The sequence below is a fragment of the Stegostoma tigrinum genome, chromosome 6 (assembly GCF_030684315.1).
Source record: "Stegostoma tigrinum isolate sSteTig4 chromosome 6, sSteTig4.hap1, whole genome shotgun sequence".
In the NCBI taxonomy this organism is placed as follows: Eukaryota; Metazoa; Chordata; class Chondrichthyes; order Orectolobiformes; family Stegostomatidae; genus Stegostoma; species Stegostoma tigrinum.
This window is the reverse complement of record NC_081359.1, coordinates 108,977,732-109,049,820: the sequence shown is the minus strand read 5'-3', so window position 1 is coordinate 109,049,820 and position 72,089 is coordinate 108,977,732. Positions and strand designations below refer to the sequence as shown.

Sequence of the window (72,089 nt, the reverse complement as noted above, 5' to 3'; positions counted from 1 at the left end):
AGTAATTTCTTTTTATTATTTCTGTAACTCAAAATGGTGCCGGATTGTTGGAACAAATCACTTTTCACTATATCTTCCCAGATGTATGTGACAATAAAATCAATCGTTCACTCATTCACTCATTTGTTGCCTGTCTGTACTTACCTACAAATGAGTGGTTATTTCAGAGGGCAGTAAATATTCTAACTCATTGCTGTGGTTCTGAAGTCACATGTAGGCCAGACCGGATAAAGACAGCATAGAATTGCTGAAATGTAGGCCGTTCAGCCCATCATGTCTTCACCAGACCCCTGAGAATTATGAGCTAGTGCTTTTCTCCTGCCTTTCCCCCTTACTCCAAATATTGCTTCTGTCTGCTTACTTCTCCAAAGGGACCAGAATGGATGTAATTCACCACCTCAATGTGTGAAGGAGGCTGGCACATTGAGTAATGTTGAGGAGGAAATAGACAGATTTTTTCATTAATAATGCGTTGAAGGCTTATGGGTATCGGGTAGGAAAGTAAAATTGAGGCCAAGCTGGCATCAGCTATGAACGTGTTAACTGGCAGAACAGGCTCCAGAGACTGAATGGCCTCACCCTCCTCCTCATGCTTACGTTCTTACTTAAATGATAATTAATTGTCTTCTTGAAAATCTTGGATGACCCTGCCACCACACTGCGCCCCCCCCCCCCCACACTCTCAAACAGTACATTCCATGATTCAAATTTAAGTGTCACCATTTGCCCTGCTGGAACCAGTGTATTATCCTAGATCCTGGGTTACTTGTCTAGTGGCATTACCACACAATCACCATGTCTCATCATGGATTAAGTAGTTAAAATTATGGATACAGAATTCTGCCGTAAGCAGTTAGCCATAAACAGAGTCTGCAACACTGATGGAGTCATGTCACCAGTGCGGAAAGTTTGAAGTATCAGGTCTCTTTGCATAACCTAACACACAGTTACTTTGTAACCTAACACTCAGCTACTATTGAACTTAACGCACAGTTACTTTTTAGCCTAACATAATTGTATTTTAACTTAACATAGTTACATTGTAACCTAACGTAAATTACGCTTTAACCTAACACATAGAAGCCTTTTAACCCAACACTATTACCTTTTAATCACATTTTATACACCAAGTTGTTTTGGTTTCAAGATTTCAAAAAAGAATTTTCATTTAAAGCACTTCACAAGTGATTCTGATGACATTCACAGCAATGAGGTTATTTGGAAGTGTGCAATAAGAACCATTAAAGCCCTTGAGGAAGCCAGATGGCCCATCAATTCCATGCCGGTTCTCTGCAGAGCAATCCAGTCAATTCCATTCTGCTGCTCAATCCAGTAGCTTCTGCTGGTTTAATTTGTTTATGTTCCTGTCCAAATTCCTTTTGGAATTGTTGATCATATCCACCCCAACCCCTAACCCCCTCAGCGGCAGCAAGACCCAGAACTTCCCCACATTCTCCATCTGAAGAGGGTCTTCCTCGTAAATTAGCCAAACATCCTCAGACAATACCTTCCAAACCCACAAGATTTGCCAGGGTGCTTTTTGAATTTATTCTTTCACATTTGGAGGAGGTGGGTAAGTCTAGCAAAGCCAAGTTCCATCCCTAGTTACCCTGGAAAAGGGCAGCTTGCTCAGCCAATTCAGTGGGCAGTGTAGTTTAGCTCTAATGTTTGTTTAAATGTGTGATTGCCTTGGGGCATTCTCGCAGAGTCATAGAGGTCTACAGCATGGCAAAGTCCCATTGGCCCATCAACTGATCAATTACAATCACTTAACAATTCCAATCCCATTTCCCAGCATTTGACACACGTGCATTCTGTACATCGGCACCATAAGTGTACATCTAAGTACTTCTTCAATGTTCTGAGCATATCTGCCTCTACCAGCCTCATAGGCGGTGAGTTCCAGATTCCCACTATTCTCCGAGTGAAAATGTTTTTCCTCACACCACCTCTGAACCTTTTGCCCCTTGTTTTAAATCCATGCCTCCTGGTCATCGATCAAGGAGAACGGTTTCTTCCCATCAGCCCTATCTATAACCCTCAGAATTTTATACATCTTAATCACATCCCTTCTCAGTCTCCTCTGCTCAAAGGGCAACAACATCTCTTTGTGATGTGGAGGTGCTGGTGTTGGACTGGGATAGACAAAGTCAGACACAACACCAGGTTATTATTCAAGAAGTTAATTTGAAATCACAAGCTTTCGAAACACTGGTCCTTCATCAGGCTTAGTGACAATTCAATGTCTCTTTATAACTGAAACTCTCCAGCACAGGCCACATCCTTTTTTTTCCCCCTTTATTCGTTCATGGGATGAGAGTGTCGCTGGCTACACAGCATTTATTACCCATCACTAATTGCCCAGAGGGCAGCTAAGAGTCAACCACATTGCTTGTAAATCTCGTCTGCACCCTCCCCAGTTGAATCAAATCCCTCCTGTAATGTTTTGTTATATTAAAAGTGCCATATAAATACAAATTGATGTTAAAGAGTTGAACCAGTTTCTTTCGTTTACAGAGGATGAGTCCTGTATCTGAATGTATGGCATGAACCACATTGTACATGTCCAGATGAGGCAATGACATGCTGATCTAGTAGTCTAGAGCCCTTGGCTAGTGTTCTAAGGACAAATGTTCAAATACCACCATAGTGGAATATAAATTCTTTTCTTTTTGACAATCTGAAATTTTAAAAAAAAGAGCTTAATGGTCTGTTTATTGCAGTCATTGTAAAAACCCGAGATAACACGGTGTAGAGCTGGATGAACACAGCATGCCAAGGAGCATCAGAGGAGCAGGAAGGCTGACATTTCAGGCCTAGACCCTAAGGGCCGAAGGCAAGAAACGTCAGTTTTCCTGCTCCTCTGATGCTGCTTGGCCTGCTGTATTCGTCCAGCTCTACACCTTATTATCCTCAGATTTTCCAGCATCTGCAGTTCCCACTGTCATTGTAAAAACCCATCCGGTTCACTATTTGTCATTAGAAAATGCAGCAAGCGGAGCATGGAAACTATGGAGCATCCCAATGGAAGTGGGCTCCTTAACCTGTCTGACTGAGCTTGGGGAACACCACGTGAGCATAGGTAATCACAGAGCCTCGCACAGGGCATATGCCAAGCAGAGGGACCCGAGACTAACTCACAGCAGGACCCTACAACAAAGCCAAGCCTTGGCCAAACGGATAAAAAGTGCTTCAGGTTCTGGGCTGGCAAGCCATTGCATTTATTGCCAGTATGTGGACTCGAGATGGCAAAGGAGGTCTACAAGGCCTGACTTGAATAAGAGAATTCAAAGGCTGGTACCCAGGAGAGTGCAAACCCTGGAAAGTCCGCCTACTTGTGGGTTGAAACAATTAAACAGCTTAGCAAGATCCAAATCGGAACCAATTAAAATTAATGTTTGGTTAAATCGTCACTGAGCTCCTATGGAGGCCGATACTGGCCCACCTGTATCTGTGGCTGCAGAATCTGTCTTTAACACGATTCTCTCGGGACTCCAACCCTTGAGTTTGCACAAGACCGCAGCCAGACTGAGAACACACACTGGGGAACTGTTGCAGGTTAAGGACATGATTTGAGTTCTGGTCTCCTATGAGAAACAGTTGGCACAGTTGATTGATTGATTGATTGATCTACTGTCACTTGTACTGGGGCGCAGTGAATCGCTCTACTTACAAGCAGGAACAGGCAGATCATAGTAAGCAAGGATGCACAGATCAGAGTTTGTAAAAAGACTTAGAGGCAAACAGGTTATATTGCACAGGTGTGCACTAGAGGAGATCAACGTTAGCAAGATCAGCCTTATTGGAGGCGAGAGAGCTCTATCATCAGTCTAATAATGGCCAGGAAGAAACTTCCTGAACCTGCTCATGTGTGCGTTCAGGCTTCTGTATCTTCTGCCTGACGGAAGACGGTGTAGGAGATCATTCTGGGGGTGCAATGAGTCTTTGATGATGGCAGGCTTTCCGCAGCAGCAAGCCATGGGAGTTCATGGATGGAAGGTTGGCTTCTGTGAGGGTCTGGGCTGTGCTCACCACTTTCTGTAGTTTCTTACGGTCCTGGGCAGAGCAGCCCCCGTACCAGGCCGTTGTGCACCCAGACAGTGTGCTCTCAGTGGTGCATCTGTAAAAGTCGGTGAGGGTCCTTATGGACAGGCCAAATTTCCTGAGCCACCTGAGGAAGAGGCGGCGCTGCTGTGCCTTCTTGGCTGTTGTATCTACGTGGGAAATCCAGAAGAGCTGGTCAGTTATCATCACACCAAGGAAGTTGACGCTCTCCACCCTCTCAACCTCAGCTCCACTGATGTAGATGGGGGCATAAATTCCTCTTTCTTTCTGAAGTCAATGATCAGTTCTCTAGTTTTGCTGACATTGAGGGAGAGGTTGTTCTCATTGCACCACATCAGCAAGCCCTTTATTTCAGCATTTCGACTCATCGTTGTCAGATACCTGTCCTACCGTGGTGCTGTCATCAGCAGACTTGTAAATGTTATTCAGCTTTTGACAACACAGTTGTGGGTGTACAGGGAGTACGGCAGGGGGCTGAGGACACATCCTTGGGGAGCTCCAGTGTTGCATGTTGCTGTGGAGGAGGTGCCAATGATCTTAGTAAAAGGCTCAGGCCCAAGTTTATTGGGACAAAATTGGTTGAGGAAGATTCATCTTGACTGGCTTAACATTTTTTGACAATAAAACGGTTGCCTCAGTGAAGTCCTGGTGGAATACCCCAGAGTATTTCAGGAAGGACTTGGGACTTGCAAAGGGGCCAAAGCCAATTTACATATTGACCAGGAAGCAATCCTGAGATTCTGCAAGGCCTGCCCAGTGCCATTTGCCTCATGGGCAAAAAGTAGAGGCAGAAGTCAAGGGGCTGGAGAGTGAAGGGATCATCAAACCAGTGCAGTTTGCAGAATGGGCAGCATGTACCATTCATGAAGCCTCGGTCTGCCTTTGTGGGGATTTTAAACAAATAGTAAACCGTTTCTCACAGCTGGATAAACACCCAATCCCCTCGCAAAGAGGATGTGTACACAAAGTTGGCGGGGAGCAGGGGTCTGCACTTTACAAAGCTGGACATGAGCCACACCTACTTGCAGTTGCAACTAGATGAGGAGTCCCAGAAGCACACTACAATTAATACCTATAAGGTTTATACTAATATACAAGATTGCCATTTGGAGTATCATCAGCCTGCACCCTTTCCCAGCGGACCATGGAGAATAGTTTACACGGGCTACCCCAGGCAGCCATTTATCCAAAGGGTGTATTAATAACAGGGAAGACCAATAAAGAGTGCTCGGAGAACTTGGACATAGTGCTTAAATGTTTCTCCCAAGCAGGCGTATGCCTTAGAAGGGAAAATTTTGTTTTCTAGGCACCCGGAGTAACTTAGATAACAAAGTGTGGAGTTGGATGAACACAGCAGGCCCAGCAGCATCTCAGGAGTACAAAAGCTGACATTTCGGGCCTAGTCCCTTCATCAGAAAAGTAACTTACATGGATTGCAGAGTTAACAAAACATTGGAAGTGAAAGAGACGGCAATCAAAGGAGCCATGGCTCCCATGTCTGTACTGGAGCTTAGGTCTCTCCCTGGGTTAGTGAATTATTATTGAAAAGTCATATGTAACCTGTCCTCCATCTTGGCACCCTTACACCTGCTATTGAAAAAGGGTCACCCTTGGAAATGGTTGCATAACGGAGTAATAGCCTTTGGGGAAGTGAAAAAGCAGCGATCGACATCGAAGGAGTTGGCCCACCATGATCCGAAGCAAGAGTTAGTGTTGACATGCAATGGCTCCCTGTCCGATATCAGGGTAATGTTGGCTCACCAGTGGCACAATGGAGAGGAATGCCTGACAGCATATGTTTCCCAGACTTTGGTTGAGGCCCGAGAACAAATATGTCCAGACAGGGAAAGAAGGCTTGGCAGTCATCTTTAGTGTGAGGAAATTTCACCAGTACCTTTACAGACTGGAATTTGACATAGTAACAGATCACAAACCTAAGCTAGGGCTACTGAAGGAAGACAGGACAGTGCCACCATTGCTTCCACTAGCCTTCAGCATTGGGCCCCTACTCTCAATGTGTACAAACACGAGTTACAGCACTGTCCAGGAAGACAAGTGGTTAATGCAGATGCTTTGAGCCACCTTCCACTGGCAGATACTCCACCAGTGGTGCCTCCCATGGGAGAGTCCAATTTGGTTTTAAACTTCCTGGACACCCTTCCAGTCACTGTAGACAATATACGACGGAGTACACAAAAAGACCCTGTCCTAGCAAAACTGAAACAGATGGTAATAAAAGGGTAGCAGGCAAGACCAATAAAAGAGTGCTCGGAGAACTTGGACATGGTACTTAAATGTTTCTCCCAAGCAGGTGCATGCCTTAGAGGGGAAAGTTTTTTGTGTTCCAGGCACCAGAAGGCAAACAGAAGGGCCACCACAATGAGGACTGAAACCTTCTGGACCCAGCAAGACCAGATCACCATAGAGGATGGAACATTACTATAGGGAGCCCCAAGTAAAGGTCACTGAAAGATACTGGTTGAAATCCACCAAGATCAATCCAGGGATATCCAAGATGAAAATGCTGGCAAGAAGCTTAGCCTGGTGCCCAGAACTGGATGCCGCCATAGCTGTGTTGCTGGGGCAGTGCCCTGAGTACCAACTAGGACAAAAATTACCACCAGTAGTGCCCCCAAATTTGATGGGTAAACCTTGGACTCGGTTGCATGCCACCTACGCTGGTCCTTTCATGGGCTCAATGTTCCTGGTCATTGCGGATGCCCATTCAACATGTTGGAAGTGCATTAAGTCTGTTTAGCAGACTCAGGGATGATGATTGAGAAGCTGCGAGCATCAGACACCCAAAAGTATTGGTCACGGACAATGGGATGTCATTTACCAGCAGGGAATTTGAGTATTTCCTAAAGTTCAATGGCTTTTGGCACATAAAATACAGATCCATTTCACCCATCGTCCAACTCTCTCACAGAAAGATTGGTCCCAAACATTGAAGGCAGGCTTAAAGAAGCCTACAGCTTCAATGGATACCAAACTCTCCCAGTTCTGGTTTGATTATAGGACCATCCCACAACAGGGATCACTCCAGCAGAGTTGCTGATGGGTAGAAGACTCTACACCAGGTTAAACCTGATATTTCCAGGCCTCTGTGGGGGGTGGGAGGCGTGAAGAGAGGGTGAAATGGCAGCAAGAACCTCAATGCAAGCTACATGCCACCTCCAGACGAGATCAACAGTTTAATTCAGGGCATGAAGTTTGATGCCAGAACTATGGAAATGGCCCCGTATACGTACGAGGAGAGGTTAATGTGATGTCAGGTCCTATCATGTACAAAGTTCGGGTTAGGCAATACAATCCTGAACAAACACATGGATCACCCGAAAGCTGCTTCCTTGGAAACAGAGCAGGAGTAAAACATACCTGGTCCCTAAGAACAGCCAGAAGACCTGCCAGAAGCTGGAATTTCTCCACCTCTGCCTTGTGCCAAGGAAATCTCAGAGTCCAAAATGGATGCAGCCTTGATATTGGCACCACTGGAAGAAGATGAGGAAATTCCCCCAAGATGCTCCAGACGCACAGGTAGGGTACAATCCGATGCACGAAACTCATGTCAGAATCCGAATCAGAGGACCTGGGCTTGGGACAAAAATGTTGCAGAGAAAGCTACAGGTCTACATCCCTAGGGTTAGATGGGGAGGGATTTGGTGATTGGAACCAGGTTGACCTCATTGACGATGAGGTCATTGATTATGGCTGTTAACCTGGGCCAATCAAGAAAGCCCTAGCTGACCAATATAACCAGGAGAGAGAGATGCTAAAAAAAAACAAGAAAAGTAGAATCTCCTGAAGAAAAAAAAATATAATCAGGAGATAAGAATTTCCTCAGTTCAGGGGACTGGCTCTGGGCTGCCTGACCACAGCCCGTGTACTGTGCATAAGTAAATAAAAAGAGTGATTTAGTGATGGGATACCGGCCTCTGTGCTGCTATTTCAAACTTAATAGATACTAACTTTGCATCTATGAGACCATACAGGATAGGAACAGACGTGGGCCGCTCAGACCCTTGAGCCTGCTCTACCATTCAATATAAAGAAAAACTGAAAGAACTGCAGATGTTGTAAATCAGTAACAAAAACAAAGTTGCTGGAAAAGCTCAGCAGGTCTGGCAGCACCTGTGACGAAAAAAAATTAGTGTTAACGTTTCAGGCCCAGTGATCCTTCCTCAGGTCCAGTTCTGAAGAAGGGCCACCAGACCCAAAATATTAACTCTGATTTTTTTGTACAGATGCTGCCAGACCTGCTGAACTTTGTCAGCAACTTTGTTTTTGTTGCTACCATTCAATAGAATGGCTGACCCAGCATTCCTCATATTCACCTTGCTGTGTTTGGCCTGTGACCCTTGATTCCCTGACTGATCAAGAACCTATGAATAGCATGAGAGTTGTTTTTTATAATTTCAAAGATCCAACTTCAGGGTTAAGCACACATTACTGTTAGCTACATAGACTTAGCACTGAACTGAAATTAAACCAGAACACTTATCTCAATCCTCTCCAGGTCAGTCTTTTATATCCTGATAGGCAGATCTTATTTTGTGTTGGCAGTTAGCTCTCCCAGGATTTTAATGTGGTCAACTGGTTAAGGCTGATAATAAAATGTGAGGCTGGATGAACACAGCAGGCCAAGCAGCATCCCAGGAGTTGCTCCTGGGATGCTGCTTGGCCTGCTGTGTTCATCCAGCCTCACATTTTATTATCTTGGATTCTCCAGCATCTGCAGTTCCCATTATCACTGGTTAAAGCTGATGCATTTTTTGAATGGTTGAGCTTGCTAGCAGCAAGGAGCACACACATTAGCAACAATATCTCTTATAAACACAGATGGGAATATTTACAAAAACCAAAAAATGATAATATTTCAATGAAACAGGGCATCAGGTCAAAGAACTAAAGTGTTAAGCACAGGAGAACATGATTTAATTTTCAGTAAGTTGGCTTGTGCATACAAGCAGTCAGAAATAATTGGCAGTGCTTTAGTTAAAAAAAAAATTAGTGAGAGCAATTTAATAAGAGAATATTATCTTACAGTGGTCACATAAATAATGTAAAACAAAGTAAACCTTTTATTTTAATATTTGATATTGGTCCTAATATTGTGTTGGCATTAGTGAGTAGATCAGTTTTGAATTACACAAGAGTTGATGATCTTATATTTCCCCTTTACTTTCTCAATGCAGCTCCTCAACCAATCAGAGTTGAATATCAAAATTGTTACAGTGTAGGAGGAAGCTATTCAGCCCATTGCCCCTGTAATGGTTCTATTACCTAAAGCCAGATTCCTGCTTTTTTTCTGATTCCCCGCCACCATTTCTATCCAAATAACCATCCACTGGCCCTCTTGAATGTGCCCCAACCACATTTCCAGGCAGTGTATTCCACACCCTAACTAAAGGTAAAGCCACAAATGCCTTACCAGATGAAAGGGCCATTCTCTCGTCAGAGAAAAAGGGGCACCTTGTGGTGGTCTAGCCTAAGGGTTACATATCACAGGTGAGAGACAGTGAGAAGGAGATTCCTTTGTGGAAGCTTCAACAGGTGTGAGAATTGAACCTATGTGTTGGATGTCACTCTGTCTTACAGGCCAGCTATGCAGCCAACTGAGCTGACCAAGATCCATGCCCTTACTGCTCACTGTGTGGAAAAAGCTATTTCTGACCTTACTCTCATTTCATTTGCATGTCACTTTACATCTATGTCCTCCCCAGCATTTTTCTTGCCACCCGACTTGGGTAATGTGCCAACCAGTCATCCCTCCGTCCCATGTTATAAATTGTTCGGGCTGTTTGAAATCTGACTTTCTGCTGAATGCAACAAGAACACTTCGGCAATCTGTCTCTCTCATTTCAGCGAGACTGAAGTTCTATTCAGGGTTTGACTGAAGATTTGTAGCTCAGGTGCTGGTTGTAGATGTTGGTGTGCTTTCCAAGCTGGGAAGGCTTGATAGCAAAGGTTTCACCCCCTTACTAGGCTTCACAGCACTGAGGATGTCACCTAATGAGGGGCAAACTATCTGCTATCAAACCTCCCAGCTCTGCGAATACACCAACATCTACATTGAAGTTCTGTGCTAAGCGAATATTTATTGTGATTCTTTAATTGAGACACTGACTTATCTTTAAAAATTCATTCGTGTGATGTGGGCATCATTGCCCAGGCCAGCACTGATTGTTCACTCCTAATTTCTGTGAAGAAAGGGAGGGTGAGATTTCACACCACAATCTCCACCACCTTACTATCCTTCTCTACCAACTTTCTTCCATGATACAGCACATTGGCACAGTGCTCTCTTTATTTTCTCCTTTTCATTATCTAATTGCAGATACAGTCAATGGTTTAATGAGAAGTGTAGGACAGTATGCCAGAGGCAGCAACTAGTGTACCTAAAAAAGAAATGCCAACCAGATGAATCTACAACACAGGATTACATGCAGGCTAAACTTTGGAAACTTCATGCAATGCTTTCCTCTGTGTAACCAGATGCCTCCTGAACTCCCCAGTGTTACTGATGTCTGTCTTCAAACACTTCAATTTGCTCCAACCATCTTCAACTTCTTCACCAATAGCCATCTTTCAACACAAGGACAGAATTGGGGATGTTCCCTAATTATTGCACAGCGTTCAGCCCCGTTGAAGATTTCTCTGACTCAGGGACGCAAGCTTGAAGTCATGACTGAGAAGTGTCAAATTAGATTAATCGGAATGGCGTGGGCAAGCTTGCAAGTGGTGATGTTCTACTTTTGTCTTTCTAGCTGGTAGAAGTTACAGTATTGGAAGGTGCTGTATGAGGAGCATTGGTGAATTTCTGCTGTACATCTTGTAGATAGCACGCACTGTTGTCACTGAGTGTCGATGATGAAAGGAATGGATATTTGTGGATGTGGTGCCAATCAAGCGGCTGCTTTATCCTGGATGGTGTAAAGCTTCTTGAGTGTTGTTGGAGCTGCACTCATCCAGGCAAGTGGGGAGTATTCCATCGCACTCCTGACTTGTGCCTTGTGGATAGTTTACAGGCTTTGGAGAATTGTGAGTGAATTGCCTGATGCAGGATCCCTGGATTAGTGGCACAGATGCATACATGGATTAAAAAAAAGAAGAGACAAAATTATTTATTTCGATAAAACAAAGAGCTGCGGATGCTGTAAGTCTGAAACAAAATCAGAAATTGCTGGAGAAGGTCAGTCGGCCTGGCAGCATCTCTCAGAAAAAGCAGTGTTAATGTTTCGGATTCGGTAACCCATCATCAAAATTTATTTATTTATTCTTTGTTTTAATTTGCTTAGATATGGCAAAGTCATAAGGTCATAGAGATGCACAGCACAGAAACAGACTCTTGTCCGTGACGACCAGACATCCTAAATTAATTTGGTCTCATTTATGCCAGAATTTGGCCCATATCCCTCTAAATCCTTCCTATTCATGTACCCATCCAGATGTTTTTTAAATGTTGTAATTGTATCAGCATTCATCACTTCCTGCAGCAGCTCATTTCATACATGCACCACCCTCTGCATGAAAACGTTGCCCTTTTGTATCTTTCCCATGTCACCCTAAACCTATGCCCTCTAGTCCTGGTTTCTTCTACTCTGGGGAATATATCTTAACTATTTCCTCTATCCATGACCCTCATGATGTTATGCGCCTCTATAAGCTCATGCCCCAGCCTATTTAGCCTCTCCCTGTAGCTCAAACCCTTCAACCCCTGCAGCATTCATGCAAGTCTTTTCTGAGCCCTTTCAAGTGTCACAACATTTTTCCTATAGCAAGGAGACCAGAAGTGAATGCAGCATCGCAAAAGTGGCCAGACTAAAACCCTACACAGCCATAACGTGACATCCCAACTCCTATACACTAATGCACTGAGTGTTTCTTAAGTTGCATGTTTATTTACAGAGTTGATGGATTTGATTTTTGAGGTTTGTTATTGTGCATTGACAAAAGCACAGCATTGTAAATAATCCCTGTTGGTCCTGGCAATATAATCACAAACTAAGATACAGAAAATTGCCCTGCTTTGGAGAAACTATGCACAGAGGTTAAAGCCCCTCAAGATGTAATTAACAGTCAGATACTGTTTTCATTCATTCCCAATGATGTCTGAAATCTAAGCCATCCTCATTAGGAACCAAAATGCAACCAGTTGTTTTTCATTAAGACTAATGAGGAACTCAAAGCTATCCCTGAGAAGCCCGTTAAAAGCTTGATCATCATCATCATCATCATCACCAGTGAGCGTCTCGCTGGGAATATCCACGCAAACAAACACAGAAAACAGAAGCAGGAGGTGGCCATTCAGCCCTTCATGCCTGCTCCAACATTCAATATGATCATGGCTGATCGTCCAACTCAGTGGCCTATTCCTGCTTTTACCCCATAAGCCCCAAAGGTGAAATATCAAACGCCTTCTTGGAACTCCGCAAGGAGATGCACACTTTGAAAAAGTAACAAACTAAGTTTTTTTCTTTCATTCTGGTATCAGATTGGATCTTGGTTAGCAATACACAACATTTGTCACTCCACCCTAAATGCCCCTTGAACTGAATGGCTAGGTGGGCAATTTCAGAGGGTAGTTAAGAATTAACTGCATTGCTGTGGGTCAGCTGTCACATCTTAAGTATGGTACTATCCATATCCTCAGAGTGTATGTGTCCTTTAGGGGCTTAGCTTGTCTAGTGTGTATGAGGTTAACCACCTCCAGACTAAGGGGGAAGAGTAGCTTGGTGTAATACACCTCTGCAACTCTTTTGTGTTTGTAAAATTAGGCAGTACATTACAGAGACCATTGGGAAAATACAGCCTCAAGTCAGATACCTCTGTCACCCTCTACAATCCTACATTACATGCACTTACCATCACACTCCGTCAAATACGAGTTCTTTCAGGCCCATCAAAAATAAAATGCAGGCTAGGGTGGCTTTGTTCTTCAAATCAATGATCACAATGACTAGACCAACTTTTAACTTTTGAAGTTGAGATCCAACTTCACCAACTGCCAGTTTAAACCAACAACCCTCTCTATGGAATACTTTAGGTAATTAGCTCATGGACATTACCACATGTCCAACATCTCCCGATGAGCTGGATACTTCAGTTCCAGTAAGGCCTTTTAGTGAATGGTGAGGCTGGTCTGGCTGCATAGAATCAAAGTAAAAAGATACCCTTCGGCCCATAGAGCCTGTACCACCAAAAGTAAACCATTACTAACACCAAGTTAATAAAATGTGAGGCTGGACGAACACAGCAGGCCAAGCAGCATCTCAGGAGCACAAAAGCTGACGTTTCTGGCCTAGACCCTTCATCAGAGAGGGGGATGGGGGGAGGGAACTGGAATAAATAGGGAGAGAGGGGGAGGCGGACTGAAGATGGAGAGAAAAGAAGATAGGTGGAGAGGAGAGTATAGGTGGGGAGGTAGGGAGGGGATAGGTCAGTCCAGGGAAGACGGACAGGTCAAGGAGGTGGGATGAGGTTAGTAGGTAGCTGGGGGTGCGGCTTGGGGTGGGAGGAAGGGATGGGTGAGAGGAAGAACCGGTTAGGGAGGCAGAGACAGGTTGGACTGGTTTTGGGATGCAGTGGGTGGGGGGGGAAGAGCTGGGCTGGTTGTGTGGTGCAGTGGGGGGAGGGGACGAACTGGGCTGGTTTAGGGATGCAGTTGGGGAAGGGGAGATTTTGAAACTGGTGAAGTCCACATTGATACCATATGGCTGCAGGGTTCCCAGGCGGAATATGAGTTGCTGTTCCTGCAACCTTCGGGTGGCATCATTGTGGCAGTGCAGGAGGCCCATGATGGACATGTCATCAAGAGAATGGGAGGGGGAGTGGAAATGGTTTGCGACTGGGAGGTGCAGCCATATGGTATCAATGTGGACTTCACCAGTTTCAAAATCTCCCCTTCCCCTACTGCATCCCTAAACCAGCCCAGTTTGTCCCCTCCCCCCACTGCACCACACAACCAGCCCAGCTCTTCCCGCCCCACCCACTGCATCCCAAAACCAGTCCAACCTGTCTCTGCCTCCCTAACCGGTTCTTCCTCTCACCCATCCCTTCCTCCCACCCCAAGCCGCACCCCCAGCTACCTACTAACCTCATCCCACCTCCTTGACCTGTCCGTCTTCCCTAGACTGACCTATCCCCTCCCTACCTATCTTCTTTACTCTCCATCTTCGGTCCGCCTCCCCCTCTCTCCCTATTTATTCCAGTTCCCTCTCCCCATCCCCCTCTCTGATGAAGGGTCTAGGCCCGAAACATCAGCTTTTGTGCTCCTGAGATGCTGCTTGGCCTGCTGTGTTCATCCAGCCTCACATTTTATTATCTTGGAATTCTCCAGCATCTACAGTTCCCATTATCTCCATTACTGACACCAGGTCGCTTTCCTGCACTACAAGTGCTCATCCAAGTACCTCTTAAAGCTTGGGTTACTGTCCTCAACTATCCTGTCAGGCAGGCCATTCCAGATCCCTATTTCCCACTGAGTGAAAGCACAATCCTTCAAACTCCCTTTAAAAGCACCCGACTTTCACCTTAAAATTGTGTCCTTTTGCTACTGACCCTTCAGCTGAGGGGAACAGCTGCTTCCTATTCACCTTGTGTGTGTCCATCATATTCTTACATACTTCAACAGGTCCCCCTCCTTCTCTGCTCTAAAGACAACAACCCAAGCTTATCCAGCTCCTCTTCATTGCTGAAATGGTCCATCCCAGGCAGCACCCTGGTGAATCTCCTCTACAATACCACTAGAGCAAACACACAGACACAGAATTGTAAAATGATACACCAGGAATGCCACTTGGCCCAATGTGGCTAACTGCACTCCCAGTGCTCTTTCGTCATAGCCTGTTACCTTCAAGCCTAGGTCCCACTTCCCTTTCAGCCAATAACTTCCACAGCACAGAATCCCTCTGTTCTAAGACTGTCCTGTCTGTTCTTTTTAAATTGGTAATCACCTTAAATCTGTACGATCTGGGTACAGACACTCTGCCATTGGAAGCTGCTTCCACTTATTTAATCTTCTAAACATTATGGTAACCATCTCCACCCTGAGAAGAACAAACACAATTTCTCATTAGTAAGCTAAGTCCCTCATCCCTGGGATCATCCCAGTAAAGCTCAGCTTCACCCTTTCCAAAACACTAATACCTTTCCTAAAGTACAGTTCTCTGAAGTGGACACAGCTGCAGCAGGGGCCTAAATGGAAATAGCTCCACAGAGGCTAGTATCCCATCATCAAGTCATCCTTTATTTACACATGGAAAGTCCTTAACTCTGGTACAGCGTCATCAGAGCCAACTCCCAGAGAGTTAGGATGGCTGACACTGCTGTTTAGAACTGTCAGCCAGGGTATCCTGATTGGACCAGGTTAACAGTTCCAATCAATGAATTCACGTTCTATAAGGTTCACCTGGCTGACTGCTTTACAATCACAACACTAACCATTATTCAAGAGAAGTTTAGCCCAATGTCCTACTTTATATTCAGGATGGGATTAATAAAGAACAGGGGCCTCTAGATGGGGAGGTGATGGTCTGGTAGTATTATCACTAGACTGTTCACCCAGAGATCCAGAAAATGTTCCAGTACCCGGCTTCTGATCCCACTGTAGCCCACGGTGAAGTTTGAATTCAATAAACTAAAAAATCTGGAGTTGGGAATCTAATGAGGACCATGTGTCAATTGTTGCTTGCTTGGGGAAGAAACCAGTCTCATTCACCAATGTCCTTTAGGGAAGGAAACTGCTATGTGTCTGGCCTATATGTAACTCCAGTCCCACAGCAATGTGGTTGACTCTGAACTGCCCTCTGAGCAATAAATGCTGCCCAGTCAGCAATACTCTCATCCTGCTAATGATTTTTATAAGGTTTTGGAGTAGATTTTTTTTTAATGCTTTTGTTCAAATTCTCAACCTCCAAAGATCTATGCAGAGACACCTCCAGCTCTGTACTCTGATTAAATTGCATTACCTTATCCATTTCGTCCCATCATTAATAAGAGGTGATCTTATTGAAACATAAGATTTTGAAGGCACCTGGCAATGTAAATGCTGAGAGGATATTTCAGCACATGAGGGAATCTACACCTAAGAATCATAACTTAAAAATAAGGGGATAACACAGTGTGGAGCTGGAGGAACATAGCAGGCCAGGGAGCTTCAGAGGAGGAGAAAAGTTGACGTTTTAGATTGGGATCCTTTTTCAGTAATGGGGGAGGGGGAAGGGAGCTCTGAAATAAATAGAGGAGAGTGTTGGGGCTAGGGAACGGTAGGTGGGATGGTGATAGGTGAGTGTAGGTAGGCAATGGTGGCGATTGATCAATGGGATAGGTGGGTTGGCGAGATGGGAAAGAATATGGACAGGCTGTGTCAGCTCAAGGAGACAGGGATGAGAGGGAGCTTTGGTCGTGTCATGAGGCAGAGGGTGGGGAGATTTTAAACTGGTGAATTCCTTGTTTAGACCATTGGGCTGTAGGCTCCTGATGCAGAATATGAGATGTTGCTCACAAACGCCCACAGCTGCCTGGACTACATCTCCTCTCACCCACCCTCCTGCAACAATGTGATCCCCTACTCCCAACTCCTCTGCCTCCACTGCATCTGCTCCCAAGATGGAGTGTTCCACTCCCGGACATTCCAGATATCCTCCTATTTCAAGGACCACAACCTACCCCTCCAGTGATCAAAAATGCCCTCAACTGCATCTCTTGCATTTCCTGCACTTCTGCTGTTAGGCCCCCTCCCCCAACAAAAATAAAGGCAAAAATAAAGGTCACCTCACACCACTCCACCAACCTCCACATCCAGTATATCATTCTCCATCACTTCTGAGCCTTTAGTCCAATCCCACAACCAAAGATATATTTCCCTCCCCAGCCTTATCTGCGTTTCATAGGGACCACTCAGTCTGCGACTCCCACATCTGCTCCACACTCCCCGCTAGCCCTACCATCTCGGCACCTTTCCCTGCAGCTGCAGGAGATGCTGCATCTGCTCCTTTATCCCCCCCACCACCTCCATTGAAGGCCCAAAGCAGACCCTTCATATCAGACAGGGATTTCCTCGTACATCCGTCAACTTGGTCTACTGTATCCGCTGCTCCTGATGTGATCTCCTCTACATCGGTGAGACCAAGCGTAGACTCAGAGACCATTTTGTAGATCATCTGCACTCTGTACTTGACAAACGGCAACGTCTTCCAGTCGCCAACTATTTTAACTTCCCCTTCCATTGACGGTGACATGTCCTTCCTGGGCCTCTTCCAATGCCACAGTGACACCACCCGCAAACTGGAGGAGCAACCCGAAATGTCAGCTTTCCTGCTTCTCTGATGCTGCCTGGCCTGCTGTGTTTCTCCAGCTCCACACTGTGTTGTCTTTGACTCCCGCATTGGCAGTTCATGCTACCTCATAAAAACAAAGGGGCTCTGATTTAAAACAAAGATGAGAAGTGGCTTCTTCTCTCAGAGGTTTGTAAGTTAGCATTGACCAGAAATTAAACTGAACCCACCACATAAATACTGTGGCGACAAGAGCAGGGCATATGTTGGGAATTCTATAGCTAATATCTCGCCTCCTGACTTCCCAGAGCCTGTCCAACAAGTACAAAACAGTGTGATGGAATACCCCCCACTTGCCTGATTGCGTGCAGCTCCAACAACACTGAAGAAGCTCAGCACCATTCGGGACAAAGCAGCCCCCGCTTGATTGGCAACACATCCACAAACATCCCCTCCTTCCACCACCGATGCTCAGTAGCAGCAGTGTGTACCAGTTACAAGATGCACTGCAGAAATTCATGAAGACTCTTTAAACAGTACCTTCCAAACCCATGACCTCTTCAATCTGGAAAAACAAGGGCAACAGACACACAGGAACACCACCCCCTGCAAGTTCCCCTCCAAGCCACTCACTGTCCTGACGAGGAAATATATCACTGTTTCTTCTCTGTTGCTGGGTCAGAATCCTGGAACTCTCTGCTTTATTGGCGACTTGGGTCTACCTACAGTCTGCAATGGTTCAAAAAAGTGGCTTACAAGCACCCACTTGATTAGAGATGGGCAATAAATGCTGACCAAGCCAGCAATGCCCACAATGCAAGAATGAATTTAAAAAGATATAATTAAAAAGAGCAATGGAATTTGAAAATATTGTTTCAATGTCATTCAGGACAATTCTACATCCCTGCATGTTTCCTTGACTCTGTAATTCTGTTAACAGTATAACACACTGTTCAGACATATTTACGAAGAGGGGTCACTGGACTCAAAACATTAACTGTCTCTCTCTCTCTCTCTCCACAGATACTGCCAAAACTGTTGCATTTCTCCAGCAACATCCATTTTTGTTTATTTCTTAATATTTGTGTTTGTCATTTTTTTTGGCTGTGTGTATGTGTGCGTGCATGAATTTTAAAATTTAATTTAGAAACCCTATTCTTTTACGGTCCTTGTTAAAGTTAAGGGTTGTTTTGAGTAAACAGTTGATTATACTGGAACCGAAAGAATTTGCTGAGGTTTCCCTTTTCTTGGATGAGAGTCAGTCAGATGCACTTTGGGATTCTTGGTGGTTTTGTTAAATCTTTCCATTTATCGTGACCCCTAGAATAGTGCAGCTTGTCTTCTAGTGCATTACCCCATTATTACACTGTTCAGTGATGAGGGGTCTCTTCATTAGGATGGAGATGAGGAGCTTTCTTTTATCTCGGGGTGTTTTGAGTCTTTGAAAGTGTCTTCCTCACATGGAGGTGGAGAAAGTCATTGAATGTTTCTAAGGCAGAAGTAGGCAAATTCTTGACCAACAAGGGATTGAAGGTTGTGTTTGGGGGAAAGAAATGTAGAATTGAGGCAACAGTCAGATTAGCCATGAAGGGCAAAAGCAGGCCCGAAAAGCCACATGTCAACTCCTGCTCCTGCAATTATGATCTTATCTGATTTTACGCTACGTTTGATCTGGGCTGTTAGGGCAAAAAATGAAATAATGACACAATCATTATCAAACCCCACAGCGTGGAAACAGGCCATTCGGCTCAACAAGTCCACACTAACCCTCCAAAGAGCATCCCACCAGACCCATCCCCCTAAACCTACAGCTCCCATAGCTAATGCACCAAACCGACACAACCCTGAGCACTATGGGTAATTTAGCATGGCCAATCCACCTAACTTGCACATCCTTGGACTGTGGGAGAAAACCGAAGCACCCGGCAGAAGCCCACACAGACACAGGGAGAATATGCAAATGGCACACAGACTGTCGCCCAAGGGTGGAACCCATGTCCCTGCCGCTCTGATGCAGTAGTGCTAACTACTGAACCACTGTGCCAACTGTGAGGAATAAATTCAAATAAAGAGACTACTGACACTCTGAAAATTTGTAACAGCCAATATATTCCCCAGACATCTGACACTCTTATTCTCCCCTTCCCTTTGTAAGTGTTGGGGCTACCCACAGTTCTTAGCTAATATAAAATGGCTGCCTGTGGTTTTTAGTTAACATAAAAATGGCCAAAAATTGTTAGCTGGAGCAGTAAGTTACACAGCCAGAATCATGGCCTTCATACTCATAGCAACCAGGTAACGTAATACAGTGTCTCACAGAATAGGGTCTTATTAAGAAGAAGAAAGAAAAGCCAATATATATACTAAGGCACCTCTGATAAGGGGAGCACTTTAGCGCATTAGCTAAGAACCTTGAAGTGATTGTAATCTCATATATGCACAAAATAGTAATTTTAATGTTTTCAACATCAAGCGATTTGATTGGATTCCTGTAGACAGTCAGCTTTAGACACCAAGACTGTCTTACTAAGGAATCCCTTTGAAAAACCTTGATAGCGAAGCCTTTTTCAAAGTTTATTATGTCATAAAGATTAAAAGATAAGTCTGATCCCACAATAATTAGGAGTCTTTAGGTAATTGTCACTACATATCACATACATTTATATAGATATACCGAAATTCTGAATGTGCCCAGCAAACTAACGCTAAACGGTTTAACTGAATTCCTCTGGATAGACAGCCCTAGATAGTAGAGAGAAGCTCCCAACGCCTGGACTCTTCTTCAGAAATGGATCTAGGCCCAACACATCAGCCTTCCTGCTCCTCTGATGCTGTTGGGCCTGCTGTGTTCATCCAGCTCCACACCTTGTTATCTGAGGTGATAATGGAGTCTGGTAAACATCATGAGGTCATGGGAAGGCTTAGGATTGTCCATAAAGCTCTCCATCATTGACCATACATTCTCACAATTAACTTGATTGGATATATGTGCAATCAATTAATAATACAATTGAAAAAAATCCATAGAAGCTTAATTATTTTCTTTATTCAGTGAAGAAGCCTCTGGGCTGTCAGGGGTTTCACAGAGTGTAGAAACAGGCCTTTTGGCCCCGCAAGTCCACACAGATCCTCAGAGCATGGCACCCAAACCCATCCCCCTATAACCCACCTAATCTACACATGCCTGATCACTACAGGCAATTTAGTATGGCCAATCCTAGTGTACACATCTTTGGACTGCAGGAGGAAACTGGAACAAACTCACACAGACACGGGGAGAATGTGCACACTCCACACAGTCACCTGAGGGTGGAATTGAACCCGGGTCCCCCAGTGTTGTAAGGTAGCAGTGCCAACCACTGAGACACCGTGCCATCCTAGTTTCTTTCTGCCAGTGATACATCAATAAACTGTTTGATGTGGGAAGTGGCCCCTGAGTGAGAGTGGTTTATTTAGTCATTCTGCCCAAGCAAGGCTAAATATTCCTAAATCAAGTGTACATTTCTGTCAGCATAAAAATGTGGAATTCCAATAATTAAATGTTTGAACTGGGAACAGAAAAGATACATGCTGATACATTATTCTAACTAGAATAGTTGGGTGGTTATTTTTGAGTGGTATAGGCTCAATGGGGCAATGGGCCTTTTTCTGTGTTGTAGCTCTGTCTGACTCTATAACAGTGCCTGAGCTCATTGGAAACTTGCCATGGTCACAAGGGAAGTTTATCAAATTGGTGTTCCTGTGCTAGTGATCATAAGAGGTGAATCAGGGGTGAACATACTCATTAGCCTCTTCTTCTAAGAGGCAGATTAGGGAGCTTTGTTTACTTTCAAGGAAATTAGAAAACATGAGTAAAGTCAATCATTCCTCCAGGGAGATAACCTTGCTTAATGCATGAAATGATTATCAACTCTTTCCACACACATCTTTCAAATGAAAAATCTAAGATGCAATCAGATGAGCACTTTGATGACCAGTTTCATGTCTATATGTTTAATAATAAAAAAATCTCTGCTGGCTGTCGATATTGGATATCTAATGTATGGGGTCTTTCAGCGAAAAACGCATTTTCTAAATTAGAAAGCAACAGAATAACGGAAATTCATGAAACCACAGCTTTAACTTTCCTATTCCCAATTCATGCGTACATTCATTTACAACAAAATCAGAAGTTGATGGAAAATTTCCGGAGGCCTGGCAGCATCCGTGAAGAAAAATATCAGTTAACATTTTGGGTCTGGTGACCCTTCCTCAGAAAGTTCTAAGAGAGGTTCACCAGACCCAAAATGTTAACTCTGATATTTTCTTCACAGATGCTGCGAAACCTGCTGAGTTTTTCCAGCAACTTTGTTTTTGTTCCTGATTTACAGCATCCGCAGTTCTTTTGGTTTTTACATTCATTTACATGCAGGTTATAGGGGGTCAATTTGGTCAGTTTACTGGATAATGCCAAGTAATACAAACAAGATGAGATCAGTTCCTGGACCACCTGAGGTTAATATAAAAATCTCTCCTTCTCAATTTTGCCCCTTGCCTGAAGCATGCTCTCCCTCAAATTTGGCTCATGACCCATCACCTCTCACTGTTGAGAGAGCTGAACTATGGCAACATGTTATGTCATGGCCCCATGTATTGTCCAACTGGTTCCTGTAAAATGATAAGTTTTCAGAGCACTGATCCTTCACCGGGTGATGAAGGAGCAGCACTTCAACAGCTTCTGTTTTCAAATAAACCTGTTGGGTCATAACCTGTTGTCGTGTGACTTCTGACTTTGTCCACCACAGTCCAACCCTGGCACCTCCACATCATAGTTTTTTTGTACAATCAAAAGATTGTGAAATTCTGGTATTTTCTTGTTTCAAATCCAAGCAGAAATGATACATTTCAATCGGAACACCAGCTGTTTCACCTTGGCATCGTTCTGACTTGGAAATGTATGACTGTTCCTTCACTGTCGTTGGATTAAAGTCCTGGTATTCCCTCCCTCAGGGCATTGTGGATGAGAGGCATAGATAGAACTGATAGCCAGAGACTATTTCCCAGGGCAGAAATGGCTAACATGAGGGGTCATAGTTTTAAGCTGGTTGGAGGAAAGTATAGAGGGGATGTCAGAGGCGGTTCTTTACACAGAGAGTTGTGAGAGCATGGAATGCATTGCCAGCAGCAGTTGTGGAAGCAAGGTCACTGGGGACATTTAAGAGACCGCTGGACATGCATATGGTCACAGAAATTTGAGGGTGCATACATGAGGATCAATGGTCGGCACAACATTGTGGGCTGAAGGGCCTGTTCTGTGCTGTACTGTTTTATGTTCTATGTTCTATGTTCTACCCACAGCACACAAAGTCCAGTAGTTCAAGAAAGCAGCTCGCCACCACCTTCCCAAGTGGCAACTAGGAACGGGCAATAGATGCCATCTTTGATGGTCAATCACTTCATGATTTATGGATGAATAACAAAAATAAAAGCATATGAAGATTACGTTTGCACAAACTGAAAAAGCAATAATTATCATCAATGATCTAGTAAGTGGAGGCTCTCCTCCATGCATCATGTCAGGGTGTGAGAAAAATAATCATGTATTCCATTGTTTATATCTATTGTTGAAGGGTATTTGACAAATTTCATCCATTACGACCATAACACAATTAAGCAAGTAACATAAGTGACAGTTAATAACTTTCCCAACTAATGATGGGCCTGCAGTGGCAGGGTGGATAAGGGAGAAATTGTTTCCATTGGCAGGATTGAGAAACAGATGATACAGATTTAAGGTGATCGACAAAGGACAAAACAGTGCCACAAGGAATGTTTTAGACTGCAGGATGTTATAGATGGGCCTGCTTAGATGGGATGAACTGTGACAAATGGGACTTGCTCCAGAAAAGTGTGAGATGATGCATTTTGGGAAGCCTAACAAGGCAAGGGAAGTACACGATGCTTGGTATGGTCCTTGGAAGTACAGAGGATCAGAAGGACCTTGATGTGCATGTCAATTAACCCTCAAAAGCAGCAGGAACAGGGAGATGGGGTGGTTAAGAGGACATATGGGAGACTTGCCTTTATTAGTCAAGGCTTTGATTACAAGATCAAGGAAGTTACGATAGAGCAGTATATTACATTAGTTAGGCTGAAGATGGAGTATTGTGTACATTTCTGGTTGACACACTATAGCAAGGATTACACTGAAGAGGGTGCAGAAGAGATTCGCCAGGAGGTTGCCTGGGATGGAATTAGTCAGCTATGAAAGGAGACTGGATGAGCTAGGATTGTTTTCTTTACACCAGAGAAAGTGTGATTTGATTGGACTTGATTGTACAAATTTCTGAGCGACACAAACAGGCTAGATAAAGAGAAACATTTCCCCTTAGCAGAGGGGTCAATTGGCAAGGGCCACAGTTTCAAGGTAAGGAGCAGGATGATTAAAAGAGGTTTGAGGTAAAGTATTTTCACCCAGAGGACTCTTCCCATAAGAACCTTCAAGAAATTGAAAAACCTTTTAGCTGAGCGCTGAAATGCCATTGCTATGGGCCAAATGCTGGAAATAGGATTAGAACAGATGGATGCTTAACTACCAGTACATACATGATGGGCTGAATGGCCTCTTTCAGTGCTCTATAAACTATATGACTCTATGAAGGTTTTCATGCAGCAAGTGATTAGGCTCCAGAATGCGCAGCGTAAGGGTACGGTGGAGAAAGATTCAGTCACGATTTTTGAAAGAGAATCTGGAGAGTGCTGAGATATTAACAGATTGCTGACGTACAGTGATACAATGATGACATCAGTATCATCTGATTAAGTCGAAAGATTAAGAAGAGAGCAGGATCTCTGTCAGAATTTGTGTTTACACTAAACTATAAATAAAGCACTCTTGGAGAAAGTTACACAGATTTATTATAAGTAGGCGTGGAGCAGGAACTGCCTCCATTCTTATTAAAGCCCTCTCAGTTGGTCTGAACAGATCTTTTCTTAACATGCAGCTATTGCATGTAAAATATAGTTTGCAATAAAATAAAAGAGCCAGTGGCAAGGTTTGCTTGACTACAAGAAAAAGTACATCTATTATTTATCAGCCCTGGGAAAACATAATAAAATGTGACATCGAACAGATGAACACAGGTAATAGATTTATAAAGGAGAATCTCTCTGGTACAAACAAGGAAGACAACAGTTATGAAGTTATAATATTCTTACAGTCCTTGAAATATTAGATTCTTACCTAAGGCCACATTTGTTCAATGATTGACTTGTAACTTCTGCTGTAGCAGGATCTACAAATATATTGAGTTCTGCGAGAACTGTTGTCTCCTAATTTGCTTTTCATTGGATACTGTATTCTGAGATAATGAGAGAAACAGGAAAAGAATGGGAGCATTCTCACTGGTGTCAAAATTTAGTTTTCCTTCCTTCTGCTCTATTGAAATTTGGTTAAGTGTATATCCCCGAGTCTAGCTCCATAGACATTCTGAGTTGGCTGACGAGTAGGAGGACCTTTTATCCCTCAGTAGGTGAAGTTATCATACAAGTGTAAATTAAAATAGGAGGGAAAAGTTTCTTGACTAAGACTCAGTGCCTCATTTCAATTTCTTTCGATAAGAACTGTTCTTCAGCATAGACAATTTTGTTCATTCTGCATGAATCTCCCATCAGATGATAAGAAGACATAAGAAATAAGAACAGGAGTAGGCCATTCGATCCTTTAAGCCTGTTCCACCATTCAATAAGATCATGGCTGATCTGACATTCCTTACGTCCACGTTTCTGCCCCTTTCCCATAGCCCTTGATTCCCCAACGGATCAGGATTCTATCTATCTCAGCCTTAAATCTACACAATGACTTTCCCCCTATAGGTCTCTATGGCTAGCAGTTCCAAAGACTCACAACCCCCTGAGGCAAGAAATTTTTCCTTATCCCAGTCTTAAATTGGTGGCCCCTTTATTCTGAGATTATGCCCTCTGGTCCTAGACTCTTCCATGAGGGGAAACATCCTCTCCGCATTTACCCTGTCAAGCTCCTGTAGAATCCAAGATGTTTTAGTGAGCTCATGTCTCATTCTTCTAAATTCCAGTGAATAGTGTCCTAACCTGTTTAGCCTTTGCTCATAAAACTATCCTTCCCACACTAGGGTCATCCTAGTGAACTTTCTCTGAACTGCCTCCAATGAAATAATATCTTTCCTTAAATATGGGGGATATAAACAGCTCATAGTACTGCAGCTGTGGTCTCCCCAGCACCTTGTCCTGTTGTGGTAAAACTTGCTACTCTTGTACTCCAATGAACAGAGAGGGCAGGAGTGAGAAGTGAATCAGAAGGATTCTAGGAAATGTCGGCTTGCTCCAAAACTGAGGCTGAGAAGGGGATTGTAGAGGATCCAGTGTCATAGAATGGTGTTGGTGGGGAGATGGACTCTTAGGAGAAAGCAGCCGGATCAGTAGCACCATAACTGGTTCTTCTGTATAGCAAAGAGGGTCGAAGTGTAGGCGAGTAGTAGTGATAAGGGACTCTATAATCAGGGGTGTAGATAGACATATCTGTAACTGTGAGCAAAAGTCCAAGGTGATATGTTTCCTCCTTGGTGGGAGGGTCAAGGATGTTCCTGAGTGGGAGGCTGGACAGACAGAGACTGTGGTCCGTATTAGATAATAGACAATAGACAATAGGTGCTGGAGTAGGCCATTTGGCCCTTCGAGCCAGCACCACCATTCATTATGATCATGGCTGTTCATCCACAATCAGCATCCTGTTCCTGCCTTATCCCCATAATCCTTGATTTCACTGTCTTTAAGAGCTCTATCCATCTCTTTCTTGAAAGTATCCAGAGACTTGGCCTCCACTGCCTTCTGGGGCAGAGCATTCCATATATCCACCACTCTCTGGGTGAAGAAGTTTCTCCTCAACTCTGTTCTAAATGGCCTACCCCTTATTTTTAAACTGTGTCCTCTGGTTCTGGGCTCCCCCATCAACAGAAACATACTTCCTGCCTCCAGATTGTCCAATCCCTTAATAATCTAATACGTCTCAATCAGACCCCCTCTCATTCTTCTAAACTCAAATGTGTACAAGCCCAGTCGCTCCAATCTTTCAAAATATGATAGTCCCGCCATTCCGGGAATTGACCTCGTGAGCCTACACTGCACTCCCTCAATAGCCAGAATGTCCTTCCTCAAATGTGGAGACCAAAACTGCACACAATACTCCAGGTGCGGTCTCACCAGGGCCCTGTACAGCTGCAGAAGGACCTCTTTGCTCCTATACTCAATTCCTCTTGTGATGAAAGCCAGCATGCCATTAGCTTTCTTCACTGCCTGCTGTACCTGCATGCTTGCTTTCATTGGCTGATGTACAAAAACACCTAGATCTCGTTGTGCTTCCCCTTTACCTAACTTGACTCCATTGAGATCGTAATCTGCCTTCCTGTTCTTGCCACCAAAGTGGATAACCACACATTTATCGACATTAAACTGCGTCTGCCATGCATCCGTCCACTCACCTAGCCTGTCCAAGTCACCCTGTATTCTCATAACATCCTCCTCACATTTCACACTGCCACCCAGCTTTGTGTCATCAGCAAATTTGCTAATATTGTACTAACAACATATAGGGAGAAAGAGAAATGAGGCCTTGCAAGGGATTTCAGGGAGTTATGTCAGAATCTGAAAAACAGGACCTCTGGGGTTGTAGCCGTGGGTTAACTCCCTGTGCCATGTACCAGTGAGGGCAGAAATAGTGCATTACTATAATTGAATGCATGGCTAAAGAACAGGTGTGGGAGGGAGGGCTTCAGATATTTAGATCATTGATATTTCTCTAGAGCAGAAGGGACCTTCACAAGGATAGATTGCACCTGAGCTGGAGGGGCACCAATATCCAGGCAGAGAGGTTTGCTAGTCCCTCTCGGGACTTGTGCTGGGGTGGGAACCAGAACAGTAGGTCAGCGCTTGGAGTGATTGAGGAGAATGTAGAGGTTAAGCCAAGGAAGTCTATTAGGAAGAGTTGGTATGGCCAGTTAATGAGCACAGTGAGACTGGTGGTCTGAAGTGTATATATTTTAATGTAAAGTTTATAAAAGGTAAGGCAGATGAGCTTACAGCCTATCAGTATATGGAATTAGAATGTTCCAACCATTACAGAAAGTGGTTGAGAGAAGGGCAGTTCTGGCAGCTCAGCATTCCAAGGTTTAGATCATGGACCAAAGGGAGTACTGAAATCTCTTCCCCAGGTATTCTTCACTCACATCACTGACAAAAGGCAGACTTTAATTAAACAAGCTCTTTGTTATTTAATCCTTTAGGTACCAACGCTCAATTTAAATGTGCATTCATTGTAACATTACTTTTTACTTCATTTAATTTATCCATCATGTAGAAGATACAAAAGCATAAGAACAGTTTCTTCCCTTTTGTTATTAGACTGGTGAATGGACCTCTCAAATTTCAAATCTAATGTTAACCTTGCTTCTGTGCACCTCCTGTGGAGCTGCAACCTTGTATACCTCACTCTGCCTATGATCTGTACGTTCTTGTTTGCTATGATCTGGCTGTACATCTCACAAAGCAAAATTTTTCTCTGTACTTAGGAATATGTGACAACAATAAATAAATCTAACTTTAACTTCAACTTTAACTTACGTCATTTAACTTCAATTTAATTTAACTCACATCTAACCCTAATTCTAATTTTAACTCTACAAGCTTTGCTTAAAACAAAAAGTACTCCGATTTGAGTGAAGCAACTAACTTTGTTCTTGGCATAGCTCTTTCCTCATGGTTCTTTGTCTTCTTTGATGATGACTTCAGGGATCCCAAGTGTTTGCCTTGAAGGCCCCTTGCTGCAAAATACTTTCCTCTGCTATTTTATCCCAATGTGTGCTCATTTCCAGATATTTCTCTGACACTCAGCCAATGAATTAACCAAATCCTCACCACACTATCCCATTCCAGCCAGTGAAATCTAGCAGTAAACCGCTTCAAAATATTTTCTCATCATAAACAGTCACATTCCATACTCCATATAAGGTAATGCAGTGCCAGTATTTCTAGCAGACCCACATTAAACCTCTCTTATTTGGTCAACACAGAAAACTACAGGTCACAGTTTACAGGACAGGCCACAACAAGTCCTGGTTGGAGTTGAGCCAAGGCCGAAGTTTAAACTAGCTTGACCAAAATTCCCAGCATGCTTGATTGTAACTCTTAACCATCTTGTAGCCATTTCTCATGCTGACCACCTGACAACAAGGTGTTTCAAGGTGTGGGAGAAAGGGATGTAAACAGGGTGGGGGAGCTGCATAAATGATTAAGGAGCTTGTCACAGTGCCTTAAGACAGGACAACTTGGAGGCCTCATTCAGTGTGGCCACATGAATAGACCAAAGGTCTGTGACTATGGTGTTCTGCAAGGACCAGTGCTGGGACCCCCGTTGTTTGTAATGTATGTAAATAATTTCTATGAAATTGTAGGTGGCCTAATTAATAAGTTTGCAGATGACACAAAACTGGAGCTGTGGATATTGAGGAAGGTTACATAGAACATAGAACATAGAACATTACAGCACAGTACAGGCCCTTCGGCCCTCAATGTTGCGCCGAATTGTCATACTGATCTCAAGCCCATCTAACCTACACTATTCCATGTACGTCCATATGCTTATCCAATGACAACTTAAATGTACCTAAAGTTGGCGAATCTACTACCGTTGCAGGCAAAGCGTTCCATTCCCTTACTACTCTCTGAGTAAAGAAACTACCTCTGACATCTGTCCTATATCTTTCACCCCTCAATTTAAAGCTATGCCCCCTCGTGCTCGCCGTCACCATCCTAGGAAAAAGGCTCTCCCTATCCATCCTATCTAACCCTCTGATTATTTTATATGTTTCAATTAAGTCACCTCTCAACCTTCTTCTCTCTAATGAAAACAGCCTCAAGTCCCTTAGCTTTTCAAGGTTGTCAAAGGATTCCATAAGATCTAGCAAAATCAGTTGAAAAATTGGGTGGAGGAATGGCAGATGGAATTTAATCTGGACAAACGTGAGGTGATGCATCTTGGGATGTAAAATACAACAGCAAAGCATACAATAACTGGAAGGGCCCTTAGAGGCATTGAGAGACAGAGGAATCTTGGTGTGCAAGTCTGTAGCTCCCTAAAAGTAGAAACACAAGTCAGTTTGGTGGTAGAGAAGGCATACGGTGTGTTTGCCTTAATCAGTCGGGCATTGAGTTTTGAAGTTGGCAAGTCATGTTGCAGCTGTTTAAATGGTTGATCAGGTAGCCATTGGAATTTGGCTCACAGTTCTGGTTGCCACATTATAGGAAGGATGTGGAAGCTTTGGAGGTGGTGCAAAAGAGGTTTACGAAGATGTTGCCTAGATTGGAGTGGAGTGCATTAGCCATGAGGAGAGTGTAGTGATTGTAACGAGGTCAGCCAGCTGGACCTCGTGGAATATGAGTTCTCTGACTGGGGCTGTTATTGCGTTCTAATCAAGGAGCCCTGGCTGACAAAAAAACAGGTGATTGTCAGGGACATTGAGCCTCTGAACGCCTGACTTGGTGACAGTGAAATGAAGTACATGTGTAAGTAAAGGGTGATTGGTGATGGGTTGCTGGCCACTGAAGTTATTACAATGGTGACGAATGTGATATCACCAACGGAGTTGATAATGCGCATGAAACGGCGCCAGACTAAGTTTGATTTTTCTGGACTACGGGGTGAGGGAGAGCAAAACTGGCAGCAAGAACTCAAATGCTGAACCCACAACTCCTCCATGAGAGAGAGTTAGTTTGATACAAGGGACAAAGTTTGGTGCAAGAATCATGGCGATGGCCCAGCAGAAAGAATTGGTCCAAAATTTGGATGCTGGCATGGAGAAACAGCTCATAGCCTTACTAGACACAAAGCTGTCACAGTTCTGGCTTGAGTGTAGGACCACCCCACATGCAACTGCAGGAAAAGCACCAGCAGAGCTCTAATGAAAGTGGACACCCTCGCCAGAATGACTGTTCTTGGGAAACACCATTTGAGAGCAAGCAGCTGCGTAGCCTCACTCAGAACACATCTTAGTAAGAGTAACTCCAGGTCGGCCCACAACAAAACCCTAAAACAAAGCCATGCCTTGGCCAAACAGTTACAGTTTTCTTCAGGATCCAACCCAGTAAGACATTGTAATTGCTGTCGATATGCAGAATTGGGACAGCAGCAGAGTCCGACTAGATTTACATGGAATAAGCTAACTCACAGACTGATATCCAAGAGGGCATCCAGAAGTATTCATACTCTGGAAGCTCCACCAACATCTAGTTTGAAACTATTAAGTTGCTTAGCAACATCTAAATCAAGATAAACATCTGGTTCAAATGAAGGTTCATACTGACCTAGCTGTAGCAGTGATTGCAGAACCAGTTTTTAAAAGTGTCCGCTCCGGACTCCAACCCTTAAATTTGTGCAAGATTTCAGCTAGGCTGAGAACCTATACCAGGGAACCTTTGCAGATTAAGGTATAACTGCAGTTCCAGTATCTTATGTAAGAAGGTGATTCAGTTACCACAGATTCCAGTATAAAGCTGGAACCCACAATTGATGGGGCAAGATTGGTTGCAAGAGATTCACAAAGACTGGCTCAATATTTTTCGATTAGAAAATAGCTGTCTGAGTGAAGTCCTAATTAAACGCTTGAGGGTTTTTTAAGAAAATCTAGGGATTATCGACGGAGTCAAGGCCAATTTGCATGTTGAACATCCAGTACCATTTACCTTATGGGCAAAAGCAGAAGCAGAACTGAGAGGATTGGAAAGTGAAAGAATCACCAAACCAGTGCAATTTGTGGAATGGCCTGCACCAGTCCTACCAATTTTGAAGCCTAACAGGCCAGTTCGCCTTTTTAGGGATTTTAAACAAACGGTAAACTACTTTTCACAGCTGGATAAACACCCAATCCCTTTATATGCAATTTAAAATGCATATAGGTTTTACATGCAAAGCAGCGGGAGGTTTGTTCTTCGTGAACTGGACATGAGCCATGCTTACTTGCAGTTGCTTTTAAACCAGAATTCATAGAAGTATGCTACAATTAATATCTATAAGGGCTTGTACCAATACACATCGTCAGATTGGTCAATTTTTCAGCGGACAATGGAGGATGCGCTATGCCAGGCAGAGGAGGCTATTGGTGGATGGGGATGGTTCAGCCTATTTTTCCAGGAAGAAGGGGAGACCATCCTGATGGGAGATAGAGGTGTAAAGGGATTACATGTCTGTGGTAAGGAATAGTCAGCTCGTGCCCGCAATCTGAATATTTTGAAGTCGACACAAAGCATCACAAGAAGAGCAGACGTAAGCAGGAAGGGACTAGACAAGGGCAGAATTAGTTCAGAGGAAACATAGATAAAAACAGTTCTGAGAGGCCAGAACAGGCAGAAACAATGGGTCAGACAGATAGCCATTTACCATAATGTTGCTTGGGCTAGAGGGTTTCAAAGGTGAAGAGAGATCGGGCAGACTGGGGTTGTTCTCCTTAGAACCAAAAAGACTGAGAGGGAACATGATTGAGATGTATAAAATTGAGAGGCATGGCGAGGATAGACAGGAAAGAACATTTCCCCCTGATGGTGGGATCAATGACCAGGGGAGTGGGTTTAAGGTAAGGGCAGTGGGTCTAGAGGAGATGTGAGGCAAAGCATTTTCACCCAGAGGGTGGTAGAATCTGGAACTCACTGCCTGTCAGGGCGAAAGAGGCAGAAACTCGCAAAATATTGAGGAAATATTTAGATGGGCATTTGTGATGTCAAGATATATGAGGCTATTGGCCAAGTGCTAGAAAATGGGATTAAAATAGTTAGGGGTGGAGATAGTAGAAACTACCGATGCTGCAAAATCTGAGATAACAAGGTGTAGAGCTGGATGAACACAGCAGGCCAAGCAGCATCAGAGGATCAGGAGAGCTGGAAGTGCCGTTGCTGGAGAATCTGAGACAACAAGGGATTTCTGAAGAAGGGTCCAGACCCCAAACATCAGCTTTCCTGCTCCTCTGATGCTGCTTGGGCTGCTGTGTTCATCCAGCTCTACACCTTGTTATCTTAAAATAGTTAGGTAATTGTTTTTGGCTGGCCCAGACTCGATGGGCTGAAGGGCATTTTTCTGCACTGTGTATCTCTATGACTTTGAGTGTATGATTTGACAATATTTACCATGCACATCTTTCCCAGTTGTTGACCCACTATTGATCCAACAACCACAAGGTAAGTCTTCAATTTATTTTTGTGAGGTCAAGATGAGCATAATCTTTAGGATCAAGTGCCACTTCAGAACTTTACCTCAAAAGTTGAGGCTGAGACCCTAGTGCAGCATTGAGGGAGTATAACACTGTCTGAAGTAAAGCTAAACCAAATTCCTATCTTCCTGCTCAGCTGGTTATGAAATATCCCAGAGAAACATAAATTGCTGGAAGAACTCAGCAGGTCCGGCAGCATCTCGTTGATTTCTTCTAGCAATATGTTTTTGTTTTTAATTTCTAGCATCCACCGTTCTTTGGTTTGTTTGGTTAGAGGTTTTATAAAAGACCCCACATCTGAAGTGAAAACAAGGTGGTATCTCTGATCAGTGATAATGGGAACTGCAGATGCTGGAGAATCCAAGATAATAAAATGTGAGGCTGGATGAACACAGCAGGCCAAGCAGCATCTCAGGAGCACAAAAGCTGACGTTTCAGTCCTAGACCCTTCATCAGAGAGGGGGATAGGGAGAGGGTTCTGGAATAAATAGGGAGAGAGGGGAGGCGGACTGAAGATGGAGAGAAAAGAAGATAGGTGGAGAGGAGAGTATAGGTGGGGAGGTAGGGAGGGGATAGGTCAGTCCAGGGAAGATGGACAGGTCAAGGAGGTGGGATGAGGTTAGTAGGTAGGAGATGGAGGTGCTGCTTGGGGTGGGAGGAAGGGATAGGTGAGAGAAAGAACAGGTTAGGGAGGCAGTGACAGGTTGGACTGGTTTTGGGATGCAGTGGGTGGAGGGGAAGAGCTGGGCTGGTTGTGTGGTGCAGTGGGGGGAGGGGACGAACTGGGTTGGTTTTGGGATGTGGTGGGAGAAGGGGAGATTTTGAAGCTGGTGAAGTCCACATTGATACCATTGGGCTGCAGGGTTCCCAAGCGGAATATGAGTTGCTGTTCCTGCGACCTTCGGGTGGCATCATTGTGGCACTGCAGGAGGCCCATGATGGACATGTCATCTAAAGAATGGGAGGGGGAGTGGAAATGGTTTGCGACTGGGAGGTGCAGTTGTTTATTGTAAACCAAGCAGAGGTGTTCTGCAAAGCGGTCCCCAAGCCTCCGCTTGGTTTCCCCAATATAGAGGAAGCCACACCGGGTACAGTGGATGCAGTAAACCACATTGGCAGATGTGCAGGTGAACCTCTGCTTAATATGGAAAGTCATCTTGGGGCCTGGGATAGGGGTGAGGGAGGAGGTGTGGGGGCAAGTGTAGCATTTCCTGCGGTTGCAGGGGAAGGTGCCGGGTGTGGTGGGGTTGGAGGGCAGTGTGGAACGAACAAGGGAGTCACGGAGAGAGTGGTCTCTCCGGAAAGCAGACAAGGGTGGGGATGGAAAAATGTCTTGGGTGGTGGGGTCAGATTGTAGATGGCGGAAGTGTCGGAGGATGATGCGTTGTATCCGGAAGTTGGTGGGGTGGTGTGTGAGAACGAGGGGGATCCTCTTTGGGCGGTTGTGGCAGGGGCGGGGTGTGAGGGATGTGTTGTGGGAAATGCGGGAGACGCGGTCAAGGGCGTTCTCGACCACCGTGGGGGGAAAGTTGCGGTCCTTGAAGAACTTCGACATCTGGGACGTGCAGGAGTGGAATGCCTCATCGTGGGAGCAGATGCGGCGGAGGCGGGGGAACTGGGAATAGGGGATGGAATTTTTGCAGGAGGGTGGGTGGGAGGAGGTGTATTCTAGGTAGCTGTGGGAGTCAGTGGGCTTGTAATGGACATCAGTTACAAGCTGGTTGCCTGAGATGGAGGCTGAGAGGTCCAGGAAGGTGAGGGATGTGCTGGAGATGGCCCAGGTGAACTGAAGGTTGGGGTGGAAGGTGTTGGTGAAGTGGATGAACTGTTCGAGCTCATCTGGGGAGCAAGAGGTGGCGCCGATACAGTCATCAATGTAACGGAGGAAGAGGTGGAGTTTGGGGCCTATGTAGGTGTGGAAGAGGGACTGTTCCACGTAACCTACAAAGAGGCAGGCATAGCTGGGGCCCATGCGGGTGCCCATGGCCACCCCCTTAGTCTGTAGGAAGTGGGAGGAGTCAAAAGAGAAGTTGTTGAGGGTGAGGACGAGTTCGGCTAGGCGGATGAGGGTGTCATTGGTGGGGGACTGGTCAGGCCTGCGGGACAGGAAGAAGCGGAGGGCCTTGAGGCCATCTACATGCGGAATACAGGTGTATAGGGACTGGACGTCCATGGTGAAAATGAGTTGTTGGGGGCCAGGGAATTGGAAGTCCTGGAGGAGGTGGAGGGCGTGGGTGGTGTCACTGACGTAGGTAGGGAGTTCCTGGACCAAAGGGGAGAAAATGGAGTCTAGATAGATAGAGATGAGTTCAGTGGGGCAGGAACAGGCTGAGACAATGGGTCGACCAGGGCAGGCAGGTTTGTGGATTTTGGGAAGGAGATAGAAATGGGCCGTGCGGGGTTGGGGAACAATGAGGTTGGAGGCTGTAGTTGGGAGGTCTCCTGAGGTGATGAGGTCATGAATGGTGTTGGAGATGATGCTTTGGTGCTCGGGTGTGGGGTCATGATCGAGGGGGCGGTAGGAGGTGGTGTCGGAGAGTTGACGTTTGGCCTCGGCGATGTAGAAGTCTGTGCGCCATACTACCACTGCGCCACCCTTGTCTGCGGGTTTGATGGCGAGGTTGGGGTTGGAGTGGAGGGCTGCCCGTTCTGCGGGGGAGAGGTTGGACTGGGTGAGAGGGGGCGGAGAGGTTGAGGTGGTTAATATCTCGACGGCAGTTAGAGATGAAGAGGTCAAGGGAAGGTAGGAGGCCTGGGGGTGGTGTCCAGGAGGAGGACTTGTGTTGGAAGCGGGTGAAGGAGTCAGTGGAGGGAGGGTTAAGTTCCCGGTTGAAGAAGTAGGCGTGGAGGCGAAAGTGGCGGAAAAACTGTTCTATATCCAACCGTGACTGGTATTCGTTGATGTGTGGTTGTAAGGGGACAAACGTGAGCCCCTTACTAAGGACTGACCGTTCGTCCTCAGTTAGTGGAATCTCTGATCTCCTGGTTAATATTTATCCTGCAATCAGCAATGTATCAGATCACAGATTGTCACTTTGCTGTGTGTGGGAACTAGCAGCACCAATCTAGCTGTTGCATTTCCCAGATTGCAACAGCGAAAACAAAGGAACGTCACTTGCTGTAACTTGTGCTGAATGTTTGCTGATTGCAAGATAAAATAAACGCATCAATTTCCTCTGATAACTACAAAATTAACCTTACTCATTGACGCACTGCATTCCCTCTCTCCTGGGATTGGAAACTTTCACCTGCTTCCACTGGCCCTGTTTTAAAAATAAGCATCTTCCTAATTCAATCCACGACCAAAAATACTGAAAAATTGAAAGATATGGTCTTTGCAATAGAATCTCACTGCAAAGAAGGAGGCCATTTGGCCCATTGTACCCGACTCTTTGAAAGAGCAAATCAAATACCCCACTCTCCTTTTTCTAACCAATGCCCTGTGTTACTTTCTTATGCAATGTTTAATCAACGCTCCTTTGAAAGTCACTATTGATTCTACTTCTGCTGCCCTTTTCAGGCACCGTGTTCCAGATCACAATAATTTGCTACATCAAAAACTCAATCATATGAACAACTGTAGGCTATTCTGCCCCTCCAGCCAGCCCTGCCATTCAGTAAGATCATGGCTGATTGGATGTTAACCTCACTCTACATTCCTGCCTATTCCCAATAATTTTTCATCCCATTGGCCACATGTTTATCTCTGCCTTAAAGAAGAATTTGGATTCTGCATCCACTGCTTTTTCAGGAAGGGAATTCTAAAATTTCACAATATTTTATGAGAATTTTTTTATCTTCATCTCTGTCTTAAATGACTACCCCTTATTTTTAAACTCTCACCCCTACTTCTAGTTTCTCCCACAAGATTAAACATCCTTGCCACATCCACCAGGTCTAGTCCCCTCGGGATCTTCCATGTTTCAATTAAGTCGCCTCTGGCTTTTCTAAACTTCTGAGGATACAGGCCCAGCCTGTCTGGTCTTTGCTCAGAAGGCAATCTGTTCATTCTAGGTAGTAGTCCAGTAAATCTTCTCTGATCTGCTTCCAACACGTTAACATTCTTCTGTAATTACAGTATCTGGTACTGTACATAGCGCTCCAGATGCAGTCTCACCAATGTCCTGTATAACTGAAGCACAACCTCCCTATTCTTGCAATCAATTTCTTTCACAAAACTGTAATATTCTATGAGATTTCCTGATTACTTGCAGTATCTGCACATTCATCTTCTGTGAGCAATGCAGTAGGTTACCCAGACCCCTCTGTATCTCAGAGCTCTGCAATCTGTCACCATTCAAATAATATGCTTTTTTCTCTTATTTTTGCCAAAATAGACAATTTCACACTTCCCCAATTTATACACCATTCGCCAGATCTTTGCCCACACAATTATCTTTCTGTATTCCTTCGTAGGGTACAAATGTCCTCTTCATAACTCACTTTTCTACTCACCTTTGTGTCATCAAAAAGTTTAGTTCCCATACCTTGAGTGCTTTCACCCAAATTATTTCCATAAATTATAAAGAATTGAGGCCCCAGCACTGACCCCTGTGGCACATCAATTGTGACATCCTGCTAGCCTGAAAAAGGTTGATTTATCTGCCTCCTGATTGTTAGTCAATCCTGTATCTATCATGATACATTAACCCTCAGCAATGTGAGCTTTCATTTTCCACAATAACCTTTGGATGTGAGTTTGCTTGCTGAGCTGGGAGGGTTGTTTTCAGACGTTTCGTCACCATTCTAGGTAACATCATCAGTGAGCCTCCAGTGAAGTGCCGGCGTTATGTCCCGCTTTCTATTTATGTGTTTAGGTTTCCTTGGGTTGGTGATGTCATTTCCTGTTCTTTTTCTCAGAGGGTGGTAGATGGGCTCCAAATCAATGTGTTTGTTGATGGAGTTCCGGTTGGAATGCCATACTTCTAGGAATTCTCGTGCGTGTCTCTGTTTGGCTTGTCCTAGGACGGATGTGTTGTCCCAATTAAAGTGGTGTCCTTCCTCATCTGTATGTAAGGATACGAGTGATAGTGGGTCATGTCTTTTTGTGGCTAGTTGATGTTCATGTATCCTGGTGGCTAGCTTTCTGCCTGTTTGTCCAATGTAGTGTTTGTCACAGTTCTTGCAAGGTATTTTGTAAATGACATTCATTTTGCTTGTTGTCTGTATAGGGTCTTTTAAGTTCATTAGCTGCGGTTTTAGTGTGCTGGTGTATTTACAAAATACCTTGCAAGAACTGTGACAAACACTACATTGGACAAACTGGCAGAAAACTAGCCACCAGGATACATGAACATCAACTAGCCACAAAAAGACATGACCCACTATCACTCGTATCCTTACATACAGATAAGGAAGGACACCACTTTGATTGGGACAACACATCCATCCTAGGACAAGCCAAACAGAGACATGCACGAGAATTCCTAGAAGCATGGCATTCCAACCAGAACTCCATCAACAAACACACTGATTTGGAGCCAATCTACCATCCCCTGAGAAAAAGAACAGGAAATGACATCACCAACGCAGGAAATGACATCACCAACCCAAGGAAACCTAAACACATAAATAGAAAGCAGGACATAACACCAGCGCTTCACCAGAGGCTCACTGATGATGTTACCTAGAATGGTGACAAAACATCTGAAAACGAATCTTCCAGCTCAGCGAGCAAACTTATATCCAGAACCTCAACCTGAGCTACAAATCTTCTCAAAACTCGTAATAACCTTTGTCGTGGCACCTTATCAAATGTCTTCTGAAAAACTAGATACAGATGTTGGAATTTGTATTCAATAAATGTCTGGAATTAAGAGTCTAATGATGACGATGAATCTATTGTCAATTGTCCACTGATTCCCCTTTAACCACAGCACAAGTTATTTCTTCAAGTTACACCAACAAACTAGTTAAGCATGTTTTCCCTTTGTAAGACACCCTATTGGCTTTGCCTGATTGCTTTGAATTTATCCAAGTGCCATGTTATGACATCGTTAACAAGAGCTTCTGCTATTTCCACTATGACAGATGTTAACTAGCCTATGGTTTCATGCTTTATATTAACTTTGAGAGGACTTGAATATAAAAGCAGCATGTGTTACTGAGGCTTTATAGGACTCTGGTCAGGCAATATTTGGAATATTGTGAGCAGTTTTGGGCCCCATATCTCAGGAAGGATGTGCTGGTCTGGAGCAGGTTTGCAATAATGGTCCCAGGGATGGAAAGCTTAACATATGAAGAACATTTGAGGACTCTGGAAGTATACTCATTGGAGTTGAGAAGGATGAGGGGGGATCTAATTGAAACTTCCAGAATACTGAATGGCCTGGACAGAGTGGATGTAGGGAAAATGCTTCCATTGGGAGGAGAGTCTGGGACCCGAGGGCACAGCCTTAGAGTAAAGGGAAGACCTTTTAGAATGGAGATAAGGAGCAACTTCTTCAGCCAGAGAGTGGTGAATCCATGGAATTCACTGGTCATTGAGTACATTTAAGACTGAGATAGATAGGTTCTTGATTATCAAGGGGATCGAGGGTTATAGGGAGAAAGCAGAAGAATGGGATTGAGGAACTTATCAGCCATGATTGAATGGCAGAGCATACTGGATGGGCAGAATGGCCTAATTTCTGCCCCTATACCTTATGGTCTTATGGTCTTTACACCTCCCTCTGTTTTGAGTAACTCCTCATCTACAAACATAAATGTTGGGAATAAAAATAGCAATACTCTACCATTCAATAAGGTCATGGCTGATTTGACTGTGAATCTCAGCCTCACATTCTTGGGTGCAGACCCATTGTAATTGGTAACAGAAGCACTGGAGACACAGAGAAATCTTTTTTTTCGCATGTTCAGGGCCTGGAAGTGATTTGGAGACTGGTTCAAATGAGGCATTCAGAAAAGAATTAGACAGCTAATTGAAAAGGACAAATTTGCAGCATTGTGGAGAAAAGGCAGGAGAATCCAATCAAGTGATTGTTCATTCAGAGAGCCTGTATGGATGTGACGGACTGAATGGCTTCTGCCTGACCTAACAACGCCATCATCTGGTGTTGCTATCAATAACCTTTGTTTAACTTGTTAATCAAGAATCTATATACCTCTACCTTAGTAATATTCCACAAAATGCTTTGAACACTTTCTGAGGAAGAGAATTCTGAAGACCAGAAATCTATAAGACACAGGAGCCAAAGTAGGCCATTCAGCCCATTGACTCTCTCTATCATTCAATGAGAGCATGGCTGATCTGATAATCTTCAACTCTACTCTCTTGCTTTGTCCCCATAACGCTTGATTACCTCATTGATTAAAAATCTGTCTATCTCAGCATTGAACATACCTAATGATCCATCTTTTGCGGCAAAGGATTCCACCCTCTGAGAGAAGAAATTCCTCCTCATCTGTGTTTTAAATGGCTGACCTCTTATTCTGAGATGATGCCTTCTGGTCTTAGACTCTCCCACAAGGAGAAATAACCTTTCCACATCTACCCTGTCCCTTCCACATGGTAGACTAATTAGCAAAGTTAGATCGCATGGGATTCAGGGTGAACTTTCAAATTGGATTCAAAATTGGCTGAACATCAGGAGACAGAGGGTGATGGTGGAGGGTTGATTTTCAGCCTGGAGGCCTGTAACCTTCAGTGTTCCATAGGGTTTGCATCAGTCCTTTCTTGTTTGTCATTTTTATAAATGATTTAGAAGATATGGTGAGTACATTTGCAGAACGCAGCAAAACTGGAGGTGTAGTGGACAGTGAAGAAGGTTATCTAAGATAACAATAGAGATCTTGATCAATTGGGCCAATGGGGTAAGGAATTTAAATTGGATAAATGCAAGGTGTTGCATTCTGGTGAAACAAGTGAGGGTAGGACCTGTAAAATTATGGTATTATCTATTAATCCAGAGACCTAGACAATGTTCTGGGGACCTGGGCTTGAATCCCACCGCGGCAGATGTTGGAATTTGTATTCAATAAATGTCTGGAATTAAGAGTCTAATGATGACGATGAATCTATTGTCAATTGTCAGAAAAACCCACCTGGTTCACTAATGCCCTTTAGTGGAGGAAACTGAAACAGCTCTAAACCACCACACCTTCCCCCAAAACATAATAAGGATAGTGAACCCCTTGTCCTCACTTTCCACCCCAACAGCCACCGCATCCAACATATCATCCTCAAATGCTTCTACCATCTCCCATTAGACCCCACAACCCCATGTCCTGGAACATCTTCCATTGCCCGCCCCGCTCTGCCTTCTGCAAGGACCATTCCCTTCACCACTCCTTAATTTACACCATACTCCCCACTAATCACTCCAACCACCACCAACAACACCACCCCCATCCTGCTTAAAACCATAAAAGATGAAATACCTGCCCACACACCAGCTCCCTCACCTCCACCCAGGGCCCTAAACAGTATTTTGAGGTGAGACAGAGCTTCACCTGCATCCCCTCTGACCTAGGCTACTGCATCTGGTGCTCTCATGTGGTCTTCTCTACTTCAGCGTGGCCAAATGTAGGTGAGGTGTTTGTTTCACTGATTATCTTTGCTTTGCACATAACGGCCAGCCTAACCTCCTAGTCATTGCCCAGTTCAACTCCCACTCTCCCCTGACATATCAGTCCTCAGCATCCTCCCGTGCCAGAGTGATTTGGAATGCAAGTTTGAGGAAGAACGCCTTATCTTCCACCTGGGCACCTAACAGCCCAGAGGACTCAACACTGAGTCCTCTAATATCATTTAACCTTCCCACCCATCTCGCGGCTCCTTTTCCAGCCCTGCCTTCTCCCTCCCATTCCACCTACTGACCCTCCCTTCCAGCTACCAACCAGATTCATCCCTCCCATCGACCAACCAGGTCATACCTACTACTGGTGTCCACCTATCACCACCATTCCACTATGCCCTTCCGCACCCTTCCTTTGTCTGCTGCACCGCCTATCCTGAAGAAGGGTAATGCCCGAAATGTTGACTTCTCCTTTCCTCTAGATGCTTGCCTGGCCTGCTGAGTTCCACCAGCCTCCTGTTTGTCTACCTTGGATTCCAGCATCTGCAGCTTTTTTGTCTCCTACCATCCTTACCTGGTATGACCTACATGTGACTCCAGACCCACAGCAATGTGGTTGACTCTTAACTGCCCTCTGGGCAATTAGTGATGGGCAATAAATGTTGCCTGGCCAGTGATGCCCTCATCCTGTGAATGAATAAAACAAAAGAATAATCTAGAATATTGTTAGTACTCTTGAACAAAGAGACCCGGGGGCTCAGATACATAATTCTTTAAAGTTTGTATCGTATGTAGGCAGGGTGGTTAAGAAGGCATTTAGCACACTTGCCATCGCTGCTCAGTCCTTTGAGTATAGGAGGTGGGACATCATGTTGAGGTTGAACAGGGCATTGGTGACGCCTCCTCTGGAGCACTGTGTCCAGTTCTGGTCATGCTGTTATAGAAAGGACATCGTTAAACAGGATTGGGTTCAGAAAAGATTTACCAGGATAGAACATAGAACATAGAACATAGAACATAGAACAGTACAGCACAGAACAGGCCCTTCAGCCCACGATGTTGTGCTGACCATTGACCCTCATGTATGCACCCTCAAATTTCTGTGACCATATGCATGTCCAGCAGTCTCTTAAATGTCCCCAATGACCTTGTTTCCACAACTGCTGCTGGCAACGCATTCCATGCTCTCACAACTCTCTGTGTAAAGAACCCGCCTCTGACATCCCCTCTATACTTTCCTCCAACCAGCTTAAAACTATGACCCCTCGTGTTAGCCATTTCTGCCCTGGGAAATAGGCTCTGGCTATCAACTCTATCTATGCCTCTCATTATCTTGTATACCTCAGTTAGGTCCCCTCTCCTCCTCCTTTTCTCCAATGAAAAAAGCCTGAGCTCAGTCAACCTCTCTTCATAAGATAAGCCCTCCAGTCCAGGCAGCATCCTGGTAAACCTCCTCTGAACCCTCTCCAAAGCATCCACATCTTTCCTATAACAGGGCGACCAGAACTGGACGCAGTATTCCAAGTGCGGTCTAACCAAAGTTTTATAGAGCTGCAACAAGATCTCACCACTCTTAAACTCAATCCCCCTGTTAATGAAAGCCAAAACACTACATGCTTTCTTAACAACCCTGTCCACTTGGGTGGCCATTTTAAGGGATCTATGTATCTGCACACCAAGATCCCTCTGTTCCTCCACACTGCCAAGAATCCTATCCTTAATTCTGCACTCAGCTTTCAAATCCGACCTTCCAAAATACATCACCTCGCATTTATCCAGGTTGAACTCCATCTGCCACCTCTCAGCCCATCTCTGCATCCTGTCAATGTCCCACTGCAGCCTACAACAGCCCTCTATACTGTCAACGACACCTCCAACCTTCGTGTCGTCTGCAAACTTGCTGACCCATTCTTCAATCCCCTCATCCAAGTCATTAATAAAAATTACAAACAGTAGAGGCCCAAGGACAGAGCCCTGTGGAACACCACTCACCACTGACTCCCAGGCAGAATATTTTCCTTCTACTACCACCCGTTCTCTTCTGTTGGCCAGCCAATTCTGTATCCAGACAGCTAAGTTCCCCTGTATCCCATTCTTCCTGACCTTCTGAATGAGCCTACCATGGGGAACCTTATCAAATGCCTTGCTGAAGCCCATATACACCATATCCACAGCTCGACTCTCATCAACTTTTCTAGTCACATCCTCAAAGAACTCGATAAGGTTTGCGAGGCATGACCTGCCCCTCACAAAGCCGTGTTGACTGCATTTAATCAAGCCATGCTCTTCCAGATGGTCATAAATCCTATCCCTCAGAATCCTTTCTAACACCTTGTAGACGACAGACGTGAGACTTACTGGTCTGTAACTGCCGGGGATTTCCCTATTTCCTTTCTTGAAGAGAGGAATTACATTTGCCTCTCTCCAGTCCTCAGGTACGACTCCAGTGGAGAGTGAGGATGCAAAGATCTTCGCAAGTGGCGAAGCAATTGCACTTCTCGTTTCCCAAAGCAGCTGAGGACAAATCTGGTCCGGACCTGGCGACTTGTCAATCTTAATGTTTGACAAAATTTTCAGCACAGCAGCTTCCTCTATCCCTATCCATTCCAGCATGCACACCTGCTCTTCAAAGGCTTCATTCACTACAAAGTTCATTTCTTTCGTAAAGACAGAAGCAAAAAACTCATTTAGGGCTTCCCCTACCTCCTCAGACTCCACACCCAAGTTCCCTATGCTATCCCTGATTGGCCCTACTCTTTCTTTGACCATTCTCTTATTCCTCACATAAGTGTAAAATGCCTTTGCATTCTCCCTAATCCGTTCTACCAAGCCTTTCTCGTGCCCCCTCCTGGCTCTCCTCAGACCATTTTTGAGCTCCTTCCTCGCCTGCCTGTAATCTTCCAGAGCTGAGCTTGACCCTAGCTTCCTCCACCTTATGTAAGCTACCTTCTTCCTTTTGACGAGAAGCTCCACCGCTCTCGTCATCCAAGGTTCCTTTAACTTACCCCTTCTTGCCTGTCTCAGAGGGACATATTTATTCATCACTCGCAACAACTGTTCCTTAAACAGTCTCCACATGTCTATAGTGCCTTTACCATGGAACAATTGCTCCCAGTCCACGCTTCCTAACTCATGTCTAATCGTCCATGCTTCCTAACTCATGGATGGAGGAATGGAGGCTTTGAGTAATATGGAGAGCTGGATAGGCTGGGACCTTTTTCACTGGAGTGTTAGAATGGTGACCTTACAGACGTTTATAAAATTGTGAGGGGCATAGATAAAGTGAATGGCAGCGTCTTTTCCCTAGGGTGGGGACTTCAAGACTAAGGGCATATTTTTAAGGAGAAAGGGGAATGACATAAAAATGATATGGGGGCAATTTTTTACCAGCTCGTGGTTGTGTATGGAATGAGCTTCCAGAGGAATTGATGGATGTGGGTACTGTTACAACATTTAAAAGATATTTAGGTAAGTACATAAGTAGGAAATGTTTGGAGTTCTGAGGAAGGGTCACTGGACCTGAAACGTTAACTCTGATTTTTTCTTCACAGGCACTGCCAGATCTGCTGAACTTTTCCAGCAACTTCTGCTTTCATTCCTGAAATGTTTGGAGGGATATGGGTCAGGAGCAGGGCTGGTTGGACTGTTTCCATGCAGTATGGCTCTATGACTTTATAACTCTTGTCATAAGAAAATCCCTCTACAATCAGAATCAATCTAGTCAAATTTCTCAACTGTCAACATATCTTTCCTTGGATAAGAGCACCGAACTGTTCACCCCATTCCAAGCATGGTCTGACTAATGCCTTGTACAGCTTTAGCAAAACCCCCCCCTATTTTCATATTCCATTCCACCTGAAATAAAGGCTAAATCCCATTTGCCTTCCATTTAACCATTGAACATGGATGCGAGTATTTTGTTATTTATGACAAAGATTCCCAAATCCTTCTTTTTAAGTCTTTCCCCAGAGATTCATGGCCTGCTAAGAGGAATAAGCTACCCTCATTTCAAACTTAAATGGGAGACTCCACATTTTAAAGCCATTGGCACCAATTCTGGTTTCCCTTACAAGAGGAATCATCTCCTCAGTCTCCACCTTGTCAATCCCCCTCAGGGTCGCTCTCTCTTTATTTTGCTTGTTGATTGCCTTACATCTTGGACACTCGGCGCATGGCCTATGATCAGTGCAAATGGCACTTCATTGTTCATTTAGTCAAAACCCCCTGGTTATTTGCACAGATCATTGAAAGTGACAGAGCAGGTGGAGTTAATAAACTACACAGTGTTCTCAGTTTTATTAGTGGCGACATAGAGTACAAGTGCTAGGAGGTGATGCTGAACTTTTGCAAAGCTTGTGTTAGACCTCAGCTGGAGTATTGTGTACAGTTGAGGTCACCACATTATAAGAACATAAGAACTAGGAGCAGGAGAAGGCCATTAAGCCCTTGAGCCTGCTTCACTATTTAAAGTGATCACAGATGATCCCATCTCAGCCTCAGCTCCACTTCCCCGCCTGCTCTCCAAAACTCTTCAACCCATTACTGGTTTAAAATAATCTCTCCATTTCCTCCTTACATTTACTCAATGTCCCAACATCCACCACACTCTGGGGGAGTGAATTCCACAGATTCATCACCTGTTGAGAGAAATAATTCCTCCACATCTCTGTTTTAAATTTCATCCCTTATCCATATTGTAGGAAAACTGAACCTATTGGAGAGCGTGAAGAAGTGATTTACAAGAATATTTCCAGGAATGAGAAACATCATGGATGGTGCAATAACTCAGCGATTAGCACCGCTGCCTTACAGCATCAGGGGCCTGAGTTTGGTTCCACCCTTGGATGGCCATCTATGTGGAGTTGGCATATTCTCCCTGTGTCTGCATGGGTTTCCTCCAGGTGCTCTGGTTTCCTCTCATAGTCCAGGTTAGATGGTTTGGCCATGCTAAATTCCCCATAGTGTCCAGGGTTGTGCAATCTTGGTGGGCTAGCCATGGGAAATACAGGGTTACAGGGATAAGGCAGGGGTATGGGTTAGGGTGAGATGCCCTTTGGAGAGTCAGTGTGGACTCAACGGGCTGAATGGTCTGCTTCCACACTATAGGGATTCTATGATTCAGTGCTGAACATAGATCAAAGATGTCAGATCTGTTCCCCTTAGAGAAAAAAAGGCAAAGAGGACAGTTGTTAGAGATGTTCAACTTCATAAGCAGGCTGGAGAGAGAAAGTAGGAAATGCCTGTAAAAGAACAAAAACTGAGGGCATAGATTTAAAAGATGTACAAATAAAGCAAGAAAGAAAACTTTCTCACACAATGAGTAGTTACGGTCTGGAATGCACTGCCTAGACATTTGGTGGAGTTGGGTTCAGTTGAGGCATTCAAGGGGGACATCGATTGGTTATTTGGATAGAAGTGGTTCGACAGATATGGGGGAAATGGCAGCTTGACACTAAGGTATAGAACAGGCATGATGGGCCAAACAGCTCCCTTGCGTGCCTTAACTATTGTGTGTTTGCAAACCCTGTGTAAAATCTCCCCCTTAGCCAACACTGCTCCAGGAAGCGCAGATCCAGTCACTCCTCAAACTGGCGAATCTCCCCATGAAGCTGGCAGCGAAGAGATCTGTTCAGCACCCTGGACAGATACATATTGAAACAGAGAGAAAAAAAGTGCGCTGTATCCTCTTGAGTATTACCATGGTAACAATAAATAGCCCGCCTCACATAATGACCGAAGGCCTCGGCGTGTCAAACCTTAATCAATCCTGCACTGAATACAGTGACAGCCCCAGATCCAGGCTCATTTTTGTCTGTGGTCCCTCTCACTCTGTACCATGCCGGATACCAAGTTCCAGGGAGTGAGCCAGGACCATCCCAACTCTCATTTCGAAGCATAAAAGTTGGCAAGGTGAGAATCGAAAGCGATCAGGAGTTAAAATTATTATCCCCAGGGCCACTTTGAAATCCAGTGACTACCGACCCAGGAGCCTGGGCATGGCGGGTGAGATGGGCTAGTATTACAGGTTATTTTGGTCAGGTATTAAACCCTTAGTGATGTTTCTTTCGATTCAGTCAGATGGTTAATATTTCAGATTTTTAATTGCATCTTGGGCGTTTGTCAAATGCAGTTGACTTATGAACTATCTGATCAACTTTAAATAAGCAAACAGGCTAAGATTTTTGGTAAGGCCGTGTTTTTAATGCTTTGATTTACTGTCCCCGTTGAAAGTCGTCGTGCGGCCCCAGGGTAAATGCCCATTGGCTGATTATAGAGATGGAATGTTGTACCGGGTTTGGGAACATTACAGGAGCTAAACCCACTGTTTATTCTCATTGCGCTTCTATAAAAAAGCTCGATTTGCTTTTGATCATTTAAATTTTTATTGACCATCTCCAACTCACAGTTACTGGCTCGTGGAGAGTTTTGCATCGGACCTGGTGCATGCAGAGAGTGGAGAATTCGGGAGCGCTTACCCTGGGAGAAGGCTGAGTGGTGTGTAAGGGTCGGGGCTGAGGAAAGACTGCTTTCATTGGTGGGAGGATCGAGAAGGGAAAGCCTCAGATTTCAAACAATTAGTAACAGAAGCAAAACTCGTAGCAGGAGAAATCTTTTAATGCAATGAGATGTTCAGGTCTGGAATGTACTGTCTGAGAGTGTGGTGGGAGGCAGATTCACTTCAAAAGGAACAGGCTGAAGAGGAGTAATGTACAGGGTGAGAGGGAGGAGGCAGGCGAATAGCACTAAGTGAGATGATAATTCAGAGAGTTGGCACAGTAGGACAAATTGCTACCTTCTGCACTGCGCCAAATCTGACTTTCTATGATATCTCTGTCATGGGTCTTCAGAAAGTTGGCAATAGGTCGCTTGCTCATTAAAAGAGCTAGAAAAACATGATAGGCTGAATGGCCTCCTTGCCATTCATTGGGAACGTGAGGTGCCTATAAAGGGGTATGGATAGGTTGAGAGAGGGAAAGAAAGATTTGACAAATGGAGTCTAGTGGCAAATGGGCAATTGTTCTTTTTGGCAGAGAGTGTAAGAGAGAAGCATGTTATCTAAATGGTAAGAGGTTGCAGATCTCTGAACAGAGGGATCTGGGTGTTCTAGTGGATGAATCAGAGGTGAATGTGCAGGTACAGCAGGTAATCAGGAATGTTGTGGTTTATTTTGAGGGGGATTGAATGCAAGAGTAGGGATATTATGCTTCAGTTTTACAGGGCTTTGGTGAGACTGCATCTGGAATCTGTACTAGTCACCGCACTTACAGAAGGATATTAAAGCATTGGAAACAGTTCAGGGAAAGCTAACTCGAATAATACAAAAAGAAAAATTGCTGGACAAACTCAACCAGTGTGACAGCATCAATGGAGGGAAGGCAGTGTTAACAGTTCAAATTTAGTAACCCTTCTTCAGCATTTCTGTTTTTGTTTCAGATTTCCAGGATCTGCAGTTCTTTGTTGTATTGGATTAAACCTAGAGTTAGCAGAATGCCTTCTGTGGAAAGATTAGACAGGGTGGTGTTTGGAACAGTCAGAGACAACTTAATTAAAACATAAAAGATCCTGAGGGAATTTGACCGGATGAAAATGGAAAAGACGCTTCCTCTTATGGGAAAATCTAGAACGAGAGGGCCATAGTTTAAAAATAAGGATCACCCGTATAGGAGAGAGAAGCAGAAAATGAAATTCACTGAAAAGTGTTGTGAATATTTGGAATTTCCTTTTTCAAAAGGCAGTGGATGCAAAATATTTAAATATTTTTAAACCAGAGATAGATTGATAAACTCTTGATGACCAAGGGGATGAAAGATTATTGGGGATCTAAAAGAATGTAGAGTTGAGGTTAAAATCAGATCAGCTGTGAACTTATTGAATGACAGGGCTAGCTTGAAGGGCCAAATGGCCTAATTCTGTTTTTGATGCAGTAAATTATTGTCATCTGGAACACAGTGCCTGAGTAGGGCAGTGGAAACAGAATCGATAGGAACTTCCAAAACAGCATTGACTGCATATTGGAAAAGGATGCAGAACAGGGCATTAGTGAAAAAGGAGTGTCGGGTAATTGATTTGCTCTTTCAAAGAGCCAGAACAGGTACAATGGGCCAAATGGCCTCCTTCTTTGCAGTAAGACTCTATTGTGAAGACCATACTTTTACTTTTCAGTATTTTTGGCCGTGGATTGAATTAGGAAGATGCTTAATTTTAAAACAGGGCCAGTGGAAGCAGGTGCAAGTTTCCAATCCCAGGAGAGAGGGGATGCAGTGTATCAATGAGTAAGGTTAATTTTGTAGTTATCAGAGGAAATTGATGCGTTTATTTAGCACTTCTCGTAATCAGCAAATGTTCAGCATAATCTACAGCAAGTGACGTTCTTTTGTTTTCGCTGTTGCAATCTGGGAAATGCAGCTAGATTGGTGCTGCTAGTTCCCACACACAGCAAAATGACAATCTGTGATCTGATACATTGCTGATTGCAGGATAGATATTGACCAGGAGACCAGAGATAACCACTTTGTCTCCAGTCACATTCATAAACCCCTAACCAAACAAACCAAAGAACTGTGGGTGCTGGCAATCAAAAACTAAAACAGATTGCTAGAAGAAATCAGCATGATGCTGCCAGATCTGCTGAGTTTTTCCAGCAATTTCTCTTTCTCTGGGATATTTCATGTCCAACTGAGCAGGAAGATATGAATTTGGTTTAATATTACTTCAGATAGTGCCATTCTCCCTCAATGCTGCACTAAAGTCTCAACCTCAACTTTCGAGATCAAGGTGTGCATGCTGGAATGGATAGAGATAGAGGAAGCTGATGTGCTGAAAATTTTGTCAAACATTAAGATTGACAAGTCGCCAGGCCCAAACCAGATTTGTCCTCGGCTGCTTTGGGAAGCGAGAAATGCAATTGCTTCGCCACTTGCGAAGATCTTTGCATCATCGCTCTCCACTGGAGTCGTACCTGAGGACTGGAGAGAGGCAAATGTAATTCCTCTCTTCAAGAAAGGAAATAGGAAAATCCCCGGCAATTACAGACCAGTAAGTCTCACGTCTGTCGTCTACAAGGTGTTAGAAAGGATTCTGAGGGATAGGATTTATGACCATCTGGAAGAGCATGGCTTGATCAAATACAGTCAACACGGCTTTGTGAGGGGCAGGCCATGCCTCGCAAACCTTATTGAGTATTTTGAGGATATGACTAGAAAAGTTGATGAGGGTCGAGCTGTGGATGTGGTGTATATGGACTTCAGTAAGGCATTTGATAAGGTTCCCCATGGTAGGCTCATTCAGAAGGTCAGGAGGAATGGGATACAGGGGAACTTAGCTGCTTGGATACAGAATTGGCTGGCCAACAGAAGACAGCGAGTGGTAGTAGAAGGAAAATATTCTGCCTGGAAGTCAGTGGTGAGTGGTGTTCCACAGGGCTCTGTCCTTGGGCCTCTACTGTTTGTAATTTTTATTAATGACTTGGATGAGGGGATTGAAGGATGGATCAGCAAGTTTGCAGATGACACAAAGGTCGGAGGTGTCGTTGACAGTATAGAGGGCTGTTGTAGGCTGCAGCGGGACATTGACAGGATGCAGAGATGGGCTGAGAGGTGGCAGATGGAGTTCAACCTGGATAAATGCGAGGTGATGCAATTTGGAAGATCGAATTTGAAAGCTGAGTACAAGATTAAGGATAGGATTCTTGGCAGTGTGGAGGAACAGAGGGATCTTGGTGTGCAGATACATAGATCCCTTAAAATGGCCACCCAAGTGGACAGGGTTGTTAAGAAAGCATGTAGTGTTTTGGCTTTCATTAACAGGGGGATTGAGTTTAAGAGTGGTGAGATCTTGTTGCAGCTCTATAAAACTTTGGTTAGACTGCACTTGGAATACTGCGTCCAGTTCTGGGCGCCCTATTATAGGAAAGATGTGGATGCTTTGGAGAGGGTTCAGAGGAGGTTTACGAGGATGCTGCCTGGACTGGAGGGCTTATCTTATGAAGAGAGGTTGACTGAGCTCGGTCTCTTTTCATTGGAGAAAAGGAGGAGGAGAGGGGACCTAATTGAGGTATACAAGATAATGAGAGGCATAGATAGAGTTGATAGCCAGAGCCTATTTCCGAGGGCAGAAATGGCTAACACGAGGGGTCATAGTTTTAAGCCGGTTGGAGGAAGTATAGAGGGGATATCAGAGGCAGGTTCTTTACACAGAGAGTTGTGAGAACATGGAATGCGTTGCCAGCAGCAGTTGTGGAAGCAAGGTCATTGGGGTCATTTAAGAGACTGCTGGACATGCATATGGTCACAGAAATTTGAGGGTGCATACATGAGGATCAATGGTCGGCACAACATTGTGGGCTGAAGGGCCTGTTCTGTGCTGTACTGCTCTATGTTCTATGTTCTATGTTCTAAGTTCTGAAGTGGCACCCGACCCTAAAAGTTATGCTTATCTTGACCTCACAAAAATAAATTGAAAACTTACCTTGTGGTTGTTGGATTAACAGTGGGTCAGAAACTGGGAAAGGTATGTATGGTACATGTTGCCAAATCATACATTCATAGAGGTCCACAGTGCAGAAAAAGGCCCTTTAGTCCAACAAAACTGCACCAATCAAAAAACAGTCACAGAGGTGATGAAAGATTATCAGGGGATACACAGGAATGTAGAGGTGAAGTTAAAATCAGTTCAGCCATGCTCCTATTGAACAGCTGAGCAGGCTGAAACGACAGAGTGGCCTACATTTTTTCCTTGTTCATGTGGTTGCATTTGCTTAAGGGGAGGTGACGGTGTAGTTGTATCTCATTGGGCCAAAAAGCATGAGCCCTGGCTAACACTCCCTGGCTAATAAAACCCATTGTGGCAGAAGGAGGAACTTGAACTCAATTTGAATAAAATCAGCCACCTGCTCCTGTTCCCAAAATCAGGAGCAGGCCATTCAGCCCTTCGAGCCTGTTCTGCCATTCAAAGATATCATGGCTGATCTGTGGCCTCCATATTCCTGCCTTTGGCCCATATTCCTTAATATCTTGGCTTAACAAAAAAAATCTATCTTAGATTTAAAATTAACAACTGATCCAGCATCCACACTGTGGAAGAGAGTTCTAAACCCCTACCACCCACAAGTGCTTCCTAACATCTCTCCTGAACAGTCTAGCCTTAATTCTCAAGCTAAGCCCTTTAGTGCCAGAATACATAAACAGTGGAAATAATTTATCTTTATCTCCCCTTTACATGCATTAAATATGTTATGTCTTAGTCCTGATAATTCTAAGATGAAAACCTGTGAGATTATGGCCCACATCAGCAGTATGTAGGCCAAGTTCAATCCCAGTTATGAACCAACCCTTTGTTTGATCTCAATTCCAGATCCCTCTGGATGAAGGTGAGGAGCCAAGATTTGGCTGAACATGAATCACAGTGCCTTGCGACACATTGAGTTCATCCTGCAAGGTGTCCCTAATGGCGATGGGCATGACCTTGTGATATTCATCTCCTTTCTCTTGGTGTATATCATCATCATTACAGCCAACCTGACCATCATTTTCCTGGTTAAGACTGAGCCCAATCTCCAAGGTCCCATGTATTACCTACTCTGCATTCTCAGCGGCATTGACATCATGCTCAGTAGTGTGACCATCCCCAAGATTTTGGCCATGTATTCACTTCAATCCAAGGTTATATCCCTGGAGGCATGTGTCACCCAGATGTTTTTTGTCTACTGTATAGCGTTAAGTGAATCAACACTTCTGGTGGCTATGGCCTACGACCGATATGTGGCCATTTGCCAGCCCTTTAACTATCACAAGCTGAAGCTCCGTTATGTTCTGTCCGCGGTGGCCCTGATTATTTTCCTCCGAGCCATGTGCTTTGTTGCAGTGGCAGCCTTACTGACCCAAGCCACCTTCTGTGGCTCCAACTTTATCCAGAATTGTTACTGCAATTATGGCTCTCTCTCCAAACTGGCCTGTCAAGGCGTGACAGCAAGTGATGCCATCACCTACCCTCTGTCCTTCCTCATCACCCTGCCGGACAGCTCCCTCATCATCTTCTCCTACATCAAAATTTTCAAAGTGGCCTTCCACACTGGCCAGGGAGAGGCCCGCAGCAAAGCGCTCAACACCTGTACCAGTCACTGCTGCATCCTGATGCTGTTCTACACCAGCGCTCTCTTCGAATTCACCATGTATCTGGTCCCCAGCATCTTCACTTCTGAACTGCACTTTGTGGTGGCTCTCACCTTCGCCATCTTCCAGCCCATCTTCAACCCCATCATCTACGGTGTGAGGACAAAGGAAATCCGGAATAGCTTCCTCAAGCTGCTGGGAAGGAGGAGAGTTACGGACAGATCATGAATGAGCTCAACACATTGAGGGGACACAATGGCCTAGTGGTATTATTGCTCACCTACTAATCTAGAGTCTGAAGTAATGCTCTGTGGACCGGGTTTCAAATCTGGAATTTGAATTCAACAATAAATAACTTGAAATTAAGAATATAACTATGTTGATTGTCAGGGAAAAAAAACATTTAGGTCACTAATACCTTCTAGTGAAGGAAATCTGGTCCGACCTACATTTGACTCCAGACCCATAGAAATGTGAATGATATTTCTCCTTCCCTCAGGACAATTAGTGATGGGCAATAAATGCTCGCAACGTGATGCCCACATGCTATGAATGAGTTTTTTAAAATGCTCTAAAATCGTCCATCTGCATTGACCTTATTCACGAGTGACCTTCAGATTAAGCAATGTTGGAGAGATGAAGGGGCCAACCTGTCTGATTTTCTTCAGTCCCCATTTTGAAGTCTTGCTCTGGGAACTTAAGATTTAGGAACAATTGCAGGTCCTTTGGCCCATCAAGCCTGTTGCACCATTCAATGAGATAATGGCTGATCTGCTTGGGCCTCATTCCCACTTTTCTGATTGTCCCCTACCCAAAATAACCTTCAAATCAAATATGTATCAATGTCAACCTTGAATTAATTGAAAGACCCAGATGACAGTAACTCCAAGGTGAGGAAATTCCACACATCAGTGACCTTTCAAGAGAACATAAAATCCAAGCTCCCCCCACCCCAGTCTGTTTCTATAAAGGGAATCTGCTTATTCTTAAACTATATCCCCTATTCTTCATCTCGCTCATGTTTCACATCTGGTATGATATTTTTCCAGAATTGTTCCAAATTTGAATTATACTCTCTGTTTCTCTCTCCACAGATTCAGCCAGACCTTTTCTGAAGAAGGGTCTAGGCCTGACACGTCAGTCTTTCTGCTCCTCTGATGCTGCTTGGCCTGCTGTGTTCATCCAGCTCTACAGTGCTATTTCAGCCAGACTTGCTGAGTTTCTCCAGTATTCTCTGCACTTAGAGAGTCATAGGATCATACAGTACAGGAAACAGACCTTTTGGTCCAATCAGTCCATGCTGAACGTAATCCCAAGCTAAACTAGTCCCACCTGCCTGCTCCTGGCCTGTATCCCTCCAAAACCTTTCCTAATCATGTACTTATCCAAATTTTTTTTAAACATTGTAATTGTACCCACATCAACCACTTCCTCAGGAAGTCCATTCCACACGCAAACTACCCTGTGTATAAAAAATTTTCCTCTCATGTCTTTTTCAAATCCCGCTCCTCTCACCTGAAGAATGTGCCTCCGTCCTAGGGGAAAGACAGCTACCATTAGCTCTATCTATACCTCTCATTATTTTATAAACTTTTATCAGGTTGCCTCTCAAACTCCTATAGCTCCAGTGAAAAAAAGTCCCAGCCTATCCAGCCTTTCTCTATAACTCAGATCTTCCACACTCAGCAACATTCTGGTAAATTTCTTCTGTACCCTTTCCAGCTTGATAATATCTTTCCTATAACTGGGCAACCTGAACTGGATATAGTGTTCCAGAAAATGTTTCACTAATGTACAACCTCAGCATGACTTTGTTTTATGTCCTTCCTCTCAAGTTGAGCTCTGTTTGGACCAATACTGTAATGTATTCAGGAAAGGTGCAAACTGTGGTCAGAAACCCTGCCTATCAGACCAATTATTGCACCTTAAAGGAATGAATGCAACTTGAATGCAAGCACGAACATGCCGACATATTAAAGGGAAAGAGGTGGCTGTACAGACTGGGAGCGCAGTGTGCCAAAACACTTGGCTTGCCACTTTCACTGGTGCTTATATGTGAGTATGCTTTAGGATTAGTGCCTGAAAACAAGAAGTTCAACCTGACAGCACTAGAATGTGGAGATAAGAGCCCTTGATGTTGGGGGCAAATTGCTGGCATAAATAGAGGATTGGCTGCTTGGCAGAAGGCAGAGTGTGCAGATAAAGAGGTTCTTTTCAGGATCACAGCCTGTGACTAGTGGAGCTCCACAAGAGTCAGTATTGGGACCACAACTAACCACACTATATATCAATGATCTGGATAAAGGGACTGAGAGGACTATTACTAGTTTTGCAGATGGCACAAAGATAGGAGGTGGGACAGGTAGTGCTGAGGAAGTGGGGAGGCTGCAGAAGGACTGGGACAGACTAGGAGAATGGACAAAGGAGTGACAGATGAAATACAACATGGGAAAGTGTGAGGTTATGTATTTTGGTAGGAAGAATTGAGGCATGCTAAATCGGGAAAAGCTTCAAATACCTGAAGCACAAAGGAACTTTCGAATCCGAGTTCAGGATTCTCTTGAGGTTAACATACAGGATCAGCTGACAGCTAGGAAAGCAACAGTGATGTTAAAGTTCATTTCAAGTTCATTTGCCACGTGCTAGTGAGGCAAGGAATAGGGAGAGAGAGGAGTTGAACACGTGGCTACAGGGATGGTGCAGGAGGGAGGGTTTTGGATTCTTGGATAATTGGGGCTCTTTCTGGGGTAGGTGGGACCTCTACAAGCAAGATGGTCTTCACCTGAACCAGAAGGGTACCGATATCCTGGGGGGGAAATTTGCTAAGGCTATTTGGGTGGGTTTAAACTAATTCAGCAGGGGGATGGGCACCAAAATTGTAGTTCGACTATAGAAAAGGTTGAGAGTAGGGTGGTCCGAAATGAAGTTTCAAGGAAGCAAGATGGCACCGGCAAGCAAGAAGTTGGTTTGAAGTGTGTCTACTTCAATGCCAGGAGCATCCGGAATAAGGTGGGTGAACTTGCAGCATGGGTTAGTACCTGGGACTTCGATGTTGTGGCCATTTCGGAGACATGGATAGATCACAGACAGGAATGGTTGTTGCAGATTCCGGGATTTAGATGTTTCAGTAAGAACAAAGAAGATGGTAAAAGGCGGGGAGGTGTGGCATTGTTGGTCAAGGACAGTATTACAGTTGCAGAAAGGATGTTTGGGGACTCGTCAACTGAGGTAGTATGGGCTGAGGTTAGAAACAGGAAAGGAGAGGTCACTCTGTTGGGAGTTTTCTACAGGCCTCCGAATAGTTCCAAAGATGTAGAGGAAAGGATAGCAAAGATGATTCTCGATAGGAGTGAGAGAGACAGGGTAGTTGTCATGGGGGACTTCAACTTTCCAAATATTGACTGGGAACACTATAGTTCGAGTACTATAGATGGGTCAGTTTTTGTCCAGTGTGTGCAGGAGGGCTTCCTGACACAGTATGTAGATAGGCCAACGAGGGGCAAAGCCACATTAGATTTGGTACTGGGTATTAGGTGTTAGATTTGAACGTAGGTGAGCACTTTGGTGATAACGATCACAATTCTGTTATGTTTACTTTAGTGATGGAAAGGGGCTAGGTGTATACCACTGGGCAAGAGTTATAGCTGGGGGAAAGGCAATTACGATGAGATTAGGCAAGATTTAGGGAGCATAGGATGGGGAAGGAAACTGCAGGGGATGGGCACATTAGAAATGTGGAGCTTATTCAACGAAAAGCTCCTGTGTGTCCTAGATAAGTATGTACCTGTCAGGCAGGGAGGAAGCTGTAGAGTGCGGGAGCCATGGTTACGAAGGAGGTGGAATCTCTGGTCAAGAGGAAGAAGAAGGCTTATGTTAGGATGAGATGTGAAGGCTCAGTTGGGGCACTTGAGGGCTATGAGGTAGCCAGGAAAGACCTAAAGAGAGAGCTCAGAAGAGCCAGGAGGAGACATGAGAAGTTGTTGGCAGATAGGATCAGGGTAAACCCTAAGGCTTTCTATAGGTACTTAAGGAATAAAAGAAGGACGAAAGTAAGATTAGGCCCAATCAAGGATAGTAGTGGTAAGTTGTGTGTGGAGTCAGATGAGATGGGGAAGCGCTAAATGAATATTTTTCAACAGTATTCACTCTAGAAAACGACAATGTTGTCGAGGAGAATACTCAGATACAGGCTATTAGACTAGGTGGGATTGAGGTTCACAAGGAAGAGGTATTAGAAATCCTACAGAGGGTGAAGATACATAAGTCCCCTGGGCCGGATGGGATTTATCCTCGAATCCTCTGGGAAGCCAGGGAGGAGATTGCCGAGCCTTTGGCATTGATCTTTAACTCGTCATTGTCTACAGGAATAGTGCCAGACAACTGGAGGATAGCAAATGTGGTTCCCCTGTTCAAGAAGGGGAGTAGAGACAACCCTGGTAATTATATACCAGTGAGCCTTACCTCAGTTGTTGGTTAAGTGTTGGAAAAGGTTATAAGGGATAGGATTTGTAATCATCTAGAAAAGAATAAATTGATTAGGGATAGTCAGCACGGTTTTGTGAAGGGAAGGTCGTGCCTCACAAACCTTATTGAGTTCTTTGAGAAGGTGACCAAACAGGTAGATGAGAGTAAACCGGTTGATGTGGTGTATATGGATTTCAGCAAGGCGTTCGATAAGGTTCCCCACAATAGGCTATTGTACAAAATGCGGAGGAATGGGATTGTAGGAGATATAGCAGTTTGGATCAGAAAATGGTTTGCTGAAAGAAGACAGAGGGTGGTAGTTGATGGGAAATGTTCATCCTGGAGACCAGTTACTAGTGGTGTACCACTAGTGTCGGTGTTGGGTCCACTGCTGTTTGTCATTTTTATCAATGACCTGGATGAGGGCGTAGAAGGATGGGTTAGTAAATTTTCAGATGACACTAAGGTCGGTGGAGTTGTGAATAGTGACGAAGGATGCTGTAGGTTGTGAGAGACATAGATAAGCTGCAGAGCTGGTCTGTGAGGTGGCAAATGGAGTTTAATGCAGACAGGTGTGAGGTGATGAACTTTGGTAGGAGTAACCGGAAGGCAAAGTACAGGGCTAATGGTAAGATTCTTAGTAGTGTAGATGAGCAGAGAGATCTCGGTGTCCATGTACACAGATCCTTGAAAGTTGCCACCCAGGTTGACAGGCCTGTTAAGAAGGCATACAATGTTTTAGCTTTTATTAATAGAGGGATCAAGTTCTGGAACCAAGAGGTTATGCTGCAGCTGTACAAAACTCTGGTGCGGCCACACTTGGAGTATTGCATACAGTTCTGGTCACCGCATTATAAGAAGGATGTGGAAGCTTTGGAAAGGGTGCAGAGGAGATTTACTAGGATGTTGCCTGGTATGGAGGGAAGGTCTTACGAGGAAAGGCTGAGGGACTTGAGGCTGTTTTCGTTAGAGAGAAGAAGATTGAGAGGTGACTTAATTGAAACATATAAAATAATCAGAGGGTTAGATAGGGTGGATAGGGAGAGCCTTTTTCCTAGGATGGTGACGGCGAGCACAAGGGGGCATAGCTTTAAATTGAGGGGTGAAAGATATAGGACAGATGTCAGAGGTAGTTTCTTTACTCAGAGAGTAGTAAGGGAATGGAACGCTTTGCCTGCAACGGTAGTAGATTCGCCAACTTTAGGTACATTTAAGTCGTCATTGGATAAGCATATGGACGTACATGGAATAGTGTCGGTTAAATGGGCTTGAGATCGGTATGACAGGTCGGCACAACATCGAGGGCCGAAGGGCCTGTTCTGTGCTGTAATGTTCTATGTTCTATGTAAATACAAGAGCAGAAATGTACCGTTGAGTCTGTGTAAGGCTGTTGTCAGACCATATTTGGAATAATGTGAACAGTTTTGGGCCCTGTATAAAGTAAAGGACATGTTGGCCTTGGAGGGGTCCACAGGAGGCTTACAAGAATGATCTTGTGGATGAAGGGGTTGTCATATGAGGAGCAGTTGAGGACTCTGGATCTGTACTCAATGGAGTTTAGAAGGATGAGGGAGAATCTGATTCAAACTTACAGGATAGAGGTCTGGATAGAGTAGACATGGAGAAGATGTTTCCATCATTAGGAGAGACCAGGACATGAGGGCACAGCCTCAGAATGAAGGGACAACCCTTTAGAAATGAGATGAAGAGGAATTTCTTCAACTAGAGAGAGGTGAATCATTGCCAAAGAGGGCTATTGAAGCCAAGTCATTGAGTATATTTAAGACAGAGGTATATAGGTTCTTGATTAGCAAGGGAATCAAAGGTTGTAGAGAGATAGAAGGAGAATATGGTTGAGAAACATATCATCTGTGATCGAATGGTGAAGCAGACTCAATGAGCCAAATGGTCTAATACTGCCCCTTTATATTCTGGTCTTATGGTTTTGTGATGAGTCAACACAACAGACAAACACATGTGAAATGAAATTCCTGTGGGAACAAGACTTGTAAAGAATCCTTTCTGCATAAATCTTTTTAAATATCAAATTAGTTATGAGGAATATATGGAATGCAATTGCATGTGAAATAAGACATTTGCAAATAAAACCATTGTGAAATGCAAAAGACATCAAATCTATTCATTTTCAGCCAAATTAAGCATCTACATTTTAGGGAAAATCTCAAACAAAGAAAATATTGGGACAGAAGAAGGTCATTCAGCCCATAGAACCTCACACATCATTAGCTGGGATCATGGCTGATCACCTACTTCAATATCGTATTCCCCTGCTATCCTCATTTGTCGGCATTAGTCTTCAGATATCTCTCAATCTCAGGCTTGAACTTGGTCAATCATTCAATAGCTCTTTGGGAGTTGAGAATTCCAAAGTTTCATCAACCTCTGGGTTAAGGGATTCGTCCTCATCCACATCCTAAATGACCTACCCTTTAATCTGAAAATAAATCCCTGCTTCAAGGCCCTTCAGCCAAGGAGGTCCACATCATCCGCATCTACCCTGTCACCCCATGTAAGAATATTGTAGGTTTCAGTCAGGTCATTGAAAAGCAATGCATTAAATATTGGATTAAATTTCCATATCTAATTTTTCAAATTGGAACAACGAATGTGAATAAAGTTTATTCATACATACTAACACATTTTAATGTATTTACACTACATTTGTAAATTGTGGTATATACAGGAAGGCTCGATCTCTCTGGCCCATTGAATCACATTTTTGAGCCACTTTTAGCCACAACGTGCTATGCTGTCGCCATTTTTCATGTCCTAAATGCATGTACCTTACAACCGAGAGCAAAAGATTAAGCAGATGGTACAAGCTTTTCTTCAAAGGTTCTCTGGAGTTTAAGATGAACCCACTGTTTCTGTTGGCTCCCAATATCCACAGTCTCAATACTTGGTGTTTAAGTTGACCCTATTGGTAGAACGATTCTTTGGATTTTTGCAGATCAACTATACATAAACACGGTTCTCGCAGAGGGTTAACCTGTTGCGGCTTTGACATCCGATTCTGAAACGTTTGTTTGGAGGTGGCCTACCCCAAAATGGAAATAATCAGGTTAACAATTAGATTGCATTGACAGAGGACTGACATCCAAAAGTATGTTTTTAATGCAACTGCAAGAGAAACGTATCATCAAAGTGACATAATAGGGGAAGGTATGTTTTAGTAGCATTATCACTAGACAGTTAATTCTGAGATCCAGGTAATGTCCTGGGCAAGATAACAAAGTGTGGGGCTGGATGAACACAGCTGGCCAAGCAGCAACTCAGGAGCACAAAAGCTGATGTTTCAGGCCTAGACCCTTCCTCAGAAAAAATATCCTGGGCACCTGGGTTCAAATCCAACTATGACAGATGGTGGAATTTGCATTCAATAATTATCCAGAATTAAGAGTCCAATGACAATCATGAATCCATTGTTGCTGGATTGGGGAACCCTGCTGAAAGGGTTGACAATGGATCAGCCACAGTTCATATCTAAAGAACATGTGCATAACTTATAACAATTATTCATTCCAATCTGACACAAAAATGAAAGAGGAAGGGTGGCTCAAGCATGGCTCACAAAAGATCTTAGAGATGGGATTAGATCAAAAGAAGAGAAGTATAAAAAGTGCTAGAAAAAGCAGCAAGACTGCTTGATGCAAGATGAAAAACTTGTTATATGAACAGAGGTTGAACAATTTAGCCTACACTCGCTACAGTTTAGAAGACTGAGAGGAGATCTAATTAAGGAATATAAGATGCCAAAGTGGATTGACAATATTTCCCCTTATTGGAAAAATCAAGTATGAGAGATCATAGCTTTAGGGAATCCCAGAAATGTTAGGGGACAAAGAGTCTAGTGAGAGAGAGGAACTGAAGGAAACCATCATTAGTAAATCAAAGATGCCAACTAATCAGCATTCTTGTCTCGTACAGTATAAAAATATTATTCTCTCTTTGTTGTTATTATTTGCAAATGGTCCAAGGCAGATTAAAAGGTGTTGTTCCTCCGATTTTCGTCTGGCCTCATTGTGATGTTGGAGGAAGTCCAGGATGGACATATTGTTGAGGGATCTGGCAGCCCAATGGCCTCAACATAGAATATACTAGCTTCAAAATCTCCTCACTCCTGGCCTCAACCCATGTCTGGACTGTACCTCTCATCCCGCCTCCTCAACCTGATGCAACTTGTCCATCTTCTTTCTCGCCTGCCCGTCCCACCTTTCCCACTGACCAATCTTCACAACCCCCTTTCTGCGTCCACCTATCACCATCCCATCTACCTTCCCCCAGCCTCACCTCCTCCCCTTATTTATTTCTGAGCTTCCTTCCCCCTCCCCAGGCCAGATGAAGGGTCCTGACCCGAAACGGCGACTCTCCGCTCCTCTGATGCTGCCTGACCTGCTGTGTTCCTCCAGCTCCACACTGTATCGACTCTGACTGCCAATATCTGGGGTTCTTGCTCTCTCCTGTGTATTTAGTTCCTGATCTGATCACTCTAACTTCATTACCATCGTTATACAAATCCATTTATTTCGATCTGTGTTTTGAACTCATCTAATTTGTCAAGACCACTTCACAATGTCAGATATAAGGTCTTTGTGTTGCTATTCTCTGGTATCACCTTAATCCCCAGCACACAATTAACACTGCCAAGATCTCGGTATCTTCCTGGCCAACTTTGTCTATTTTTATCTAAGCCAATATGTCTGTTTAGGCATTTTTATATTCATCCATGAGATTTGTGTGTCACTAGACACAAGTAAGATCATAAGGTATAGGAGTTGAATTAGGCCATTCGGCCCATCAAGCTGGCTCCACCATTTAGCCATGGCCGATATGTTTCTCAAATCCTTTCTCCTGCTTTTTCTCTGTAACCCATGATCCTCTTACCAATCAAGAACCTATCTATAGCTGTCTCCACAGCTCTCTGTAGCAATGAGCTCCACAGATTCATCGCCCTCTGGAACAGGGAATTCCTTCTTATCTCAGTTCTAAAGGGTTGTCCCTTCACTCTGAGGCTGTGCCCCCAGGTCCTAGTCTCTCCTATTAGTGAAAACATCTTCTCCACATCACTGTTTCCAATCTTCTCAGTATTCCGTAAGTTTCAATCAGATTCTCCCACATCCGTCTAAACTCCATCAAGAACAGACACTGCGTCCTCAACATGACAGGACCTTCATTCCAGGATCATTCTTGCAAATCATGTTTGGACCCCCTCCAAGGCCAACACCTGCTACCTTAGATATGAGGCCCAAAATTGCCTATCTCTAATTGCCTGAAGGACAATGCAGAATCAACCACATTGCCAAGGGCCTGGGATCACATGTAGGCCAGACCAGGCAGGGACAGAAAATTTCCTTCCCTAAAGGGTATTAGTGAACCAGATGGGTGTTTCCGACAGTCAGAAAAGGTTTCATAATCATAACTAACACATAAAACTGAGGATGCTGGAAATCAAAAACAAAATTGGAAATTGCTGGAGAAACTCGGCAGTTCTGGATGTGTCTGTGGAGAGAAAGTAGAGTTAATATTTCAGGTCCAGGTTCAGGACCCTTCATCAGAACTGATTCCATGGTCATTGTTAGACTCCAGACTTTTATTGAATTCAAACTCCACCAAAGGCCATGTTGGAGATTTGTATTCTGGTCCCTGGGCATCTCAATTAATAGCCAAACAATAACATCACTCGGCTGTTAGCCCCCTCCTACTTTAGCATTGATTTAAAACTCTATCTACCTCTCTAGTTATCCAATCAGCCAAGGCTCTGGGCTAAACCAGCTTTATGCAGAATATTTCCCAATAGAACAGCTCCCTCACTTAGCAGTGCTGAATCATGCACTCATGAATCATAATTTCTGTCTTCCAGACCACCCTTTCAGTTGTGTGTTTAACCTACCAATCTGTTTGTTCTCACACCAATTAATTGCTTTCAATGTAAACATTTGACAGAACATCAAATAATTGGATACAAGTTGGACAGTTGTGGTTTTTAAAGAAATCTCCCCATATGATTTAATTGTTTCAGCAATTGAATGCAAAAAGATAACAAACATATTTGTCCTTGGATATTAAAGTATCCAGGTCACTCAATAAAGGAAGGTAACCACAGACTAATAACAATTGAGATTAGTAAAACGCTTTTTATATGAGAAAGAGTTTTTTGTGAGGTTATTGGAGGAAATTAGTTAATATCAAATATTTAGTGATTATGTTGCTCATAGCATTTGGAAGTTTAACTTTTCCAAAATCATTCGTTCTTACTAATGGGACGTAGGCATCAATAGCTGGGCCAGACTCCCCCTCATCCTTCTAAACTATATTGAGAATAGACCCAGCTGGGCCAGCATTTATTGCCTATCGTTAGTTGCCCCTTGTTGCCTTCTTCTGCTGCAATCCATGTGCGTTAGGTTGACCCACAATGCCCTTGGGGAGGGAATTCCCAGGATTTTCCCCCAGTGACACTGATATTGTCTGGGATTCACTCAGTGTTAGGGGTCAAGCCGGAGCAGAATTTGTAAGGTGTGTCCAGGAGGGTTTTCTAGACCAGTATGTATGTAGTCCAACTCGGGAAGGGGCCATACTGGACCTGGTGTTGGGGAATGAACCCGGCCAGGTGGTTGATATTACAGTAGGAGACTACTTTGGAAATAGCGACCACAATTCCGTAAGTTATACAATACTCATGGACAAGTATACAAGTGGTCCCAAAGGAAGAGTACTAAACTGGGGGTAGGCCGACTATACCAAGATTTGGCAGGATCTGAGGAATGTAGATTGGGAGAAACTGTTTGAAGGTAAATCCACATTTGATATGTGGGAGGCTTTTAAGGAGAGGTTAATTAGCATGCAGGAGAGACATGTTCCTGTGAAAATGAGGAATAGAAAAGGCAAGATTAGGGAGCCATGGATGACAGGTGAAATTGTGAGACTAGCCAAGAGAAAAAAGGAAGCATACATGAGGTCTAGGCAACTGAAGACAGATGAAGCTTTGCAAGAATATCAGGAATGTAGAGCAAATCTGAAATGAGGGATTAAGAGGGCTAAGAGAGGACATGAGATATTGCTGGCAAACATGGTTAAGGAAAATCCCAAAGCCTTTTATTCATATATAAAGAGCAAGAGGGTAACTAGAGAAAGGATTAGCCCACTGAAGGACAAAGAAGGAAAGTTATGCGCTGAGTCAGAGAAAATGGGTGACATTCTTAATGAGTACTTTGCATCGATATTCACCAAGGAGAGGGACATGACAGATGTTGAGGTTAGGGACAGATGTTTACTTACTCTAGGTCAAGTTGACATAAGGAAGGAGGAAGTATTAGATATCCTAAAAGACATTAAGGTGGACAAGTTCCCTGGTCCGGATGGGATCTATCCCAGGTTACTGAGGGAAGCGAGAAAGGAACTAGCCGGGGCCTTAACAGATATCTTTGCAGCGTCCTGAGACATGGGTGAGGTCCCAGAGGACTGGAGACTTGCTAATGTTGTCCCCTTGTTTAAGAAGGGCAGCAAGGATAATCCAGGTAATTATTGACCGGTGAGCCTGACATCAGTGGTAGGGAAGCTACTGGAGAAGATACTGAGGGGTAGGATCTATTCCCATTTGGACGAAAATGGGCTTATCAGTGATAGGCAACATGGTTTTGTACAGGGAAGGTCATGTCTTACCAACTTAATAGAATTCTTTGAGAACGTGACAAAGTTGATTGATGAGGGAAAAGCTGTAGATGTCATATACATGGACTTCAGTAAGGCATTTGATAAGGTTCCCCATGGCAGGCTGATGGAGAAAGTGAAGTCACATGGGGGTCCAGGGTGTGCTAGCTAGATGGATAAAAAACTGGCTGGGCAACAGGAGACAGAGGGTAGTAGTAGAAGGGAGTTTCTCAAATTGGAGACCTGTGACTAGTGATGTTCCACAGGGATCTGTGCTGGGACAACTGTTATTTGTGATATATGTAAATGATCTGGAGGAAGGTGTAGGTGGTCTGATCAGCAAGTTTGCTGATGACACGAACATTGGTGGAGTAGCTGATAGTGAAGGGGACTGTCAGAGATTACAGCAGAATATAGATAGACTGGAGAGTTGGGCTGATAAATGGCAGATGGAGTTCAATCCGGGCAAATGCGAGGTGATGCATTTTGGAAAATCAAATTCAAGGGCGAGCTATACAGTGAATGGAAAAGCCCTGGGGAAAATTGATGAACAGAGAGATCTGGGTGTTCAGGTCCATTGTTCCCTGAAGGTGACAACGCAGGTCAATAGGGTGGTCAAGAAGGCATACGACATGCTTTCCTTCATTGGACGGGGTATTGAGTACAAGAGTTGGCAGGTCATGTTACAGTTGTATAGGACTTTGGTTCAGCCACATTTGGAGTACTGTGTACAGTTCTGGTCACCACATTCCCAAAAGAATGTGGATGCTTTGGAGAGTGTGCAGAGGAGGTTCACCAGGATGTTGCCTGTTATGGAGGGTGCTAGCTATGATGAGAGGTTGAGTAGATTATGATTATTTTCATTAGAAAGTCGGAGATTGAGGGGGGACCTGATTGAGGTCTACAAGATCGTGAGGGGTATAGACAGGATGGATAGCAAAAAGCTTTTTCCCAGAGTGGGGGACTCAATTACTAGGGGTCATGAGTTCCAAGTGAGAGGAGGAAAGTTTAGGGGAGATATGCATGGAAAGTTCTTTACACAGAGGGTGGTGGGCGCCTGGAACGCGTTACCAGCGGAGGTGGTAGACGCAGACACGTTAGCGTGTTTTAAGATATATTTGGACAGGTACATGGATGGGCAGGGAGCGAATAGACACAGACCGTTAGAAAATAGATGACAGGTTAGATAGAGGATCTTGATCGGCACAGGCTTGGAGGGCCGAAGGGCCTGTTCCTGTGCTGTAGGTTTCTTTGTTCTCTTTGTTCTTTGAACGGCAATATACTTCCAAGTCAGGATGGTGAGTGGCTCGGAGGGGAACTTGCAGGGAGTGGTGTTCCCGTGTATCTGCTGCCCTTGTCCTTCTAGATGGCAGTGGTCTGGGTTTGGAAGGTAGTTGGTGCAGTGGTAATGTCACTGGAATAATAATCAAAACCCCTGGCTAATGTAGAAAAAACATCCACTAAGATGGCAGCGCAGTAGGGCTTTCGATCCCGGGGCTCGTCCATTCCATCTGCTTTTCTTTTCATTTCTCTTCTTTTCTTCCTCTCTTTTCTGTTGTTTTTTTCTCTCCCCTTTATGTTGTTTTTACTTGGCGAAGAGTTCTGTCATGGTGATGTCATCGCGGCAAGGACTAGGCCCAGCGGCGAGGACCCGTGACAGCAACGTTCGGAGCGCTTTCGGGTTCTGTGTTGTCGAGGCGCTCCTAGCGCCAGCTCAACATCAAGTTCATCAAGTTCCCTCTTTCTGGGTCAGGAAGGAGGTTCCGGGAGGCTGCTGCAGTGGAGAATGTGATGTGATAGTGACCATTCCTCGTGGCTGCATCCTGGTGGGTCCTTCGACGAGGTCTGCTTCAGGTAGCAGCTGAAGATGAGGTGGGTACGGGCCCAGGGTTCCAATGGATGTTCCTTGAGGTTTCTGCAGTATCTTTGCTGTGGCATGTTTGGTCTGGCCTGGCCTGAGATTCCTTCAGGTGGCTTCAGCAGTGGGCCTGGACATCTTTTGGTGGCAGACTGTGAGTGCTTTCATGTGTAAATATGAGGTGACTCAGTATCAGGAACCCAGCCTCCATCCAGTTATTTGAAAATACAGAAAGGTCGTATCCTTTTGCAGGAGAGTTTAAGATCAGAGGGTATAAATCTCAGAACAAGAGGGCACAGATTTAAAATGGAGATGAGGAGGAATTTCTTCTCTCAGAGGGACCGAATCTGTGGAATTCTTTTCCACAGAGGCTGAGTCATTGATCATATTCAAGGCTGAGAGAGACAAATTTTCAGTCATACTACGTCCGTGACACCACTCAAGCCCTCCACCTCCTCCAGAACTTCCAATTCCCCGGTCCCCAACACCTCATTTTCACCATGGACGTCCAGTCCCTATACATGTGCATTCCTCATGCAGATGGCCTCAAGGCCCTCCGCTTCTTCCTGTCCCACAGGCCCAACCAATCCCCCTTCACCGACACCCTCACCTGCCCAGCCAAACTTGTCCTCACCCTCAACAACTTCTCTTTCGATTCCTCCCACTTCCTACAGACAAAGGGGGTGGCCATGGGTACCCGCATGGGCCCAAGCTATGCCTGCCTCTTTGTAGGTTATGTGGAACAGTCCCTCTTCCGCACCTACACAGGCCCCAAACCCCACCTCTTCCTCCGTTACATTGATGACTGAATCAACGCCGCCTCTTGCTCCCAAGAGGAGCTCGAACAGTTCATCCACTTCACCAACACCTTCCACCCCAACCTCAAGTTCACCTGGGCCATCTCCAACACATCCCTCACCTTCCTGGACCTCTCTGTCTCCATCTCAGGCAACCACCTAGAAACTGATTGTCCATTTCAAGCCCACCAATTCCCACAACTACCTAGAATACACCTCCTCCCACTCACCCTCCTGCAAAAATTCCATCCCCCATTCCCAATTCCTTTGCCTCCACCGCATCTGCTCCCAGGATGAGGCGTTCCACTCCGGCATATCCCAGATGTCTGCATTCTGGTCAAGAACACCCTCGACCATGTCTCCTGCATTTCCCGCAACACATCCCTCACACCCCTTCCCCGCAATAACGGCCCCAAGAGAATCCCTCTCGTCCTCACATACCCACCCCATCAACCTCCTGATACAACGCATCATCCTCCAACACTTCCACCATCTACAATCCGACCCCTCCACCCAAGACATTTTTCCAACCCCACCCTTGTCTGCCTTCTGAAGAGACCACTCTCTCTGGGGCTCCCCTGTCGGCTCCACATTCCCCTCCAACCCCACCACACCCGGCACCTTCCCCTGCAACCACAGGAAGTGCTACACTTGTCCCACACCTCCTCCCTCACCCACATCCCAGGCCTCAAGATGACTTTCAATATCAAGCAGATGTTCACCTGCACATCTGCCAATGTGGTATACTGCATCCTCTGTACACGGTGTGGCCTCCTCTACATTGGGGAGACAAAGCGGCAGCTTGGGGACCGCTTTGCAGAACACCTCCACTCGGTTTGCAATAAACAACTGCACCTCCCAGTCATGCATCATTTTAACTCCCCCTCCCATTCCTCAGACGACATGTCCATCATGGGCCTCCTGCAGTGCCATAATGATGCCACTCAAAGATTGCAGGAACAGCAACTCATATTCTGCTTGGGAACCCTGCAGCCCAATGGTATCAATGTGGATTTCACAAGCTTCAAAATCTCCCCTCCCCCCAACTGCATCCCAAAACCAGCCCAGCTCATCCCCGCCTCCCTTACCTGTCTTTCCTCTCACCTATCCCCTCTTCCCATCTCAAGCCGCACCTCCATTTCCTACCTACTAACCTCATCCCGTCTCCTTGACCTGCCCGTCCTCCCTGAACTGATCTATCCCCTCCCTACCTCCCCACCCGTACTCTCCTCTACACCTATCTTCTCCTCTATCCATCTTCGGTCCGCCTCCCCCTCTCTCCCTATTTATTTCAGAACTCTCATCCCATCCCCCTTTTCTGATGAGGGGTCTAGGCCCGAAACGTCAGCTTTTGTGCTCTTGAGATGCTGCTTGGCCTGCTATGTTCATCCAGCTCCACACTTTGTTATCTCGGATTCTCCAGCATCTGCAGTTCCCATTATCTCTGAGGGAATAGAAGGTTATTGGGAAAAGGTAGGTAAGTGGAGTTGAGCATCTCATTGAATGCTGGGACAAACTCGATACGCTGAATGATCTACTTCTCTAGCCTCTTATGATCTTTTCTGGATGGGAGGTGTGCCATGAAGGTGTGGTAAGGCTGGTATGTAGCGGGCATCATGTGCAGTCATTGTAATGAGGTCACCCAGGTAGCTATCATTGAATATGAGTTCCCTGATTGGGTCTGTTAATCTGGTCCAGATATCGAGCCCTGGCTGACTAATAAGGACAGGCGCTCCAGAGGTATTGTTCACTCTGCGAATTGCCTCTGAGGGAGCTGGATCAATGTTAAGAGTTCTCCACATGTGAATGAAGGGCGATGGGTGATAGAACACCAGCCTCTGTGGAGCTATTTTGGCATGTCCACGGAATCGTTAGTGCATGCAGTCACTTCAGATGGAGTGCGCCCTCAGATGTAGGTGTACAAGATTGAAGGTTGGAGGAGCAAATGAACAGCTGAAGATTAGTTGCTCAGGCCTTCATGGTGGGAGATGTCTCCATCTTGGTTCTATCCCACAGCTGGGAGAATGGGAAACTGCATATCAATGAGTTGAGGTGAACTAATAATGAGATGAAAGTAGGCCTCTTGCTGCTCACGAGTTCGAATCTCATGTTGCCATTCCACGCTAGTTTGAAAAATTTGATCTTTTGCTCCGAATGTCAGGAAATCACGCATCAACCGCCACCGCCATCGCGCTGGCCTCTCTGGGAAGATTGCACCCATAGAACTAACTCACGATGGTGAGTGGCTCAGAGTGAAACTTGTAGGCTGCATTGTTCTTCTGCGTTTGCTGATCTTGGAGAAGTTTGGAAAATGAGTGGAAGGATGTTTACTGCAACATGCAGCGACCTGAAACCTTTGCACCTTCTTTTAAAACACTGGGAGATAAAGGCTTCAACCTTCAACTGGATTTTCAACAATTACTTCAAACTGACGACATCAGCATTGTATGGAGTAACAGGGGAGGCACTTCAAATGTTCCAGTCGATGGACCATTTATTTGGTACACTGCCAGAAAAAACAGATTACTTTCATGTTTACACAGCTGTCATTTTGAAAATTTAAAATTCACCACGATAACAGATGTTGAATTGTAATGGCAGTCCACAAAAGTGTAATCACAATTCACACCTTATAGAATATTATTAAAATAAACATTAAACATCCAACAATGAAACAACTACATGGTATAAACAGAGATAATGGGAACTGCAGATGCTGGAGAATCCGAGATAACAAAGTGTGGAGCCGGATGAACACAGCAGGCCAAGCAGCATCTCAGGAGCACAAAAGCTGACGTTTCGGGCCTAGACCCTTCATCAGAAATGGGGGAGGGCAAGGGGGTTCTGAAATAAATAGGGAGAGAGAGGGAGGCGGACCAAAGATGGATAGAGAAGAAGATAGGTGGAGAGGAGAGTATAGGTGGGGAGGTAGGGAGGGGATAGATCAGTTCGGGGAGGACAGACAGATCAAGGAGGCGGGATGAGGTTAGTAGGTAGGAAAAGGAGGTGCAACTTGAGATGGGAAGATGCGATAGGTGAGAGGAAGGACAGGTAAGGGAGGCGGGGATGAGCTGGGCTGGTTTTGGGATGCAGTGGGGGGAGGGGAGATTTTGAAGCTTGTGAAGTCCACATTGATATCATTGGGCTGCAGGGTTCCCAAGCGGAATATGGGTTGCTGTTCCTGCAACCTTCGGGTGGCATCATTATGGCACTGCAGGAGGCCCAGGATGGACATGTCGTCTGAGGAATGGGAGGGGGAGTTAAAATGATGCGTGACTGGGAGGTGCAGTTGTTTATTGCGAACCGAGCGTAGGTGTTCTGCAAAGCGGTCCCCAAGCCTCCGCCTGGTTTCCCCAATGTAGAGGAAGCCAAACCGGTACAGAGGATGCAGTATACCACATTGGCAGATGTGCAGGTGAACACCTGCTTGATGTGGAAAGTCTCCTTGGGGCCTGGGATGGGGGTGAGGGAGGAGGTGTGGGGGCAGGTGTAGCACTTCCTGCGGGTTGCAGGGGAAGTGCAGGGTGTGGTGGGGTTGGAGGGGATTGTGGAGCAGACAAAGGAGTCACAGAAAGAGTGATCTCTTTGGAAAGCAGACAAGGGTGGGGTTGGAAAAATGTCTTTGGTGGTGGGGTCGGATTGCAAATGGCGGAAGTGTCGGAGGATGATGCGTTGTATCCAGAGGTTGGTGGAGTGGTATGTGAGGACTAGGGGGTTCTCTTTTGGCAGTTATTGCGGGGACGGGGCATTCAACTCCCCTACATCCCAAATGTCCTCGTTCTTCAAGGACCGCAACGACCCCTCCGCAGTGGTCGGGAACGCCCTCAACTGATTCTCCCGCATTTTCCGTAGCTCATCCCTCACACCCAGCCCCCACAATAACCGCCGTAAGAGGATCCCCCTTGTCCTCACATACCACCCCACCAACCTCCAGCTACAACAATGCAAATTGTTATAATAAATTGCAAAATTACTTTTAATTTATGCTTTTTCATTTACAGAATAAAATTGAAAGTATTATATTAAAGTCTACATGTTGTCAGATCACATTAATTAGATTCTTAATTA

The 72,089-nt window shown here is 44.6% G+C and overlaps 1 protein-coding gene across 1 annotated transcript; it reads left to right on the top strand.

Moving 5' to 3' along the window:
- The first annotated feature begins 52,517 nt into the window (after positions 1–52,517).
- LOC125453588 (olfactory receptor 52E2-like) lies at positions 52,518–53,462 on the top strand. The gene has a single exon (XM_048533354.1). The coding sequence runs from the start codon at positions 52,518–52,520 to the stop codon at positions 53,460–53,462; it is 945 nt and encodes a 314-aa protein (XP_048389311.1).
- Positions 53,463–72,089: the final 18,627 nt, after the last annotated feature.

Excerpts from the sequence above, each read along its gene's own strand:
- LOC125453588 (XM_048533354.1), top strand. The coding sequence starts at position 52,518 with ATGAATCACAGTGCCTTGCGACACATTGAGTTCATCCTGCAAGGTGTC.